This window comes from Acanthochromis polyacanthus, chromosome 12 (assembly GCF_021347895.1).
Source record: "Acanthochromis polyacanthus isolate Apoly-LR-REF ecotype Palm Island chromosome 12, KAUST_Apoly_ChrSc, whole genome shotgun sequence".
NCBI classification, from domain to species: domain Eukaryota; kingdom Metazoa; phylum Chordata; class Actinopteri; family Pomacentridae; genus Acanthochromis; species Acanthochromis polyacanthus.
In genome coordinates, this window is record NC_067124.1 from 40878735 (window position 1) to 40949862 (window position 71128).

Sequence of the window (71128 nt, forward strand, 5' to 3'; positions counted from 1 at the left end):
ACTGAACATCTCTTCAACTTTTTCTGCTGTTTTATCAACCAAACATCCAATTGATCGACTGACTGCTAACTGTTAGCCCCCGCTAGCTGCTGTTTGTCGTGTAATATTTGAGCGTAGCCTTTTTTTCTTTCTTTTTTTGTTTTCCGATCAGCAGAGGAACCGATCAAACTGCATTTGTAGCTGGTGCTCTTGATAAACTTGAAACTAAACGCATAACGGTGCAGCTGTAAATGTAAGAGGAGCTGTGTATTAGCGGTGCTGCTGTCGCTCTGATTCCAGCTCCAGATTAGAAACTCTGCTCTGAATGGATCCACCTGAACTGTACATATTATGATCGCTTTTATTTTATGTGTTTGGAGTGTAAAACCCTCAGATCGGTGCAGGTCCGAGACCGGGGGAGTCTTCCTCCACTCCTGGGTTGTTCTTTTCTTTCTGAATCAGATTTGTGGTGACAGAGAAACCAATTGCACTTATTTTTCATTGTTCATTTTTCATGTAAGTTTTATACTGCGGCGACCGTCACGGTCCGACTACAATCTTTGTTTTACCTGCCTTCTTCTTCTTCTTCTCTTTTAGTGTAGACTATAGCCTCCCCTCTACCTCCCTTCTGTCTCCCCTCTACCTCCCCTCTATCTCCCTCTATCTCCCCTCTATCTCCCCCTCTATCTCCCCTCTATCTCCCCCTCTATCTCCCCTCTACTTCCCTCTATCTCCCCTCTATCTCCCCCTCTATCTCCCTCTACTTCCCCTCTATCTCCCCTCTATCTCCCCCTCTATCTCCCCTCTACTTCCCCTCTATCTCCCCTCTACTACTCCTCTATCTCCCCTCTACTTCCCCTCTATCTCCCCTCTATCTCCCCTCTACTTCCCCTCTATCTCCCCTCTATCTCCCCCTCTATCTCCCCTCTATCTCCCCTCTATCTCCCCTCTACTTCCCCTCTATCTCCCCTCTATCTCCCCCTCTATCTCCCCTCTACTTCCCCTCTATCTCCCCTCTACTTCCCCTCTATCTCCCCTCTATCTCCCTTCTACTACCCCTCTATCTCCCCTCTACTACCCCGCTATCTCCCCTCTATCTCCCCTCTACTTCCCCTCTATCTCCCTTTTCTTTTTTATCTATCTCCCTTCTACGTCCCCTCTATCTCCCCTCTACTTCCCCTCTACTACCCCTCTATCTCCCCTCTACTTCCCCTCTATCTCCCTTTTTTTTCTTTTTTTATCTATCTCCCCTCTACTTCCCCTCTATCTCCCTTTTTTTTCTTTTTTATCTATCTCCCTTCTATCTCCCCTCTACCTCCCCTCTATCTCCCCTCTACTTCCCCTCTATCTCCCTTTTTTTTCTTTTTTTATCTATCTCCCCTCTACCTCCCCTCTATCTCCCCTCTGCCTCCCCCTCTGCCTCCCTTGATCTCCTTTAAATCCCGTTAGCATCTCTTCTTTCCCAGCTAAACTCTCACCTCTCGTCTTTCTTGTGATATTTACTCCCCCACATCCTCCACTCTCTGGCTTATTTTTCTGTCTTTTTCCAATAATGATACAAAAACAAACAGAAAAATCTTTTAATAAATGACACATTTTGGGAAACTGTCTGTTGGTGTTTTGTGACTCCTGGTTTGGAAAGCAGCTCTGACCAAACAGATGTGCGACTCCATGGGGTGCAGATTTAGAGGCTGTAAAATGAGAGGAGGGGTGAGGAAGGGTGAGGAGGGTGAGGAGGCTGGTTCAGGAGACTCTGTAATCTGACTGGGAGGAGGAGGAGGTGGTGGGACGCTGATCCTCCAATCAGCTGCTACTGAAGCACAAACACCAGATCTGAGGAGTAAATATCTGCTGTTAAACCCAAAATCAGTCTCCAGATCTCAACTTAAAATGAATCTTTAGATTCATTCTACCTGGAAATGACAAAAACTGGTGAGAAAAGACAGTAAAACACTGAGATGTTGATGCATTTTTAAAATTTTGTCATATTATGTGTTAAAAAACCATGTCTAGAATAGTCACATGCAATAAAACAGTTTCCGTTAAAAACACGTCTGCGGGTAAACAGAAGCTATATCACATGAACGGAGGGTTAGGGTTAGGCTAAGCTCAAGATTTTATGTTATTTAACAATCATCCATCCATCCATCCATCCATCCAGATGAAGCAGTCCATTCCAGATGTTCCTCCTCCCAGCAACACTTTCCAGCTCTTCTTGGAGGATACCGAGGCGTTCCCAGGCCAGATGAGATACATAATCCCTCCATGTTCTGGATCTACCCCGGGGTCTCCTCCCAGGAGGACATGTTCAGAAAACCTCCAGAGGAAGTCTCCCTGGAGGATCAGAACCAGATGTCCAAACCACCTCCACTGGTTCCTTCAGAGGTGAAGGATCAGCGGCTCTACTCTGAGCTCCCTCCAGATGTCTGATCTTCTCCTCCTATCTCTAAGGCTGAGCCCAGACACCCTACAGAGGAAGCTCATTTCAGACGCTTGTATCCATGATCTCATTCTTTGGGTCACTACCCAGAGCTCATGACCATAGGTGAGGGTTGGAACGTAGATGGATGGTAAACTGAGATCTTATCCTTGAGGTCCCTCTTCACCACCACGGTTCAGTTCAACGCCTTCATTACTGCTGACGCTGCACCAATCCTCCTGTCCATCTCTAGCTCCGTTTTCCATCACTCATGAACAAGATCATGAGATACTTGAACTCCTTCGCTTGGGGAAACAACTCCCTCCAACCCAGAGGGATCAATCCACAGGTTTCCATCAGAGAACCATGATCTCAGACTTGGAGGTTCTGATCCTCATCCCCATCGCTTCACACTCGGCTGCAAACCATTCCAGTGCAGCTGAAGGTCTGAGGAACCAACAGAACCACATCATCTGCAACAAGCAGAGATGAGCTCCTGAGGTCCCCAAACCAGACACTCTCCTCACCCCGGCTGATCCTTGAGATCCATGAAGACCACAAACAGGATCAGAGACAAGGGACAGCCCTGGAGGAGTCCAACACCCACTGGAAACGGTCGTAGACCTTCTCCAGATCCACAAACGCATGTAGACTGGCAGGTCCAACTCCCATGACCCCCTCAGCAGCTTCCTATCCACCGTTCCACCATCAGGACAGAATCCACATTGTTCCTCCTCGATCTGAGGTTCAACCATCAGTCAGAGCCTCGCTTCCACCACCCTACAGTAAACTTTCCCAGGAAGGCTGAGAAGTGTGATACCCGATAGATGGAACTCACTCTCTGGTCCTCCTTTTTTAAAATGGGAACCACCACCCCGGTCTGCCACTCCACAGGTACCCTACCTGATGTCCACGGTGTAGAGACGTGTCAGCCAAGACAGTCCAACAATGTCCAGAACCTTCAGCATCTCAGGGAGGATCTCACCCCTGGCGCCTTGCCACCGAGGAACTTCTTAACTATTTCGGCAACCTCTGCCATGGAGATGAATGAAGATCCCTCCAAGTCTTCAGGCTTTGCCTCCTGCACAGAGGACGTGTTTGCCCCAAGGCTCGACCACCAGACGTTCGCTGACGAGCTCTCCTCCAGGCCTGGCTCCAGGGGAATGCCCCGTTATTCCTAACCTGGGCGAGGTAGCGGTTTCACCTTGCTGTGCTTTCATCAGGGTCTTCTGAATCGCTCTTTGTCTGGTCCCTCCCCCAGGACCAGTCTGCCTTGGGAGACCCTACTCGGGGCTAAAGCCGCTCAAACCCTCCACCACGATGAGGTGGTGATTCCATGAAATGAGGAATGAGCTGTATTGTGCTGATCTAATGCAATTTTAATGTGATATAAACATGGTATTGTTCTCAATTGGCCTTTAAAAGTGTGTTGATATTAAACTTAGGCTGATGTTTTTCCTCCTTTAGATGTCTGAATTTGTGATGAAAGCAGGACAATACTTTTAGTTTTACAGTTTTAAAAAGCCTCACTGTGTCAGTGGTTCTTCTTCATTACATGCAAGTTTTATTTGACCAACAGGTTTCTTCTGGTTAGAAATGACATGAAGAAGAGAGAAAACACAGTAAAACGTGGTGTTAGAGACATTATTGATGACAGATTTTGATGGATTCAGGTTTGAACAAAAAATGTCAAAAGTGAAATGTAAAATAAAAGCACAGAAATAGTTCAGATTCATCATTAACATCACTAACACGCTGTTTTAATGGGTTTAAATCTCTTCTTTATGTCATTTCCAACCAGAGAAATAAAATTGTTGGTTCAATAAAAAATTACTAACAGTTCAATAAAAGATCCTCAGATTTCCTATTTTTCACATTTTTTTTCTCTCTTTGCTCCTGAATCACTTCAGTGATGCTGATTTTAAGAACATTTTTAACATTTTAAGAAAATTCTTAAAATCAGACAGTCCACCCACCCACCCACACACACACACACACACACACACACACACACACACACACACACACACACACACACACACACATGTTTGTACTTCTATCTTAGTGAGGACATCCATAAGCGTAATGTATTTCCTAGAGCCTTACCCTAGCCTTAACCATCACAACTGATCGCCCAACCCTAATCCTTACCCTAACCCTAACCAAACCTCAATTCATACCTGTTCTCTAAAAACAAGTCTTCACCCTCAAACATGGCTGTTTCAAAGTGAGGACCGGCCAGAATGTCCTCACTTTGTAAAAATGTCCTCACTTTGATAGTTAAATGCAGAAAATGGTCCTCACCATGTAGCAAGTACAAGAACACACACACACACACACACACACTCTCATGAGCAGTATCATGTCTCTGACACACTGACTACAACCATCACCCCCCCCCCCCCCCTGTATCCATGCAGTTTTTAGCAGAGCAGCTTTCTGCCCTCCTCCTCCTCCTCCCTTTCTGCCCTCCTCCTCCTCCTCCCTTTCTGCCTCCTCCTCCTCCTCCTCCTCCCTTTCTGCCCTCCTCCTCCTCTCCTCCTCCTCCTCCCTTTCTGCCCTCCTCCTCCTCCCCCTCCTCCTCCTCGTCGTCTCCCCGGTTTGGAGGACGAAGAGGAGGATGGAGGGCACAGAGAGGTTTTTAGGAACACGTGTTGTTTTTCACACTTATTTCTAATAATAAACTGCATTATTTTGGTGTTTTTCTGCTCAGTGTTCATGTTAGTTCACTGTTCTTACACATATTTCTGATCATATTTACAGTTTTAGACCATTCATTTTGTTGTTTTTATTCAGTTGTCTTGTAGTAATCTGTGTGCTTCTGTTATTTTGTATTAGTTCTTTGTTTTCACACATATTATAATATGCACAGTTTTCTATAATGTTGTGTTGTTTTTTGTCTTATTTTGTTGTTTTTGCTTTGTGCTCCGGCAGCTGTCAGTCTTTATCTGTTTTTTCTATTTAGAAGGTTTTTTGGTCAGTTGGCCTGTTGTAGTCAGTGTGCAGGTTGCATTTTAGATTTTTTAATTGTTTTTGCACATATTTATAGTAATATCTACAATTTTCTGTCATTGTTGTGTTTATTTCTTGAGTTGTAGTCGATCGGCGTGCTCGATGAGAACGTTGACAAAAACTCGTCCCTGCTCTCTCTGAAGCTGTTTTCTGAGCTGCACGTGTTGGATGAACTTAACTATCGTTAGGAGCTTTTAATTGTGGTTCTAGCAGGTTAATGACTGAAGTTCTGAAACACAACCAGCTTCTTATTCACTGGTTTTAAACTCTCATCAAACATTAGTCATTATTATAAACACTTATTTCTAATTTTTCTATCATTTTCCATCATTTGCTGTCTGCTGTGGGATTTTGTAAGAATTCAACACAACCAGGTTCTTATTCCCTCATTTTCTCCCAGAATTCCCTCTGATGAAACTCCTCCCAGAACCCCTGGCGCTCATTAAACTGGGAAACAGGAGCTGTTATCAGAAGATGATGAGGCCTCTGTTCGTGGCATTGCTCTTCCCACTATCCGTGGTCTCTGTGGCATCATTAAAGACACCAGGACAGGCGTGTTCAAAGACACACGTGTGTCCCGTGACATTGTGTGAGATATCTGGGGCAGCTGGAGGCCTCCATGTGTGACGCCATCTCACACTCAGCTGCTCCATTATTCAGCAGGAGGGAACCACCGGCTGGGAGGCTGTGAATGAGGAGAAGACTCTGCTGGATGCCGGTTGGACCACGGTTGGATGCTGTTGGATGCCGGTTGGACCACAGCTGGATTCCTGCACATGCTCTCTGAGGTCCATTGAAGACGGCAGCGTCCCCAGAGATCACATCTTCCAGGATGATTTACCGCCGCTGTCAGATCCTGTGAAATAGAAGTGGGTCAGTGTGATGAAAGATCCGTCAGCGGTAAACCTGACGGTCCAACAGATGGAGGAGATCGGCTAAACTCATGAATAATACGCTTATGTGATATTTACAGAATACTAGCATACTGATCAGGGTTGGAGCCACAGCACATTCTCAGCCTTTTCTGCTCTGCTCACATTTTTCCTCACTGTTGGTTTATTTTTCTCTGCAGCATAAAATCCTGTAAAAATTCAATGAAAACAGAACAACCAAATTTATGACCCCTGGAGACTTTTTCACTCGTTTAAGGGGCACTTTGGACACAAACATTTTCACGTTTTCTACTTTTGCAAACATTAATCATCTGAAGAGAGATGTTCCACCATCATCAGTAGATGTTCCACCATCATCAGTAGATGTTCCTCCATCATCAGTAGATGTTTCTCCATCATCAGTAGATGTTCCACCATCATCAGTAGATGTTTCTCCATCATCAGTAGATGTTCCTCCATCATCAGTAGATGTTTCTCCATCATCAGTAGATGTTCCTCCATCATCAGTAGATGTTCCATCATCAGTAGATGTTCCTCCATCATCAGTAGATGTTTCTCCATCATCAGTAGATGTTCCTCCATCATCATCAGATGTTCCTCCATCATCAGTAGATGTTTCTCCATCATCAGTAGATGTTCCATCATCAGTAGATGTTTCTCCATCATCAGTAGATGTTCCTCCATCATCAGTAGATGTTCCATCATCAGTAGATGTTCCTCCATCATCAGTAGATGTTCCACCATCATCAGTAGATGTTCCATCATCAGTAGATGTTCCTCCATCATCATCAGATGTTCCTCCATCATCAGTAGATGTTCCATCATCAGTAGATGTTCCTCCATCATCATCAGATGTTCCTCCATCATCAGTAGATGTTCCATCATTAGTAGATGTTCCACCATCATCAGCAGATGTTCCACCATCTTCAGTAGATGTTCCTCCATCATCAGTAGATGTTTCTCCATCATCAGTAGATGTTCCTCCATCATCAGTAGATGTTCCTCCATCATCAGTAGATGTTCCATCATCAGTAGATGTTTCTCCATCATCAGTAGATGTTCCATCATCAGTAGATGTTCCTCCATCATCAGTAGATGTTCCTCCATCATCAGTAGATGTTCCATCATCAGTAGATGTTTCTCCGTCATCAGTAGATGTTCCATCATCAGTAGATGTTCCTCCATCATCTGTAGATGGTCCATCATCTGTAGATGTTTCTCCATGCTGAATGGATCTCCAACAACCTGCTCCTCTGTTCTCTGTTTCTAAACCATGCTGACTTTATTATTCCTCCGGTAGCTTTGATTTTCTTTTCATGATATTCTTGAATAACTTTTTGTAATTTTAATGGTTCAATCATTGTTTACAGAGTTGTGTCATTTTGGACAAACTGAATCTATTTGGACACTTTTTTCAATTCTCTCGCACCAGTTTTGGTCAATTTGGTCAAATATTAGACACTTTGAGTATGATTTATTTCATTTTTGCAGCATCTATAAACTACTCTAATGTACTCTAATGGATCTCCAGCAACCATGCTGCATGAGGATCTTTGATAATTTTTGTCACCTGAATGTTGATCACAAATGAGTCCAGTCTTGTTGTTTTTGTTGGATTTATTGAGTGTAAAATATTATATTTTTAAAATGAGACATGCAGAATAAAGTTATGTTGGAGAAGTGTCTCAATGTTCAGCTCAGATTTGGTCGGTTTGGTCATGATGACTGAGAGTGAACACAGAGCAGGCAGTGGATCCTGATATCTGTGGTGGTTTGGGTTGGGGTGGGTTCTGGAGTAAGGGTTGGGTTAGCATTGGTTCTGAGTTCAGAGGGTTGGGTTAGCGTTGGTTCTGAGTTCAGAGGGTTGGGTTAGCGTTGGTTCTGAGTTCAGAGGGTTGAGAAACTAAAACTCTGAGAGACTCGACGGCTGTAGCTCTGCATCGGACGGATTACAGTCTGCAGGCTAGAAATGCTCAGCGTTCCAGTGAAGTAACAGAATAATTCATCCAGCTCTCAGCACAAACCCCCAGTGCTTCATACCAGTCCGGCTGTGTGCATGTGAGCCGTGCACGTTTGTTTCCCCCGTTGAACAGAAATATCTGGGCTATTGTCTTATTATGTGCTGAGGTGTCATTACATAAAAGAGCTGCTGGAGAGAGAGAGCAGAGCAGCCAGAGCGCTCAATGGGAGGTTTACTGAGTGTTTACTGGCTGTTTACCGGCTGATATTTACCGAGTGTTTATATTTAAAATGGATGTTTATTGGCTTATGTTTACCGGCTGTTTACTGACTGATGTTTACCGACTGATTACACTTAAACTGGACATTTACTGACTGATTGCATCCAGATTTAAACTTTACTCCTCTAATTATCATGCAGATATTTAAACTGGATGTTTTACTGACATTGTTTACTTGTAAAGCTCAGATTTAGATGTTATCTGGTTTCAAAAAAACAAGCTTTCTTTTGTAAAAATCACCAAAATAACACTTTTTATGAGCAAGAACACAGAAGCAATCAGAATAAAAATGGATCCCGTGTACTGTCAGCTCATGAGAAAATCAACCAAATCTGAGCTTAAAACTTAAATATTTCATCAAAATCTCTTTATTCTACCCGTCTCACGTAAATATTTTTGACAAAAAATTGGTCAAAAACAAAAAGTTTGCACTGAACGGATTCTGTACAAAACCATAAATTAAATAACTGCAGACAGTGTTTCCTCAGAGAGACTGAGAGGAAAACCAAAAAATAAATGCAGCAGAAAAGGAGAACAGAGGAGCAGATAGTCAGAGATCCATCCAGCACGGAGGAACATCTTTCTACAGACGATAGAATGATGAAGACAAGACAACATCACCACTTATAAAGTAAAGACCAGTCCACAACCCCAAAATATTCAGAAAAATAACAATAATAGAAAAATAGAATACACACAGCAAATATGTACATTTAAGACGCTGGAACCAGTTTTTATTGATTTTTCTTTAAAAACTAATCAAATTTGAGCTTAAAATTATAATATTTCATCAAACCCCCTTTATTCTGTGTGTCTGATTGGAAAATAACGAGTACATTTAAATGTCAGTATTGCCCTAATTCCTTTTATTTTTATTTTACAGCCCTGTGGTTGTCGTCTCTGTAATAGTTGCAGCTCTGGATGCTGTTTTCACGTTTTGTGTTCAGAAAATTCAATAAAAACTTCTTTGGTTGTTTAATAAGTAAAATAATTCAGATCTGAGTCTAACTGCTGCTTCTCTGGTTGTTTCCAGCCTCCAAGCAGACTGAGGTTGTGCTTCTCCAGAACAAAGATGCTTTCTCAGATTTCCATGTTGTTTCTTAAAATGTGCTGATTTCCTTTTCAAATGATAAACTTTAGTTGTGTAACGGCTGTAAAATCCCCATTTGGTCTGAGCTGGTTGTAAAGGTGAGGATGTGGATGAATCAGATGAAGGGATGCAGCATCGATGCCTCGGGCCTCCTGCTCCACAACAACCACCCACTGACCCACTGAGAGCAGGGGGCGGGGCTTAGCCGGCAGGAAGTGGAGGTCGCGTGACGGTCCCGTGTTTACACCGTGAGGGGAATGGGTTCATGTGAGTGTGTGGTGGATCAGCTGGAAAATATTTAACCTGAGACTGAACACAAATAAACGGAGATTATCAGCAGAGGATGGAGGGTTAGAGTCAGTGGGGTTAGTAGGGTTAATAGGGTTAGTGGGGTTAATAGGGTTGGTAGGGTTGGTAGGGTTAGTGGGGTTAGGACCAGAACCTTCTGAGGTCCATATAATATTAATACAGCCGGAATCCATACATTATTATTACAGCAATAATATTATCCATACGTTATCAGTACAGCAGGAATAATCTATTAATAATAACAGGGAATAATATCTGCATGTTAATATTTTTAACAGTCAAAAATTTTTAGTGTGATGCATTAATATGCAGATTATTGATGGTTTTGCATTAATATTCACTTTTTTCCCCACTTCGGTGCATTAAAATCCACATTTTTCATACGTTTTTGAGTATGAACATCCAGGTTTTGACATCTTTTTTGCATTAATAATCATGTTTTTGAGAATTTCGTGCATTGAAATATTGGATTATTGGCTTTTCTGCAATAATCTTCAGGGTTTAAGACTTTTGTTGGTAAACATGCAAGTTTTTGACTTTTAGGTGCATTAATGACCAGGTTAATTTTGTGTTTTAATATCCAGGTCATTTGTGTTTCAGACTTTTATGCATTAAAAACGATTTTCTCTGCACTTTGCTGTGTTAGTATTCAGGTTCGGCACTTTTTCCGTGTTAATATCCAGGTTTTTGAGACTTCTGCGCTTTAGTAGTCATGTATTTGCAATGTTTGTGATTCATTAGTTTGGGTTTTCAGACTTCCGTGGATTAAAAATGATTTTCTCTTTTGTGCATCAACTTTTGTGTATCAGTAATCATGTTTTTGATACTTTTTTGCACTTCAGTTCCTTATAGACCAAGTCATTGATATTTTAATGTGTTTTTAACAAGGTTTTTGAGACTTAAATGCATTAATATATATGTTTATTGCACTTTGGAGCATTAATACCCTTGTTTTTGAAGCTTGTGCGTTAATTGAACCTGCATTTACTTAAAAATAAAGCAAAACTTGGCATCGCTTTAAGTAATTTGAGGCTTCATTGTGACAAAAGTCACTCACCTGTTGACCAGCATAAAGAACATTAAGATCCTTTTTGCTTTGAAATTAAAATACCAACTATTTCATCAAGTTCTCTTACATCTTGTTTTATATCTTGGTAATGTTTTAGATCAAAGACAGATTTTAAAAGTCCAGATTTTTCTCTAAAAGCTTCTTTTATTCATTATTTCTTTTTGAAAAAAGGTCAAACGTTCAGAAAAACTGGGACAGTTCCTTGTTTTAACCGACAGGTGGAAGTCGCGGGCATTTTACTTAAACGCATGCGCAGAAAAGCTCACAAAGAAGAAGAAATGCGGGTTTCTGGTTCCGGGTCGAGCGGCAGAAACGTCGTGTGAACGGCGCCACTAAACTGAAAGTTTCTCACAAAACTCCGCAGTTTGAGCGTTTTAAACCGATTAGACTGAAACATTTCTGTTTGATTTTAACAACGAACCCGGACTGACGTGGATTAAGGACAAAATTCAAGGTTTGTGAGCGTTTTTCTGCTGTTAATGGGTGATGTTTGGCAGCACGATGCTAACCACAGCTAGCCGCTAACCGGGAGTTTTGGTTTTAGCTTCTTTTAGCTACGGTTAGCACGGTTATTTACCCGGTTTAACTCCACTGAGATCTATATATACTGTCAGAAGGCGACTCTGGACTGAGTGACTGAGAGGTGAATGTGATGGAACTAGAGGCGAGTGGATTGATCCAAATATCAATCATACCCATACCAGCCTTGGTATTGATATTGAACGATGTCACTACAATAATATCGATACTTCAGTGTCAGTTTCTCTCCTGTATTAGTAAGACTAGCTCTTTCTGAGCAGCATCGGTCTGCACTGTGAGGCGTTTAGGGAACCTCGGTAAACGTACAGCCTGTCCATAAGCAAATGTTCAGCTAATGAAGTGTTTCACGTGGAACCAGGTGGAACCAGGTGGAACCAGGTGGGCACAACGAACTGACAATGTCTGTCACTCTTCATTATCAAAGACAATAACCGTAGGGGGATTTTTTTATATTCATCATTACAAGAGTGACTCAGTGCAAAGAAATTCATGGACAATGCATCTTAAACCAATAAATGATTCTTTTTTGGTGATTTATAGTCAGAAACATTTGGAGAGATGTCTCCTCTAACATCCATGATGGATTCTGAGATCAAATCTTAAACTTTGAACAAAATTAATCAGCTTTATAAGGATTTAAACACAAATCTTTATATTTTAAATGCTAATAAGTCTAATAAATGCATAATTTTCCAGTTATTTCAGAGCAAAGTGAATATAAACTGTGAGACTCTGCTTGCTGGATAAATAGACAGACTATTCTACAGTTATTTTTATTTATGGTAATTTAAAGCTATACATATTTTAGAAGTTGTGGAAGCAGTGAACTCTTTGATCAATGATAACAGGAGGTTTGATTTGTGTCACCTGTTGGTCCTGTACAGGCGGTGAAATATAAAGCGACCGTTCCTGGAGCCAAAACAACAAAAACAGTTTTTAAAGTAGGATAAAACCGTTATAAATTCTTCTCAGGAAGGAGATAGAGATGCTGAAGAGCAGTTTATGTGGTGCAGATGTTCAGTCACGTGTCCAAACATCTAAATGCTGTCAGAGATTCATGTTTGCTCCTCCTCCTCATTTTTCTTGCAGGAAAAACTTCTTACGTTAGTAGTAGTGTTGTGAAACGATTAAAGTTATTAATCAGATTAATCATGATGGATTAATCTGCGTTAACTCGTTAGTTTGGACAGCCCTCGTTAGAAGCCGTCAGCTGTAGTGAATCTGTGAGCTGAAATCTAGAAAACATTCTCAGAGTAGCTCGTAAACAGCCTAGCTGTGTTTTTGATGAATGTTTAATGACGTTTTGGAGAGCATTGGGTTCTAAAAGACGAATAGATCCAGGTTTAACATCTTCAGCTCTCTGTCCTTCTGTTCTGTTTAACCGGCTGTGAAGGACCAGTTAGTGCAGCTCTCCTCCTGCTGAAAGCTGAGTCCACCTCCTACATGAAGACTGGAGTGGTAGAAACAGGTCTGCATGGTTTGGAAGGAAACGGCGCTGTATTTAGCTGATTTATGCTCTTTAGTGGTGTGAAGAGAACCTGTTGTTGTTTCTGCTGTTTTTGGAGCTCACGTATTTCCATGCAGCTCATTTCTTTTTCTGTAAACAGGTCTTCCTTTTCTCTCCTCTTCCTGCTCATGTTGCTGCACACAGTTATTATATTAAATGACAAATACACGGAACCCTTCAGTGACAGTAAATGATGGATCAGACAGACGTTTCTGGTGGATTAGTCATGCCAAATTAAAACTGTGAGTTTTTGTATCAAGCAGCAGAATAGTTTTAGCGGGATGTGTTTGACGTTAGATATCAGCTTGTAATGAATTAAAAGCTTCTGAGGTAAAGATTGTAGTTAACAGAAGGATTTGAAAAGAGATCATTTGTTCATTAGATTTATGTAATCCATCTATAACTCATGTTGGTTATAATCTGGCTACCAAACATGCTTTCTAACCAAACCAGCTGCATACAGCCTGATCAGAAGAACCGAGACAATAATAGGACCGATAACAGCAGATATCAGGGTGGATTCAAATACAGACATGACTGAAAAATGGTTCAAGTTCCTGCATAGCTTTACCCTTTAGCTTTAGACAGTCATGAGACGTCCGTCCATCATCATCCATCATCATCCATCCATCCGTCCATACATCCATCCATCATCCATCCATCCATCATACATCCATCCATCCACACATCCATCATCCATCCATCATCTATCCATCATCCATCCGTCCATGCATCCATCCATCATCCATCATACATCCATCCATCCATCCATCCACACATCCATCATCTATCCATCATCCATCTATCCAACATCCATCCATCATCCATCCATCCACACATCCATCATCTATCCATCATCCATACATCATCCATACATCATCCATCCAACATCCATACATCCATCCATCATCCATCATCCATCATCCATACATCCATCCATCCATCATCCATCCATCCATCTATCCAACATCCATCCATCATCCATCATCTATCCAACATCCATCCATCATCCATACATCATCCATCCATCCATCATCCATCCATCATCCATCCATCCATCATCCATACATCCATCATCCATACATCCATCATCCATACATCCATCCATACATCATCCATCATCCATACATCCATACATCCATCCATCATCCATCCATCCATCATCCAACATCCATACATCCATCCATCCATACATCCATCCATCCATCCATCATCCATCCATCCATCATCCATCCATCCATACATCCATCCACTATCTATGCACCTTAATCCTCATTAGGGCTGTGGGGGATGGATTCTATCCCAGCTGTCTTAGAATGAAGGTTCAGCTGGACAGCAATAATGACTGATGATGCTAATGGGATGCTAACTCTACAGGACTGGAGGATGTCTCTTCCGAAGCGAGAGGTGGAGGAGTTGAGGCCTTGGGTGGAGCGAACCGTGAAGAAGGTTCTGGGTTTCTCTGAACCCACGGTGGTCACTGCAGCTCTGCACTGTGTGGGGAAGGGCCTGGACAAAAGGAAGACCACAGGTAACCTACCTGGACACTGGTGTTTACCTGAATGGAAGGTTCAGAACCTGACGCCACAAGTCCAGAGTTTCATTAGAATGTTTGTTTATTCATCCCACAGTGGGGAAATTAAGATTTAAAACAACAAAGATGGAGCACATGTGTAGGGAACACCAGCACAACACTACAAATATAATAAAAAAATGTACATAAGTACTGTTAATATGGCACACATTCTTCCATCAAGTAATCTATCTGCATGTGGAAATCCAGACGTACAGATTGCTTTAGATGTGAATTATAATGTCTAAATCTGTATGATGACATGTAGATTCTTTCATGAATAAACAGAAATGTTCATAATTCTCTGTTGCAGCAGAGGGAAATAACTGTAGTTCAGGGAAAATGTTGAGTTTTTACCAAGGTGTAGATTGCAGTGGTCCTCCAGATGATTTCAGAACTGCTTTGAACAGATCATGAATGTTTGTGGCTGTCCTCTTTTATAGGTTATTTAAATGTGACAGAAGTGTGTCTGTTTGTATTTGATCCCTCAGCAGTGTTCATTTAACACACTGCTTCCATTTTCTCTGTAAACTAATAATAAATGCACAGATTTAAACCACTGAAAGGTAGCTGACTGTAATTAGTCTGTGAGGCTTTAAAATCCCCTAAATGTGTTCAGGTCAGAGCAGAAAGCAGCTGAGTGTTCAGAATGACCAGGTGAAGCCTCTCTGAGCTGTTTTATGTGTGATCTAAAGGCTCCTTATTTCTGGTTTTCCTTCAGACCAGCTGCGTCCGTTCCTCGATGACTCTGCTGGAGGTTTCGTTGAGCGTCTTTTTGAAGCGCTGGAGGAAAGTCGCATCGCTCGTGGAAACAAAGGAGGAGGAGAGAAGAACCGCAAGAGAGACCTGAAGGTAGTAGAATATGTGTTTATTTAGTCTGATGTCGTTAAACCTCAGGTTGAACGTTCAAACCTTTAAAATGATTTCTCAGAACAATCGGAAAGAGTTGATTACTTTGATTATCCTGTGCGGTTTTACTCTCCTACTTCAGTACTACTTCTTACTTTTCCGTTCTCTTTTTAAGATCAGATAAACTTTGTTGTTCCCTTCGTGGGTAAATTATAGAGCAGTTTGATCCAGATGAAGGAAAGAAGTCTGTGATAAAGAACTTACCAGATCTTTACATTTCCCTCAGTTAGCCACGATTCTGTCTGTCAGATCCACTCTTACCTTCACTTCTCAATAGGGATGGGAATTTCGACTAATTTCCGAACCGACTAGTCGCAAATAAAATTTGCGACTAGTCGGTTCGGAAAACTTGCAATTTAACCCTTTAAGCGCCGAAGTCGCAATATTGCGACAAGCAACATTGCTTAACATAACAACCCATAGCTTCAAATATATTTTGCCTCATGCAGTTACTTCTTTATACCAGGAGATGGCGGACATCTGGAACTTCAATCTGAGCATCAGTTTCATTCAAAATTTTGGAGTTTACAGAGTTTGAAAACCGAGGAGACCAGACTCGCCATCGGAGCGTATCAGAGCGCAAGACGGCACATTTTAGAGCGAGAAAACTCACCGTACCGAGAGGTCTGCTCAACGCTGACAAAGTACTTTGTCAAGTAATGGCTTACTCATATTCTGAAGAGGAATATTCACCCTCTGATGAAGATGTTCAGTCGTCCACTGAGACAGAAAGTGCCGCTGCGTCTGTGCGTAACGGCAGCGGGTCGGTGCGCCATGACAGTCCACGAGCAGCACATAGTGGAGCCGATGCTTTGCTTCGGGGGGCAGGAAGGGACGTGGTGGGTGTAGCTGGAGTGGTCAGAACACCGCTAATGATGAGGGGGATAGCGGGGGTTGAAAAAAAACACGGAAATAGCAGCAGACACGGGAGAAAATGCACTGATAATAACGATGGAGGCTGCAGTGGCGTTCAGGGACCCGTCGTAAATGACGATGATGATGGCTGGGTTTGATTGACAGATGAGGAAGAGTTTCAGAAGTGGATCAGACATTTTGATGAGCTTGTTGGATATCGTTGAGAGAGCGATCAAAGGAACCATAACTGATTTAATGAGCCATTCAGTTTCACTGTAGCGGCCGTGTGTACTTAGACTTGCATGGCTTCATCTTTGAGACAAGCATATGCTACTGGCAGGAGCAACCAGGTAGCGCAGACAGGACGAGTGTGCGGCGCACGGCCGAGCGTAGAGCTGTGTGGCGGCGCCCTGTTGGGACCGGGGGCCACGAAGCGTGGCTGTGCGGGGGAGGGGTGTGAACGGACAGGCGGTGTAGGTTTGGAGAAATGAACGTGTCATCTGGAGGTCCACCGCCCCCTGCTACATGTGAGGGGAGGAGGAGCAGTTCTCTCCCTGACTGCTCAGCCTGTTTACAAAGAAGCCGATGCAGAGGCGTGAAGAACAAGGAGCATGATGCTTAATGCAGCGTTTAACCGACTAGTAAAATACTAAACGTTTAATAAATGAGTAGGCGGTTAAACGACTAGTTGCGCACATCCCTAGTTCTCACACCTTTACCAGAACCTTGATTAAATTATCGTTCTCTTCTGTTGTCTTCCCCTCAGGCACTGATTAGTAACCATTAATCAGCCTGAATTTACCTCCAGCCCCTCCCCACCCTCTGATCTGTCCTCTGACATCTCTATAAAATGTTCTGGGTCGACTTACCTTTGCAGACTCTGTCGGTAAATCCACCTTATTACCAGAAAAAAACTAACTACAGCAAAACTTTGAAGGACCAGGAGTGAAATGTCTTCTGCACCAACAGCAAATCCAAAAGTACAGGGTTACATCTATATATAAATCTGTTCACATCCTTCTTCTGGGATGAATTTGGATTTATTTCACCACCTCTACTTTCTGTTCTGGTCGGATCAGGACGTGTTCGGAGACGAGTCTGAACCAGGCGTCATGCGGGAACTTCCGGAGTCTGTCGGAGGGACGACGGCGAAGAGGAAACGAGTTCCTCGCTTTGAGGAGGTGGAGGAGCCGGAGGTGATTCCTGGACCTCCAGCTGAGAGCCCCGGCATGCTGACCAAGATGCAGGTACAGAACGGTCCGGTTCACTGCAGAATGAGGAGCTGCTCTGTGAGTGACGGTTCTATAACTAACCCTACTACGGCTGCTGGTTTCTACCCACCAACAGATCAAACAGATGATGGAAGCCGCCACCAGACAGATAGAAGAGAGGAAGAAGCAGCTGAGCTTCTCCTCCGTCCCTGGAGCTGGAGTAAGTAATCTGTTTCTACCACACTTCCTCCAGTTACTACAGTAATCTGATTACTAAATGACTACAGATACACCCAAAGGATGACGTTCTCTAACACTAAACCTGTCCATATAAAACAGTAAGGGCTGCTTCATCTGATCAGCATAAATTAAACATGTATGTAAGTTATCATGGCTGTGTAGCATCAACATATCATTATTCTACCTGTAGAGAGGAGTTTGTTCCAGCCTCGTATGAAACCAACAGCAACCATAAAACTAAAGTAAACACAGTTCTGGGACCAGCATTATATCACCATCAGCAGATATCAGGGATCAGATCAGAAGTGAAAAGCTGTGGATCAGTGCATCCCTGGTACTGTACACCTCTTCCTTCTCCTCTTCTTACTCTTCCTCCTCCTCTTCCTCCTCCACCTCTCCTCCTCCTCCTCCTCCAGTCTCAGGCTGACTCCCCTCCAGTCTCGCGGCTCCTCAGCAGTTCTGCTGCCGGTGGGTCGTCCATCGCCCCGTCTCAGGCCGCCAGCTTCATGAACGACGCCATTGAGAAGGCCCGGAAGGCGGCCGAGCTGCAGGCCCGCATCCAGTCCCAGCTGGCCATGAAGCCCGGCATTCTGGGAGTTCTGGGGAACAGCGGGCCTCACAACCTGGTGGCTCTGGCTAACCTCCACGCCATGGGCATCGCCCCGCCGTGAGTACAGTTTGATGGACGTGTTTTATCTCACCTACTGCCTCTGAATGCAGCATTTTTACCCCAGAAGCTTTTCTCTGGCAGACTCTGGTTTTAGAGGTGAAGTTAGGGATCCACTGATCATCATTATTGTTATTCTGCAGTAAACTCTGTTTAATGTGCTGCGTTTGGCTCTGATGCCAGAAAGCTGCTTCCAGGTGGGAGGAGACGTTAGCGAAGCCTTCAACACAGCAGATGTTGCTAAAACACTGTAATCTGACCCAAGCAGGATCGGTTTACCTGCTTAGTAATTAGCTTGTTGGTGTGATGATGCTAAGCTAATGCTATCATTAGTGCCTGCTGCTAACGCTATCTAGAGCACTTAGTTATTTATCTAACTCAGTTTTTCACTTATTTTTCCACTAATCCGTCTATTTTTTCCCCTCTCTTGCTAATTGTTTTCTCATTTGCTGTTCTGTTGTGACTTTTTCTGCTTCATGGTTTCTGTTTGAGGCTGCGTGTCCTTCCTGTTTTAATGATTCTGTCATTTACAAACAGTTTGTAGTCGTTTTTCTTCATTGTGTGAATAAAACTGTGTACTGATTAAACAGCACTGTCTCTGTTTGCTCACTGCAAACACAAACGTGCTCACATCCAGGAAAGTAGAGATTAAGGAGGTGAACAAGCCGACGCCTCTGATTCTGGACGAGAAGGGACGAACCGTGGACGCCAGCGGGAAGGAGGTGGAGCTCACACATCGGATGCCCACGCTGAAAGGTTTGATTCTCGGATAATCGCACAGAAACGCTCCGTCTGTTCTGGTTCTGGTCCTCATACCGACTCTTTCCTCTTCAGCTAACATCCGAGCGGTGAAACGGGAGCAGTTCCGTCAGCAGCTGAAGGAGAAACCCGGAGACGACCTGGAGTCCACTTCCTACTTCGACCACCGGGTTTCCATCACACCGGCGCAGCGAGCCCGACGGGGCTTCAAGTTCCACGACCAGGGCCGCTTCGAGAAGATCGCTCAGAGGATCAGAACTAAGGTGGGACGTGGAACCAAAGCACCAGCTGTCGCCTCGTACACTTTGTTCACTAAAACGTTTGTTCTCCGGGTCAGGCTCAGCTGGAACGGCTGCAGAATGAAATCGCTCAGGCGGCCAGGAAGACGGGAATCCAGGCGTCGACCAAACTGGCTCTGATCGCCCCGAAGAAAGAGATCGGAGAAGGAGAGGTGCCCAGCATCGAGTGGTGGGACTCGTACATCCTGCCCTCCAACATAGACATGTAAGAAGCTCGTCCACGTCCTCAGCACTTCATCCTGTTTAGTATTTCAGTCCTTCCAGGATTTCGCGGGCGTTTTTCGTGATTGTTGCGGCCGAAAATGCCCGAATTCGTGGCAGTTTTTCTAAAAAATTGCGATAAAAGTTGCGATGTTTAAAGCTAATTTGTTGTGATGAAATTGTGGGAGACAGTGACGGCTGCTAAAAAGCTGTGTTTTTCCAGCTTGTAGAACATGTTTCAATGCTGTGATTGACAATGTTTATTCTGAAATTAACGTTCCAATCCATTCCCACAAAAGCTGGCACACCACGGTGGGAGGCGGGCAAAGTTGTGGGAAAGTTGCGGTGATTGGACAAAATAGCAAGGCTGCACAAAATTCGTGGAGATTGGTTGATTTCGCGCGATCGTGAACTCCTGGAGGGACTGATGTTTAGTCCTTTCCTCCTGCGATTCTCTCTAGTCTGATTTAAGGTGGACTTTATTGTTCCCTTATTGGGGAAGTTCTCCAGCAGTTTGATCCAGATGAAAAAATCAGGACGAGAAGCTAAAAAGTAGTTAAAGCTCAGAATGAATGTAAAATAAACACGTACAGCTGTCCTTCATCTGTTATTTACATTCTGTTTTTATAAATATACACTTTTATTAGTTCAGAGTCTTAAAGTATAATTCTGACATTGACTGTCAGCTGTGATGTTTTTAAATAAACTCTAGAGTTCTGGTTAAATCTGGAGCTTCGATGACGCTGCATGTGTGACTTTAATACACTATTAATAGTAATATATGATTACTTTATGTAGAACAGTGTTTCTACTGTTCTGCGTTTTATAAAGTTATTGGGAGCAAAGAGCTGTTTATGTGATGCTGCTGCACATTATTTCCAGTTTTATTCATGTGTCACGTTTAAATCTGGTTTTATTCTGAGCAGCGTCACAGTTTCCTTCATAAACTTCTGTCTTCTCTTCACCACAGACGATGTTTGTATCTGTGGAAATCTAACACGTGTTTTCTGTTTCACGTCCCAAAGAAACCCCGACACTAAGTTTGAAGAGTTTGATCTGTTTGGTGTGACCAACCTGGTGGAGCATCCGGCTCAGATCAGTCCTCCAGGTGAGTGTTCAGATTTATCTCTGACCAGTAAACGCCTCCAAGAAGCAGAAACTAAGCTGCTGTCATCAGCAGCTGTTTGAGGTAACGCTGGTGTTCAGACTCCTCATTTCAGTCTCAGTACTTGATGGAGACCAGAAGCTTCTGTGAGGCATTCAGGGACCATCTGTAAATAGGAGTGTTTTATTTATATTCAGCTTCTAGGAGATGCTTTCAGGTACAGAGCGTTCTAGGTATTGGTATGGAATGTAGCTCTATTTAGTCACAAATACAGTTTGTTCAGAATCATATTTATGAGCTCAGTATTGATCAGTCACCTGGATTATCATTTAAATTAATAAATAGAACAATCATTAGAATTGTGCAGTTTTAGTTGGTTGTAGGAAATATTATGTCCACAAAAAAGTCATCCAATTATTACGGTTTGTTGTAAATAAAGAGTTATTGAAGCTTCTGCTGATGATCCTGTTCTGTGTCCTCACATAGAAATAAAGCTAAAGATCTGCATTAACTGTCTCTGATGGTGTTTATTTCACTAATAGTCACAGTAAACGTGTTCTCATTGTCAGTGGACACAGATAAACCGGTAACGCTGGGCGTCTATCTGACCAAGAAAGAACAGAAGAAGCTGAGAAGACAAACACGGAGGGAGGGTCAGAAAGAAGTTCAGGAGAAGGTCCGTCTGGGTCTGATGCCTCCTCCAGAGCCTAAAGGTAGGAGCTCACACTGATGTCTGTGGTTGTGCTTCATCATAACCCACATTAAACACACTTTACCACGTCTGGTTCTTTCCTCAGTACGGATCTCCAACCTGATGAGAGTTTTGGGGACGGAGGCGGTTCAGGATCCCACCAAAGTGGAAGCTCACGTCAGAGCGCAGATGGCCAAGAGGCAGAAGTCAGTGACGCTCCGTTTCCTCATCCGTTCACTGCTCTGTGCAGCCTTTCATGTCTTTAGCTGGTAAATGTTCTTTTCTTTCGCCGATCCGTATGAAACTTTTTTTTCCCTGCAGGGCCCATGAGGAGGCGAATGCAGCTCGGAAGCTGACAGCAGAGCAGAGGAAAGAGAAGAAGGTGAAGAAGTTAAAAGAAGACCTGACAGACGGCGTTCACATCGCGGTGTACAGGTTGGTCAGTAGGGCTGGCCTGGATACTGGTTTCTGCTCTCTGGATGTTCGGGCCCTATTAAAGACGAATATCCGGATATTCGTTCCGCCCCGGAACGTCTGACGGGGGTGGGGGGGTGGGATGTCCATTCGTCTGGTCTCTCAGGTCCAAATTTTGCCTTCGTTTTGTCTTCAGTTAAACTGAAGAATTCCCAAACAGTGGAGGTCTTCAGCATCTTATTTTGTGTTTATGAACGAAGTGAAGCGTGACGTCAGAGTCTGCAGCAACCCGGACATTAGGATGGTAAGAAACAGGAATGGAGGAGACAAAGGCGAAGGGAAGAGACGAGCTCCAAATATTTTCATCTGGGGGGAGGAGGGGGTGATCACATGGACACATGTTTATGTTAATTTGGGGGGGGGGCGAATATTTGGATAGCAAAATTAATATCCAGATCCCGCCGTAGTGAACGAATATTTGGATATTGGGGTCCAGCCCTACTAGTCAGTAGGAGGCTTCAGATAGAGTGAATGAAGCTGATTGATTTCAATCCGTTCTCTTCCAGGATCCGGAACCTGCAGAACCCTGCTAAGAAGTTCAAGGTGGAGGCCAACGCCAACCAGCTGTACCTGACAGGAACCGTGGTTCTGCACAAAGATGTCAACCTGGTGGTGGTGGAAGGAGGTAAATGAATGTTAACATTGTCTGTATTTATGCAGCGCCTTACTGCACCTGAAACCATGCCCTACATAATGTTAATACAGACCTTTTTCTTCTTACGTTTCCGTTTCTTAAAAGTCTAAATATGTGTTTTTCTGTTTTTTTTTTAGGCCCAAAATCCCAGAAGAAGTTCAAGAGGCTGATGATGCACCGAATCAAATGGGAGGAACACAACAGCAAACGAGACGGTGAGACGGAGAATAACAAGCAGAATATTAATGAATCCTCTATAAACGGTCACTAATAATCAGAATAATTAGCATTAAATCATCTTTAAAAGCTCATTAATGTGCAGAATTTAAACCAAAAGCTGCAGATAAATAATAAAAGAAGGAAGATTTAAATGACTTCAGCATTTTTTTTCTTCAGACTTTCCATTTTTTCCAGGATTATTCATCACCAGCTGTTTTCTTTTTGTTTCTTCTTTAGACCCAGACGGAGACGACGACACCAAGAGGAACAACAGATGCTGGTTGATCTGGGAGGTGAGGATTATTAATGCTTCTCGTTTTACTCCTTTTTTTATTCTAAATATGTTCCTTCCACCACAATTTTCATGAGTCTGAACATTATTTTCCTTTGGTGAGCTCCTGGATTTCTGTAAAAGCACCGACCTCCTCACCTTTGGCTTTATTTATGCTTTTAGAACAGCCTGTCTTTCTTTCTGTTTTTCTGTTTCTTTCTTTCTTGCTTTCTGTTTTCTTTCTAGTTTTCTGGCTGTCTTGCCTCCTTCATTATGCGTCTAATAATAATAATGATGATCTAATAGTAATAATCCATGTGGTCTCTCCAGGGAACGGCTAAAGAGCGAAGCTTTGGGGACATGAAGTTCAAGCAGTGTCCTACAGAGAGCATGGCCCGGGAACACTTCAAGAAGCACGGAACCGAACATTACTGGGACCTGGCTCTGAGTCAGAGTGTCCTGGAGCCCACGGACGACTGAAGCTGGAGGGAGAGCTCAGGTCCTTCAGTCCCTCATTTCACTCCTTAATTCCTATCCCCTATCCCTCCTTCCTCTCCTCCTTCCTTCTCTCCTTCCTTCCTTGGTTCCCAGACCCTTGGTGGCCCGTTGGTCGTCGGCTGGATCCCCCAGAGACTTGAACCTGGAGCCGTGTGTGTGTGTGTGTGTGTGTGTGTGTGTGTGTGTGTGTGTGTGTGTGTGTGTGTGTGTGTGTGTGTGTGTGTGTGTGTGTGTGTGTGTGTGTGTGTGTGTGTGTGTGTGTGTGTGTGTGTGTGTGTGTGTGTGTGTGTGTGTGTGTGTGTGTGTGTGTGGCTGTGGATCCGGCTGTTTGTCGGCTTCTCTGATGTTATCTCTGAATGAATGGATGCAGTCTGACAGATTGTGATGATTGTGTTACGAGCAGAAGAACCTCCACTGATGACAAACGGTGAACCAACACAATGAGAATGAAGCTGAAGGACCCGAGGTGGTGATGTTACAGAGTTTAAAAGCTCTCCTTTTAGTTTTTCTTTTTCAGAAATGAGCTGTTTGTCTGTAACTCAGAGGATGAAATAAACCAAATCTAACCGACTGGCACTTCTTCATTCAGAGCCGTGATGATCGACTCTTTAATAATTTGATGAAAACATTCAGTGGTTTAAATGTGACTGTTGTCTGCTTTTATTCCCCTCTGACCACAAACTGAATCATCTCAAATCAGCAAATCTTTACAGTTTCTGTTGGATTTTATAGCATAAAATCAGATATTTCTGAAGTCATTTGTGAAATTTTAGCTTCATTTATGAAATACTGTCAGGGATAAAATGTTTTTAGAATCACCTGTTGACCCATTTAATCAGGTTTCTTCTTCTGTCACTAAAACAACATGTGAGGAACTCTGGAAGATAAAAACCAGAAAGTTTCTCTATTTCTCATGTCATTGATCCAGAATCTGGAATATTGGACAGTGGATCAATGACACCATGAGAAATGGAGAAACATTCAGGTTTTTGTCTTTAATAGTTCCTCACATGTTTAATGAGAGAATAAACCTGATAAAGTGGGTCGACGGACAGGCTTTAAAAAGTGTTCATTAATATTGATGTTTTATGAGAAAAAGGTTTAAAATTAAATCGACGATGGATAATTTTATTTTCACACAAACTGCTGCCATTGGAAAAAACGTATGAAGTAAGTCGAGTCCTCATCCAAGTAGTTACTGTTAACGATCATTGAACTTTTCTGTTGTCTGAAGGGGCTGAAACTAATCCATGTTTTCATTACTTTCTCTTAAAATGTCACAAATGTAAAGCTGTTTCCAAACGCTGCCAAAGGGTTGAAACTTTGTTCCACAGTTTGATGTTGTAGACACGTTAGCTACTGAACTTCACTGCACATAAATAAAGCTTCAGAAATGACTCCTTTAGGGGTGAACTATTAAATACAGCAGCACACGTTCTGATGGTTGATTCATGAGTTTAAGAAGCTCTACATTCAGTGATTCCAGCTCCTTAAATGTGTTTTCTGATTTCTTTTCTCTGTGACAGTAAACTGAAGATCTTTGGACTAAACCAGGCAACTGATGTTTTATAGAGCTACAGATTAATTGATTAGCAGTCATCCATCCATCCATCCACCTACCCATCATCCATTCATCCATCAATCATCCATTCATCCAACAATCATCCATCCGTCTATCATCCATCCATCCATTTATCCATTTATCATCCACCCATCCATCCATCCATTTATCATCCATCCATCATCCACCCACCCATCCATCCATCCATCATCCATCCATCCATTTATCATCCATCATCCATCCATCCGTCTATGTTCTTCCTCTTATTCATCTCTGGTCATGGAGGCAGCAGATGAAGCAGGTCATTCCAGACAGAACATGCAAACTGACAGGTTGAACTCCAATGACCCCCTCAGCAACTCCACAAGAGTAAAGATCTGATCCACCGTTCCACCACCAGGATGAAGTCATTGCTCCTCCTGAATCTGAGGTTCAGCCATCGGTCAGAGCCTCCCTAGTCGTCGACTATTTAATAAAAATATCATTTGTTGTGACTGAATCTTTATAAATGTAAAGATTTTCTGTTTTTTCTCCTGATCTGTGAAAGAAAATAGAATATATTTGGTTTGTTTTGAAAACACCTGTTGACATTTTTCACCATTTTCTGACATTTAAGAAACAACTAATCGATTAATCCAGAGTATTGGACAGTAAAATGATTAATTTATATTATCATTTGGACTCAGATTCAAGGTTATTTGCTGCAGTACTTTTTGTCCATGACTGGACCTCCGTCCAGCGGACCGGGGGCGGGTCTCTCCGGTTCTTCCTCCGGTTCTTCCTCCTTCATCCTCATCGGCGGCTTGTGCTGCGAACATGGCGGCCGGTTCAGGCGCTGCGAGCGGCCACGGAGCCCGCAGCTCCACCGCTGCGCTGGAAGCCACGCTGGACCGGCGCTTTCAAGGAGTATCCAACACCATGGAGTCCATTCAGGGACTTTCCAGCTTCTGCATCGAGAACAAGAAGCAACACGGCCTGATCGTGCGCCACTGGATGAAGTGGCTCAAGAAGTGTGAGTAGCCGAGCAGCTAACTTTAGCGGCTATCTTTGGCTAACTTTAGCTTACTTTAGCTGGTTCTAATGCATCTGTGCACCGACCAAACTCGGCTGTAGCTCTCTGTGGTCGCTTTGTTCCCAGTGCAGAGCAGTGGAATGCAAATAAAAACGCATTTGCAAATGTAATGTTTAGCTTTCAACTAGCAGCATCTCTTGAAGCTAACAGTCGCGTTGTACTTAAATTAGCCGCCAATGCAAGCTAGGCTAACGGCTAGGCTATCAGCTAGTTGTGTTTACAGTCGGGCCTGTCGGGTTCATGGACCGGACAGCGGCTCATGCTCGGTTTAAATGCAGAAATAAAGGCGGTTTACGTGTTTCATTCAGATTTATTAGCTATTATTATTAGCTACATGTCAGCTGGAGGTGGTGGTTTGTAGCTGCAGCTGGTTGCTAAGTTAACATGATGACTGGGTTTGTGATGCTAACAGCTTGAAACTAAAGGAGAACATTGGAGACTCATGAGAGAAATCATTCTATTCTAATAAACCAAAGCAGCTAAAGGAGAATAGAGACTCAGTTTGGTCCTAAACTGATGAGCAGTAATTATTTTTATTCTAATATCCAAACCAGGGTTTTTAAATAGCTAAAATTACCACTTCACTTCATAGAATACATTTTGCACTTGCAGAAAAGAGATTATAAAACCTAAAATAACTTAAAAATGTCTGACCTCATTTACATGGGCTGTAATTATTATTATTTAGAGATCATTTCTTTATTATATGCATATAAATCATCCAAAAATAATATTGATTACAGTGTAGTTTTTGTGACATATTAGCCTAAATATGATGAATAATATTATAATACGACATCTAAAATACAATCATTTCTGTTTAACAAAGACGTGCCTGTACCATTAACATGTAAATATGGATTATCTTCTATGTATTTAATGATCCGACTGTTTAAAGTTGATAAATCAAATGGAAACTTATTAAAACTGCACGATAATCACTTTTTGCTCAAATAAATTCAAATGAATTTTAACGTCAGCCCACATTGCTATGTCAGATAATATTACAGAGTGGGTTAGGGTTATATATAATTATTGTTTTTAAAATAACAGAATGAAGGATGTTTAAATCCTGGTTCTCCAACTGTATTCATTCATCTGATTCATTAGGATTTACAAATACCTGTTTTCCTCGATTTATGGAAAAATGTATTTAATAAAGGTTAAATTAAATTTAAAAAATCAAAATGAAGCTAATTTAGATTTAAAATAAAAAAGGAAAAGAGCTGAAGGTTCTTCAGTAAATTCCACAATAAAAACCGTAAATCTGATGTTTAGCTTCCAGAAATCCTCTCTAACCGGATAATAAAACAATAAAATCTGTTTTATTTACTGCTTTTATTAAACCTGGAGGTCCAGAGCCTGGAAGATGTTCAGAAACTGGTGTAAAAATAAAAAGATTTAAAGCACTGATGAGAGCTTCAAGCCATAAACTGATTAATTCCATTTTTACGTGAATTAAGTAAAGTAGTAACGATGAATAAAACACTTGAAATCAGGAAGTTAAAGGGGAACTTCGTTTTTTTTCAACCTGGGGTTGCCCCATACTTTTCGCTAGCTGAGCTGCTAGCTGAGCTGCTAGCTGAGCTGCTAAGCTGCCTGCCTGGCTAAATACCAGAGCTATGTTGAAAATTCATTTCTCCATCACTCACATGTATGAAATGACATGAAAACAGACCCCAGGTTGAAAAAAACTGAAGTTCGGCTTTAAAGGAGGTTTCTGTGATCAGTTCACAGATGGGACTTAAAGTAATCATGATTCATAATTAATGCATGTTTTTCCACATTTCTTTTTGCAGTTTTGATCTAAAATAGTTTATTTATGTATCCTAAAGAATCCACTACCTTATTTCTACAGACTGGATCTTATTATATTAATGTATTAATAGTTTATTAGTGCATCTTTATTCCCTGATTATATTAATGTGATCTGAAACATCTGAACCAACAGAATTTATTTCCTGATTTTAAAGACTTTCAAAACAAAGTTTAACACATTTAGGAGTTTTTGTGACTCAGCAGTTAAAGGAGGAGCATCTATAATAATAATAATAATAATAATAATGAAGTGACAGTTTTCTGTAGCTAATACCAGGTTTTTCTGTTGTATTTGGTTGTTCCTGTAACTGCAGAATGTTGGTTTGTTAGAAATGTTCCAGATGAGGTTAAACATGTCGTGTTTCTCTTTGTATGTTGTTTTGGACATACATGACAGCCATCTGCACTCAGGATTAATGTTCCTTTAATATAGTATTAGTTCTGCTCTCATTTCTTTCACTCCTTTATTAAAGTTCGTTTTCTGAAATCACTTTTTTTGCTGCTTCTGCTCTAAATCCTGTTTTTCTCTTAATATTCTGAGTTCCTCTAAACAAAGGAAGCTGGTTTAATAATAATAATACACTTTATTTGAATAGCGCTTTTCTCTGTAGTGCTTTCAGGAGCTTTGGTCTTTTCATTGCAGGAATTCATTTAATGGTTTCTATTTGAGCTTTTCTGTTGTTTTTGGTTAAGTAAGAAAGTGAATTCTTAAAGTGGAGTCTGGAGGAATTTCTCTGTTCAGGAATCATTTAGTTATCAGGATCATCACCAGAATGAGTCTGTTTTTAGTCGTGTTCACCAGGATTATTACCAGAATGAATGTGTTTTTGGAATTTGCTCAGAACTTTGGTGGAGTTTTTATTTGGTTCATAGTTGGACTGGGGGGGGATCTGATCAGCTGTTTGACGCTGAACTGAGCATTTATTGGGTTGTATTTGCTGAGATTCTGCTGATTTTAACATTTCTGGTGATCCTGATGTGTTTTAGAGGTAAATGCTGGGGAGCTGGACGTCTGCAGCTTCTCTGGTCTCAGAAATCCAGAAGGCTTCTTTCCAAATAAGAACTGTTCTGCTTCTACAATTTCATTTAGCAGACGCTTTTGTCCAAAGCGACGTACAACAAAAGCAAGAATTCAGACATAAGGAAACACCTTTAGTAAGTGCAAAAAGTGCTTCAAGTGCGATTGGTCAAAGGTGTTGCCCTGTTTCTGCTTGTGGGAAACCAGAAAGTTCTGCAGTTAGCGTTAGCATTAGCTGCTAACAAACAACTCAGACAACGGCAGTAAAGAGTCTGATAATAAAAATCCTGGTAGTTATTAGGGAGTTATAGACCATAATTAATTTGGGTTCAAAGTTGGTTTCCTGCTCAGGTAAACTGCTGGATGAAGAGATGAGCTGCTGTGTTTTATATTATTATTATTACTGTTTTTGTTTAATGTATGTGGTGTTTTTGTGTTGCCTGCATGTGAAAAACACACTCTGGAAAATAGTTTTCTTTGGGATTTTTCAAGGAAAAACAGGTAAATTGTGTGACTGCCTGTAATTTCTGGTTTCTTTCCTGTTGTCTGATGTTAAACTGTGTTTCTGTGGGTCGTTTTTCACCAAACATTTAGTGAACCTTTAAAGCTTCATCAGAGTTCATTCATTTTAACTTTGTGCTTCTGATCAAACGATGTTAGTTCATCGTGTTGTAATGTTCATTTTCATTCTCAGATCATTGGCTTGAGTCATTTTTTTAGTAAAAAAAACACTAAACTGTGAATTTAATGTGAATATTTTATAGTTTCTGACCTTCTTTGGCTTTTGGACAAATCCAAAAATTTTCCGTCTTGAGATTTTTGAAACTGCTGGACATTTTCTAACATATTCTGAACTTTGTATGAAACAATTTAAAAAATGAAGTAATTAAAAGAAGATTAGTAGATGGAAAAATAACTGCTGGTTGCACGACTTTTTAGAGTCTTAAAGCCTGAAAGTTGAATTTTAGAAACGGTGGAATCAGTTTATTTTTTAGCATGTTATGGTTCATTTTAAAGTACTTTTCTTCATTTCTTATCCTGAAATAAACCTGGAACTGTAAAAAGAAACCAAAGAAATAAATAGAAATACATCCCAGCCTGGATCGTCTTCTTAAACGTGGAGTTTTTCAGATGCGGTAAAACCTTCTATCCGAACATTTACATATCTGTTCTAGCATCTACAGATCTGTTCTAACATCTACAGATCTGTTCTAGCATCTACAGATCTGTTCTAGCATCTACAGATCTGTTCTAGCATCTACAGATCTGTTCTAGCATCTACAGATCTGTTCTAGCGTCTACAGATCTGTTCTAGCGTCTACAGATCTGTCTTAGCATCTACAGATCTGTCCTAGCATCTACAGATCTGTCCTAGCATTTACAGATCTGTCCTAGCATTTACAGATCTGTTCTAGCATCTACAGATCTGTCCTAGCATTTACAGATCTGTCCTAGCATTTACAGATCTGTCCTAGCATTTACAGATCTGTCCTAGCATTTACAGATCTGTTCTAGCATTTACAGATCTGTTGTAACATCTACAGATCTGTTGTAACATTTACAGATCTGTTGTAACATCTACAGATCTGTTGTAACATTTACAGATCTGTTGTAACATCTACAGATCTGTTGTAACATCTACAGATCTGTCCTAGCATCTACAGATCTGTCCTAGCATTTACAGATCTGTTCTAGCATATACAGATCTGTTGTAACATTTACAGATCTGTTGTAACATTTACAGATCTGTTGTAACATCTACAGATCTGTTGTAACATCTACAGATCTGTTGTAACATCTACAGATCTGTTGTAACATCTACAGATCTGTTCTAGCATCTACAGATCTGTCCTAGCATTTACAGATCTGTTCTAGCATCTACAGATCTGTCCTAGCATTTACAGATCGGTTCTAGCATCTACAGATCTGTTGTAGCATTTACAGATCTGTTGTAACATTTACAGATCTGTTGTAACATTTACAGATCTGTTGTAACATTTACAGATCTGTTGTAACATCTACAGATCTGTTGTAACATCTACAGATCTGTTCTAGCATCTACAGATCTGTCCTAGCATTTACAGATCTGTCCTCGCATTTACAGATCTGTTCTAGCATCTACAGATCTGTCCTAGCATTTACAGATCTGTTCTAGCATCTACAGATCTGTTGTAGCATTTACAGATCTGTTGTAACATTTACAGATCTGTTGTAACATTTACAGATCTGTTGTAACATTTACAGATCTGTTGTAACATCTACAGATCTGTTGTAACATCTACAGATCTGTTCTAGCATCTACAGATCTGTTGTAGCATCTACAGATCTGTCCTAGCATCTACAGATCTGTTCTAGCGTCTACAGATCTGTCTTAGCATCTACAGATCTGTCCTAGCATCTACAGATCTGTCCTAGCATTTACATATCTGTTGTAGCATTTACAGATCTGTTGTAACATTTACAGATCTGTTGTAGCATTTACAGATCTGTTGTAACATCTACAGATCTGTTGTAACATCTACAGATCTGTTGTAACATCTACAGATCTGTTGTAACATCTACAGATCTGTTCTAGCATCTACAGATCTGTCCTAGCATTTACAGATCTGTTCTAGCATCTACAGATCTGTCCTAGCATTTACAGATCGGTTCTAGCATCTACAGATCTGTTGTAGCATTTACAGATCTGTTGTAGCATTTACAGATCTGTTGTAACATTTACAGATCTGTTGTAACATTTACAGATCTGTTGTAACATTTACAGATCTGTTGTAACATTTACAGATCTGTTGTAACATCTACAGATCTGTTGTAACATTTACAGATCTGTTCTAACATCAGATATTAAATGTATTTTATTAAAATGATAATTTAGAGTTTCTGTTCTAGAAAATGTACTCCATTGTCCTGATGTTTGTAGAAGTTGTTTAGTTGTTTATCTCAGCTGCTGTTTGAGTTTCACAGATGTCTGGTTCAGTTTCTGTTCCAGTCTGAGCTGAAGAATATTCAGTAAATATTCAGTAAAAACACCAGAAAATTCAGTGTGTGTTTTAGTGCAGCGTTCTGTTTGAGGAACTGACGATAAACCTGGAACAATATCAGTTTAAGAACTGAATTAATGTGATAAAATTCAGATTATTATGGGCCTGAATACGCTAACAGCACAAAGTGACATGGTGCTATAAAATAAATGATTATTTGTTGGATTGATCGATCAGTTGTTTGGGTCTGAAATGTCTTTAAATGTTCAAAATGTGGATCAGAGTTTCCTCTAATGTGGGCTTGTCACCATACTCCAAACATCCAGACTTTCAGAATAAAAGACCAAATTAGCTCACTCCAAACATCCAGACTTTCAGAATAAAAGACCAAATTAGCTCACTCTAAACATCCAGACTTTCAGAATAAAAGACCAATTGGCTCACTCTAAACATCCAGACTTTCAGAATAAAAGACCAATTAGCTCACTCTAAAACATCCAGACTTTCAGAATAAAAGACTAATTAGCTCACTCCAAACATCTAGACTTTCAGAATAAAAGACCAATTAGCTCACTCCAAACATCCAGACTTTCAGAATAAAAGACCAATTAGCTCACTCTAAACATCCAGACTTTCAGAATAAAAGACCAATTGGCTCACTCTAAACATCCAGACTTTCAGAATAAAAGACCAATTAGCTCACTCCAAACATCCAGACTTTCAGAATAAAAGACCAATTAGCTCACTCCAAACATCCAGAATTTCATAATAAAGTTCTAACAGATTTAGGTGGAATCAGGTTAAAGATTAATGCAGATTAATGAGATTCAGGAGTTAATTAGATACAGGTATTCTGTGCAGGATTATAATTTAATGTTTAACTGTTTGGTTTGACATGTTAACGTTATTTTATTAAACATTCAGATAACCAGATCCTTTTCCATTTGGAGCACATTTTGTTGTATTTGTAGCCATTTCCAAAAACTAAATTAAATAAAATTTTCATGTTTCTTTTCTAAAAATCAGTGATAGGGAGAAAATATGACAAATATAAACCCACTTGTCCCTGTGATCAAAACATGTCAACTAGTCCAGTCTGTTATATTCTGGTCAGATTTCCACTCCATTCCAAAATGCCACATCAGTTCTTATTACAAATTTGAAAAAGACGACAAAGGACTTGAATCTGGAATCAAGTGGTGACTTTACTTTTTTTCTAAAAACAACTACATGTTAGGTATCAAATTCATTTTTATTTATAATAAAAAGGTTATGACCTTCATTTTACTTAAAAATGTGAAAGAAAACTTCAACTCTGGGTTAACAGCTGGTTTTCTGAAGGAGTTAGTTCTGTTTTCAAAACTGTTCCCTTTTGAACACAGAACTAGAATTTGAACACACAATCTGTTTTGCCATTGAATGATGTAATTTCAGGCACTCTATAAATCATTTTATCAAAAGAAACTAGGAGCTTTATATTCCGTTGAAATCATTTGTCTCGTTGGGTAGAACGGGTTTTGTACCTAAATGTTTTAACTGGAGCCATTTTTACAGTCACTGTCAATTCGTATCGCCGCGGACAACAGAACAGTAACTCAGTAAAGGAAGCGAGATCGATGCCTACACTGCGTTGCTCACTTTATTTGGATGACATGCGATAGTTTTGATCCTTAATTTGACATATGTCTGTGATACACACCTGCTTTTAGCCCCGAAAAACGAAACCATGGAGCGCTGCCGCTTCTTGTCCGCCATGCTCGTTGTTCGCCAATCGGAACGACCGACATTTGAAACACGAACTCGCGGGATGTCATAGAGAACTGAGTGTTACCGACCAACAGGGATGTGTTCCTGTCTTCAGCCACGGCGAGAAAAGGCTGAAATTCTGTTGATTTCAGCGGCGAATATACCGGACTTATGTGTCAATGCTTTCTAATATTTAGCATTACTTGTTTTTTTGGTGCGGACCAGTGAGGCGGTGGCCTATAGCAGCGAGGCGGCCCGCCTAGTCGGTCATGGAGGAGGGGAAACACTGACTTTTTTATCCAAAATCTTGCATTTCCTTCTGATTTTTGACCATTTTAGAAGAAAACATTTCTTTTATGCTTAATTAAATAAAACTGCAATTCACAGTACTTGTTAAAAATACATTTCATTATTTATTTCTATTATTATTTATTATTATTCTCACTTCTTATTTTGGTGATTTTCCTTCAGTTCTGCCTAAAACTCTCTGGGAGCCAAAACTGATATCTGGTTTAAAGTGAAGTCCAGTGACTGTAGAAACACATTTCTGGGTCATATTTCTGTTCAAACATTTTAAATAAAGCTCATGCTCTGAAACAATATGCAGAATTACCATGTTTTGTGATGATTTTCATAATCTAAATAGAAAGTGACAGTTCTGGATCTACATGGCTGTAAGCAGATGAAGGAATGATCAGTGATGAGGTTTAACAGCTGCTCCATGTGGAACTCACTTTATCCGTTTCATCCTGACAGTGTTAATATGTTACAGTGGTTGTGTTTGCACAATCTTTATAAAAGTTCATGTTGAAAGGAGGATTTATTCCTGCCAAGTATCTGATCACCAGCTGACTCGACATCCTGACTTCAAGAACATTCTGGGGTTTGTTTTTCTTCAGTGTGCCTCATTTTTACTGGGATTTTTATTCCCTACAAACTCGACGTTTTCTCTCTACTCTGCTCATCATCTGTAGTAGATAGGGCTGGGCGATAAATCGATTTTATTGATTGATTCGAGTTTGTACTTAATGCCGATTTGTTTGAATGAAAATCGATTTTCTCATCAACATCCGCCACCAACGCCTTCCTGCTGGGCTCCCATAGTTCAGAGCGCCCCGCTCCCCAACATGGGGCGATAGGTGCAGATCTTACTCTGAAGAAAGAAAACGTATCTTCAGTCATTATTACTCCGCCAAGGAACGGCGGAGTTATGTGACGATCGGCGTACGTTTGTCTGTCAGTGTGAAACATTACTCAATAAACACGCTTCGCTTAAACATCCCCCGCCGTATATATAGTGCCTCGAACTGCAAGAAATAATAATCTGTACTGGACGATACACCTACAAAATGAGACATCGTCACAACAATAAAAATAATCAGGTCAAGGTCATACACCCCAAAAGGCACATCTACACTAAATAGAGATGGCCTGGGTGCAATATGAATGAAATCCCTCAAGTAGTTTCTGAGATATGCTCCGGAAACGAAATGCGGACGGACGGACGTACGAGATGGACAGGGCTTCGCTGTGAGGAACTAGAAGATGTTCCACCATGCTGGATGGATCTCCAACTACTAGAAGATGTTTCTCTATGCTGGATGAATCTCCAACTACTAGAAGATGTTCCACCATGCTGGATGAATCTCCAACTACTAGAAGATGTTCCACCATGCTGGATGGATCTCCAACTACTAGAAGATGTTCTCTATGCTGGATGGATCTCCAACAATCTTCTCCTCTGTTTCTGCTGCATTCTTTTATTGAACACTTCCTTCAGTTCAGTCTGAAAACTCTTCATATTTAGCTGTTGGTCCATTAGCACAGAATTTTTAGTTTATTTAACATAATCTGGTGCAAATGTTTGATTTCTGGTGAACTTCAGGATGAGATTTCAGAAAGTTGAACATCAAACAGATCTTCTGCTATATGTTAATATGTCGATAATTGACATGTCGATAATAGATATGTTCATACTAAATAAGCCAATTATAAATATGTTGTTTTTTTAAGATAACCTTTTTAACCTGCAGTTGGGTTCAGAGGATTTAAAACGTCGGATAACAATCTATCAGGAAATTGTCTTATTTTGCGTATGGTCTGCTGTTCACAGGCGTTATACAGGCCATGTCATTCAGGCTGCCATGTGTATTTATTCAGAAAGTGAAGTCTATATTATGTTGTCCATTTAGATGGACAAATAATATAAACGGTTCTCTATGGATCCCTGAAATGTTTTTTTTTTTGGTATATTATAAACAGAAATGTGAATTTAATGGAGATACTGTCAGTAAATCTCTCAGCTGTCTCTGTTGTGCAGTTTTATGTTCCTGACTGACAGATGCACTGCTGTACTGAGGTATCTGATGTTCTGTAGAAGAAGCGTGAAAGTTTGAAGGACATGTGACTCTCTAAACCAGCGGTCCCCAACCTTTCTTGCGCCACGGACCGTTTAATGTCAGACAATATATTCACGGACCGGCTTTTAAGGTGTGGCAGATAAATGCAATATTAAATGATACCACCGGCTAGGGCGGGGGGTCGGCAACCTTTAACACTCAAAGAGCCATTTCGACCCGTTTCCCACAGAAAAGAAAACACCGGGAGCCGCAAAATCCTTTTGGCATTTAAAATGAAGACAACACTGCATATATCGCTTTTTACCTCTATGCCCTTGTTAATCAGTTGTGATTAATTAATTACAAAGCCTCTAATTAGATTCATTTTTTAAATTGTGTCCTTCCACTAATATTATCTTACCATGTTAATGTCATTTTTGCTCCTGGACCTCATATGTTACGTAATGTTAGCTGGAAATCAATATTTTGCGAATGTCTATTTAACTTGTAAAATCTATTTATCTATTTATCTTAAGCTTATAACTTTTCTCCGGTAAGTCGCTGCCCTATTTTCCAAGACGACACTCCTCTGACTCTCTGACTTGCTGCCTGGACATCGAGCCGTGTTCTTGCAGTAACGTGTATTACCCTATCATGAGTACTTTTGACTCAAAGACAGACGTGTCTTTCTTGGAGTGGAGCTTTAATATACAGGTTTGACATTCTTGAGTACAAAACGATGTGAAACTACAGACGTTGCTTCTCCATCTCCTCTGCATCAACTTGACGCTCTCATGTCCCAGCCAGGGGAAAACCCCAGCAGCACATCCGGTGGAGTGACACGTCAAAATAAGAGCGGTAATTTCACAATAAAACTCTCTATATTAAAATGCATTGAAAGGCGCCTGAAAGGCAGAACAATTTATTTTCCAAAATTACAGGGAGCCACAGCAGAGGGCTGAAAGAGCCGCATGCGGCTCTGGAGCCGCGGGTTGCCGACCCCTGGGCTAGGGTGACCATACATCCTCTTTGCCCGGACATGTCCTCTTTTGAGAGGCTGTCCGGTCGGCGTTAATAAAATCCTTCAAATGTCCGGGTTTTTGATCTTGCCTAGCTTGAGCGCGTCACAGACCAGTGTATTTATCATTCACGTTGAATGGTTCCTTTGGAAACACGCTCTGAGAGGCGGAGTTTGAGCCGAACCCCGGAACATGTATTCATTCAGTCACAAATCAGTACAGAGGCGCTCCACACTCACTCACTGGCAGGCTGACAGGCAGGTAGGCACACTGCGAGAGAACACTCGAACAGAAAGAAAATGCTGAAACGCAAATGTCATTTCACTGATGAAATGTGAAAAAAGTACATCAGTGAATCACAGACAGATGTGGAGGAGAGAATTATTAATTTTAAAAAATAAAACATCGTTCAGAATCAGATAATAAATAATACGGAAATAATGTAGGCTATGCATTTTTTCTGTGTGGCCCGGTACCAATAGACCCACGGACTGGTACCGGTCCGGGGCCCGGGGGGTTGGGGACCACTGCTCTAAACCCTAACCCAAGCCTTTAAATTCACAATCTGTTCCTTCTTTGTGTGTTTTTTCCAGCTGACAACAACCATCGCTTGAATCTCTTCTACCTGGCCAACGACGTGATCCAGAACTGCAAAAGGAAGAACGCCATCGTGTTCCGTTCCGCCTTCGCTGAGGTTCTTCCCAACGCCGCTCAGCTCATCAAGTCAGTTTTTGTTCAGTCCAAGGCTTTTATTGGCAGCGTCTGTCTGTGATTCTGGTCCTGTGTGGTTCTGGTGGTCCTGGTGTGGTTCTGGTGGTCCTGGTGTGGTTCTGGTGGTCCTGGTGTGATTCTGGTGGTCCTGGTGTGGTTCTGGTGGTCCTGGTGTGATTCTGGTGTGATTCTGGTGGTCCTGGTGTGATTCTGGTGTGATTCTGGTGGTCCTGGTGTGATTCTGGTGTGATTCTGGTGGTCCTGGTGTGGTTCTGGTGGTCCTGGTGTGATTCTGGTGGTCCTGGTGTGATTCTGGTGTGATTCTGGTGGTCCTGGTGTGATTCTGGTGTGATTCTGGTGGTTCTGGTGTGGTTCTGGTGGTCCTGGTGTGGTTCTGGTGGTCCTGGTGTGATTCTGGTGGTCCTGGTGTGATTCTGGTGGTCCTGGTGTGGTTCTGGTGGTCCTGGTGTGATTCTGGTGGTCCTGGTGTGATTCTGGTGGTCCTGGTGTGATTCTGGTGTGATTCTGGTGGTCCTGGTGTGATTCTGGTGGTCCTGGTGTGGTTCTGGTGGTCCTGGTGTGATTCTGGTGGTCCTGGTGTGATTCTGGTGTGATTCTGGTGGTCCTGGTGTGATTCTGGTGGTCCTGGTGTGGTTCTGGTGGTCCTGGTGTGATTCTGGTGGTCCTGGTGTGATTCTGGTGTGATTCTGGTGGTCCTGGTGTGATTCTGGTGGTCCTGGTGTGGTTCTGGTGTGATTCTGGTGGTCCTGGTGTGATTCTGGTGGTCCTGGTGTGGTTCTGGTGTGATTCTGGTGGTCCTGGTGTGATTCTGGTGGTCCTGGTGTGGTTCTGGTGGTCCTGGTGTGATTCTGGTGGTCCTGGTGTGGTTCTGGTGTGATTCTGGTGGTCCTGGTGTGATTCTGGTGGTCCTGGTGTGGTTCTGGTGGTCCTGGTGTGATTCTGGTGTCCTGGTGTGGTTCTGGTGTGATTCTGGTGGTCCTGGTGTGATTCTGGTGGTCCTGGTGTGATTCTGGTGGTCCTGGTGTGGTTCTGGTGGTCCTGGTGTGATTCTGGTGGTCCTGGTGTGGTTCTGGTGTGATTCTGGTGGTCCTGGTGTGGTTCTGGTGGTCCTGGTGTGATTCTGGTGGTCCTGGTGTGGTTCTGGTGTGATTCTGGTGGTCCTGGTGTGGTTCTGGTGGTCCTGGTGTGATTCTGGTGTGATTCTGGTGGTCCTGGTGTGATTCTGGTGGTCCTGGTGTGGTTCTGGTGGTCCTGGTGTGATTTTTGTGTTCCTTTGCTGTCAGAGACGGGAAGGTTCGTAAGTCGGTGGAAAGGATCTTCTCGATCTGGGAGGAGAGGAGCGTTTATCCTGAGGAGGTCATCGCTCAGTTTCAAAACCAACCTGAACAAAAAGGAGAAGGAGCGAGAGAAGCAGAAGGAAAAGGAAAAAGAAAAGGAAAAAGAGAAGGAGAAAGAGAAGGAAAAGGAGGCTCCACTTGCACATGGTCAGTTTTCATGTTTATCAGGTCTAGAACAGTTTCCGTCTCTGGATGAAATAATGTTTTAAGGTCATTGTCTTTGTTCTCCAGCAGCTCCTGCTAATTCCAAAGCTGCCCTGAAGTCCAAGATCGTAGCAGAGTTCACAGTAAGTCTTCTTTTATGTGATATTTCTTCTGGAAATGTGTGTAAAACAGATAATGCAGCTTGACGTCTCTCTTCCAGCCTCAGTCGCTCATTGAACAGCTGTCCAGGTACAGGCGAGCCGTCGCTGAGGAGGAGTTCAGGGAGAAGCAGCTTTCAGCCCTCAGGGTGGACGTCTGCAGCACCGAAGCCCTCAAAAGACTCAAAGGTTGGAAGATCAACATCTGTCCACATCAGTCTGCAGCATCACACACCCATCAGCATGAAAACACGGATTCCTCTGGATGAAAATCAAGATTCACATGTATTTATACACGTTAAAGTGTTTAAAGTGTAGATTCTGGTAATAGAAATAATCTAATTAACAATAATTACAGGTTTATTTACACTTAATATACACAAAGTACAATTTAATGCCACAAGGGGACATTAGCCCCAAATATACTGAAATAATAGTTCTAGTAGAAATATTAATATTGCACAGAATAGTCTATTAATAGAGAAATAATATTATTTCACAGATTGTTGTAGATAAAGTGAGAGTTTTTAAATGTACTAAATATTCGTGTTTTTACGCCTCAGTGTGACGCTGCTCTTACAGTCGGTGTTTTGGAAGCAGGACAAATGAGCAGTTTGAAGATGTGAGTGATAGATTTGGTCCAGATGTCTTCACATTATCAGGAGTTCCTACGATCCAGTGGTGACCAGAAGGTCCCATTAAGGGGAACCAGTGAACTAGATTTCAGAGAAGAGCGACTGCAGCTCAGACTGCTGAAACTTTAATGCTGCAGTGATGATTTCTGTATTTTTAGCTCCATGCTGACTCCTGTCCACCATTAAAACGACAGCAGAACTCGTCCGATCTTTAGTGTTTAGAAGGTGGAGGCAGGGCGATGGACGGCTCCACAGTCACTTTTACACTTCGTTTGTCTCAGCTCAGGATTTAGCCGCTCCCCTGTTAGTTTGGTCCAGCGCTGTCTTAAATATCACTCCCTGCTGATGACGGCTGTCTTTGTAGAACCCAGGTTTGCATTGATGTAAAGATTGGCAGTGTTTCAAGACTTGATAGTTGTAAAGTATTGTAATCTGAAAATATGAACATTTTTCACCAGTCTTCTCCTGATGTCACCCCAATAAACTGTCTGCTGATAGGTAGACACTTTGATTGCTGAATTTAAAACAGTGATTTTTATGGAGGTAATTGTTTTTCTGTGAGTTTAGTGCATTTTAAATGTCAGTACTGCAGTCCATCGTGTGAAGAGAAAAATTGATGCTAATATTTAGTTAATTAATTTAGCCATAGCACTGCGTTAGCGCCAAGGATTGAATTTATTAACTCAGTATCTCCATTCCTGTATCTCAGATCCTCCTCTCCATCAGTCCTCCTCCTCGTGTCGTTTATTAAAATAATCCTCTGTAGATGGTTTCATCTTTAGAACATGCTAACGGCAAAGAAAGTACAGTTTTAACCTAATAATAATTCAATATGCAGATTAATACATGCAAGGCCCTTCTTCAGATTTCAGCCTGTTTTTGATCCTCTACTCGGCCTACCTTAGCCCTCCAGGAAGTCAGTACTTCAGCATCTCTACCAAACTGTGACTCAGCATCTCTTGTTTTCTGTGTTTATTGTGTTACACGAGAAGATTGTTGGTGCCTGTGTAGCGCCTGTGTACCCTCTCTGGTGTTGTGTAGATAATCAAACATGGAGCATCTTCCCTTTTGGCATCAGAGCCGCTGTTGTATTTGCAGGAGCTGGTAAAACACACTGATATTACTCTCACAGTCGTGCACGTGGTAACCTCCAGATAATGCTAAAAACGCAAAGCAATTTATGCAACACAGAGGTTAACCTTCATTAGCATTTTGCTAGCAGAGCTTATACTGGTCATCTTACCACGGCAACCGGACACAGCAGACTGAGAACGCAGTGTGGGGGAACACACCCCATGTGTGCAGGGACCTGGGCATGTGAGTCCACACCATGTCTGGCTTCACTGTGGGAAACAAATACGTAATAAGAGATGGCACGTGGAATCATAAACTTCGCTACACCAGGAAACCTGTCGGCTGTTCTGTCAGATCCCTGAGACGCTCATTTTTCATTGGAGGTTGTAAAATTTAGTTGTTTTGTTCCAGTTCCAGTTTAAAGGTAGTCATAGGGACGCATCTCTGACTGATAGTTTGTGTAAATAAATGCAGGTTCATCCTTTTGTGTGTTGTCTGGTTGACGTTGCTGCTCTAAAACATTTATTAATATTGTCATTAACCCTCTGAATCGGGCGTTTTATTTGCTCTGTTTGCTTTTGTTTGGGATCATTTTTCACTGCAACATAAAGAAAAGCAGTAGACAGCGGCCTTGAACCTTGAATAGAATAGATCTTTATAGTCACTGCTCCAGAAACAATGAAAATCTGTTTGTACTCTGCGAATAGCAGCATTGAGAATAGACTATATAATACACCCTAAATTATATACAACACAAGAGCAAACCCTAAAATATGTACAAGGTTAGGGTCCATGTACGGGGTCCATGTACGGGGTCCATGTACGGGGTCCATGTACGGGGTCCTTGTACGGGGTCCATCTACGAGGCTGTGGTCCATGTACGGGGTCCATGTACGGGGTCCATCTACGAGGCTGTGGTCCATGTACGGGGTCCATGTACGGGGTCCTTGTACGGGGTCCATCTACGAGGCTGTGGTCCATGTACGGGGTCCATGTACGGGGTCCTTGTACGGGGTCCATCTACGAGGCTGTGGTCCATGTACGGGGTCCATGTACGGGGTCCATGTACGGGGTCCATGTACGGGGTCCATGTACGGGGTCCTTGTACGGGGTCCTTGTACGGGGTCCATCTACGAGGCTGTGGTCCATGTACGGGGTCCATGTACGGGGTCCATGTACGGGGTCCTTGTACGGGGTCCATGTACGGGGTCCATCTACGAGGCTGTGGTCCATGTACGGGGTCCATGTACGGGGTCCTTGTACGGGGTCCATGTACGGGGTCCATCTACGAGGCTGTGGTCCATGTACGGGGTCCATGTACGGGGTCCATGTACGGGGTCCATGTACGGGGTCCATGTACGGGGTCCATCTACGAGGCTGTGGTCCATGTACGGGGTCCATGGACGGCAGGGGTCGGCAAGTAGATGTGGCTTCGGGCCAAAATTTGTGTAAACATTCGAACAGCGGGCCAACCTGCAGGGGGGTGCGCTCCGATGCCACGAGCGGGGGGGGGGGCGCGGGGTGATACCGCGAGCAGCGGAGCTTCTACAGCTGATCGCTGCTGCTTGGGACACACAGCTCAATTCTGATCACAGATGTATTAAAATGACTCCCGAGACACACACATTTGGCACACACTGTTGCTCAGTGAAATCTGGCTACAACCGTGTCCGACCAGTAATGCGAACGCAGAAATGCTCGGCAGCAGCTGACCACGCGAATTTCGTGTTGCGTTGACGGACTGGCTTGGCTCCGTGCCAGTGGAAATGCAAACTGGTTTTTAGAATGAACCAACTAAGCTCTGAACTACCACTAGCTCCTGGAGCCAGCGGGTAGAAACGCGTCATATGGGTGCGATTGATTCTTTATTTTTAATAATCTCAAACATTGGAAAAAAAAATAAAGATTTCAAAATCATCTGGCAGGCCAGATATTATTCCTGACAGGCCAGCTTTGGCCCGCGGGCCGCCAGTTGCCAACCACTGATGTATGGGGCCCATGTACGGGGCCCATGTACGGGGCCCATGTACGGGGCCCATGTACGGGGCCCATGTACGGGGCCGGATCACATCTCCTCTGCAGAAAGTTCTTCTGTTTTTTTTTTGCCATTTCCTGATGCTCTGAGCTCCAGCACTGATGGGGTTAACCCTGTGACCTTTACCGGTTTATTGGTTCAAGACGTGAATTAAATTTAAAAACTGAAGAAACACTGACTTTCAAACCTTGGTTGTGGTTTTTCTGTCAGACAAAGCTGGAGGGAACAAGTTCGCCAAGGACTTCGAGGACGGCAGTCTGAAGCTGCAGGAGTTTGTGGGTTTCCTGGAGAAGGAGCTGAAGACGGGGCCTCCTCTGCTGGAAGCTCTGGGAAATGCAGACATCTTCTACGAGATGCAGTACAAGGAGGTCAAGATTGTGGCCGATGTGAGTGAAGTGCTCCTCAAGTGTAGAGATGTTTACATGTTTTAGTGGAGAGAACTCTGAGATGGTTTAGCAGTTATTTAGGACTTGTTCATTTGTGGGATCTGTGTTTTTTTTTCTCTGGGCTCCTGTTTCATTTTTGTTCACTGTGGTTCATTTTTTACTGCAGTATAAATAAATATAAATTCACTGCAGCTCTGTGGAAACTAGAAGTAGACAGAACAAAGAAATGATTTTGTGCAGTTTAACTCAATTTAAAAAAGCCAAAAATCCTGAGAAAAGTTGCATCTCGTTGACTCGTTAATTTGCAAAAATAATTAGTTTTTCCTCTCATGGTCAGTTTAAGATCAGTTTATATTATTTTTGGTCAATTTCTAAACCACTTTGGAACCTTTTTCAGTATCCTGATTTAAATTTTTTTGAAGCAGCTGATTAACTGGTGTAATTAATGCAGCTTTTTAGAAGTTGACGTGCTTCTTAGATCCACTGGCAGGTTTTGGGGCTCAGAGAGCTATCCAGGCGATGTTTTTATTATAGATGATCTTTTAGTAAAATGATGCAGAAAACTCTCCAAATGTTAGATGGGTTACCTGTAAATATTTTCCTATTATCTCCTGTTTAATTCGTTTTTTCTTCTCTCTTCAGGCGTATAACGCCTTTGCTAATCGTGTGGCCAGTCTCAAAAGGAAACTGGACTCTCTGAAGTCGACTCTACCTGGACCCGAGGACTCCCCCATCCCCTCACCCTCCGAAGACGCCCCCTCACCCACCGGCTCGGAGTCGCCCTTCCTGGGGATGGGGGCTGGCAGAGCCCAGGTGGATCCGGAGCTAGACGGGAAGGCCATGGACGAAGGAGAGCTGCAGAATGACAACCGAGACATGGAGGACATGGACATGTCCGATGAGGAGGCGGACGCAGCAGCAGGTCAGTGTCCGCAGATCTGATCTAAAGTGGTTTTAGGTCTTCATGTGGATCCATGTTCAGCTGCAACGATGTTTGTTTCACACACAGATGACAAGAAAGACAAGCTGTCCGCCGCCGTTTCCAAGACGACCAAGTCAGATGTGGCGTCAAAGCCTCCGAACACACCGACAAAAGTCTCCAAGACGAACACCTCCACTGCTGCCTCCACCACCCCGCTGACCCCAACATCTACTGCAGCTGCTGGAGCTCCAGGACCCCCGCTGGGAGTCAACCTGGCCAAGGTGGACCTGGGAAAGATCAGCTCCATCCTCAGCTCGCTCACCTCCGTCATGAAGAACACAGGTGGGAGAAGACAGAAGAGCACGTAGAAGGATTGGTTTGAAGACTCTAAACATTAAAACCACTTGTTCTACTCAAAATTAGTCATTTTTGTCATTTAAAGCTACGGTGACTTCATGTAAACAAACTGGCTTTAAATTTAAAATCTGTCAGTTTTTTAATGAGGATATTTCTGTTCTAGTTGGATTATGTTCATGTTGTCGTTTACGATAAGATAGCGTTACTTTTGAACCGACAATTCAGTAAGAAAGGATGGTTTACCTTGCTGACATGTTATGACAGCATCTGCAGTCTTCTTCAGAGAGTCATCTGACGTGTAGCTGACGTGTAGCTGACGTGTTGATGACGTGTAGATGACGTGTAGCTGACGTGTAGCTGACGTGTAGCTGACGTGTAGCTGACGTGTTGATGACGTGTAGCTGACGTGTAGCTGACGTGTAGCTGACGTGTAGCTGACGTGTAGCTGACGTGTAGCTGACGTGTAGCTGACGTGTTGATGACGTGTAGCTGACGTGTAGCTGACGTGTTGCTGACGTGTTGCTGACGTGTAGCTGACGTGTAGCTGACGTGTAGCTGACGTGTAGCTGACGTGTAGCTGACGTGTTGATGACGTGTAGCTGACGTGTAGCTGACGTGTTGATGACGTGTAGCTGACGTGTAGCTGACGTGTTGATGACGTGTTGATGACGTGTAGCTGACGTGTAGCTGACGTGTAGCTGACGTGTTGATGACGTGTAGCTGACGTGTAGCTGACGTGTAGCTGACGTGTAGCTGACGTGTAGCTGACGTGTAGCTGACGTGTAGCTGACGTGTCTTTTTATCAGGTGACTGGTCTGACAGATCTGTCAGAATCTAGGTAAAGGTAAACCATCCTTTCTTACTGAATTGTAAGTTTGTTTACCTGCTTTTTAATGAAAAATACACGAAACAATTATTTTTAGTATTTTAAGTATGATTACTTTTATAATTTTTCATTTTTTGGGCAAAACTGACACGTTTATTCATTTTTCGGTGTGTAACTCGTTTTAACTCTGAGTCACTCAGATATTTGTTTACGTGTTTCTCAGCAGCGAGTCCGTCGCCGAGGCCGTCTCCAGGGACGCCCACCACCCCGTCTGGCCAATCAGCAGCCTCCAAAACGACGCCGCCGAGCCCCGCCCTCGCCAGCATCCTATCACGAGTCGACATCACACCCGAAGGGATCCTCAACGCCCTGTCCAAGACCAACACACCAGGTCTGATTGACTTTATCAGGAACTATGAAGTCCACATTTAGACTTTTAATCAAAGCCACTATTCACATTTATTGCAGCAGTTTGTTTCTGTCTAAGAAGAAATTAAGCAGAAATTCACACAATTAGACATTTTTAAAATTACAGTAATTCATGTGCAAATATAAAAGTCTTGTGGAAAAATACTGTAAGTCTGTAGTTAACGAATCACTGATGCAGCTTATTGGTGATTTAAGAACTAAATTAAATGAAGCTGTCAGAAGATATGTGAAACGAATGAAGTACCATCCATGAAAAGCTAAAACAGGAGAAGCATGGGTGTCTTCATACTTTTGTATTTGGTGTGTTTCAGAATTTGTCCTTTTCTCTGTCGTGTTTTAGTGCACGTTTTGGTTTTTGCTTCTCTAACATGAGGAATTTTGCTGATCTCAGGTTGATCTCAGGATCAAACGTGCTGCAGAAATATTCTAGCTGTGTTTCTGTTGGAGCTTCAGTAGAATCAGCTGGACTTCACCTGGAGGTGGAACATCTTCCAACACCTCCAGAGAAGTCCAGCTGGTTTCTCCTGAAGCTCTGAGGATCACCATGATGAGTGAGAACCTCTTGGCTTGTTTGGTTCTCTACATGTCACCTTTTCTTTCTGTGTGTCCCGTTCCTCCAGGTCTGTCGTCTCTCCTGCAGAGCGTCACCAACACCTCCTCTGCTCCTCCCACCAGAACCTCTCCAGAATCGGCTACCGTCAGAACTCCGCTAACCCCGACCACCCCGAAGACGAAGCCCGTCCTGGGGAACAGCCTCAAACGAGACACCCCTGGAAGAACCAGGGACTGGGAGAAGGAGAGGCAGCTGTCTCCTCCTCCTCCCCCCCCTCCTCCACCTCCTCGGCCCTCAGCTCCCTCTGTCTCCCCTCCAAGTTTGGAGTCAAAGATCAACAGCTTCCTGCAGGGGAACCCGGGTTTCAGCCTGGCTCTGGGTGACGTCAGTCCGGACGGCGTGGACGGGACGCCGGTTAGAGACGAGGCGGCCGGAACGCCGACCCAGGATGAGATCATGGACGCGCCCAGCAGCGTCCCTGAGTCTCTGGGCTCGTCTGGAGGTCACAACCTGTCGCCCACGGCCTACCGGAGCGAACCCTGGGACGCCGTCATCACCCCGTCAGGAAGCAATAGTGATGGAGACTTCCTGGCCTCGTCGCGGTTCGGAGCCGGGAAGAAGAGCGGCACTAAACTAAAGGACGATGACGCCATGAACACCAGGAAGCGGGTGTCCTCGTCACCCGGTAGCGACATAACAGCTAAGAAAGACGAGCAGCAGCCGAGGATGAGAGCGACGGGCGAGCGGAGACACTCGGCCGGCTCCCGTAAGGCGAGCACCGGGTCGGAGGACGGCGGGAAGCTGAAAGGTGAAGAGTCTCCTGGCAGGAAGGAGGGCCAGTACCACCGCATAGAGACCCTGGTGTCGCCCTGCGCTGAGGGGGCGCCCATCCAGACTCTGGGCTACTCCAACCGCCCACGAGCCGGGGAGCGCATCAAGACGGTGGAGAGCATCCGTGTGATTGGCCGCGGCTCTCGGCGAGGGGGCGGGGCCGGCGGCCGACCGGGCGGGGCCATGTGGTACGAAGAGGAGGAGTACCTGGAAGCTCCGCCCCCCTCCCCCCACCTCCCCCCGCCTCCCCTGGAGGACATGGCCACCTCCATGCCACCTCCCCCTCACCTCCTTCTCCCCCTGCCTCACCTCCACCCCCTGTCCCACCCCCCTCCCCCCCAGACTCCGTTCCAGATGCCCTACCACCCCGACACCCTCCCTCCATCCCACCTCCACCCTCCGCCAACATCCCCGTTCTTTGGTGCCCCCCCGCCGATCCCTCGCCCTCCTCCGCCCCCCCAGCGCCTCTCCCCCCCGCCCTCCCACGGTGCCGTTCCCTCGGCGGTCATGGTGGGGGGAGTGTTGGTCCCGGTCGACCGCCCCCTCACCCTTCCTCCCCAGTCCGACCTGAAGGTGCAGATCGAGGCGGTCCGAGGGGAGGCAAAGCGGTGCCTCCCCCCTCATGGCATCGCTGCTGGGTGAGCCCCCTAAACTGCCCCGCCCCGGCACTGTTAAAGAACCCTTTGTTCCTCGCCATGCACCCCCTCTCCACCGCCCAGGCACCCCTGGCGTCCCTCCACCTTTACTGGGTCGTGTAAAGGAGCCTCTAAATCTACCTCTCCCACACCCATCTCCCTCCCCACATCTTCCACCCCCTCCCCGTCTACGCCCAACTCCCCGGCCGTCGACGCCGCCCCGACTCGCCCCCTCGCTCAGCCCCCGCCAGCCCTCCAGGCGGCCAGCAGCCCCGAAGCCAAACCTCCAACCCCGTCCCGCTGCTCAACCTGCCCACCACCAGGCCCCCCATCCTGTCCGGTCCACAGAGACCCCTGCTGCGAGGACGGACCTCCTCCCAACAGCAGGACCACCCAATGGGGGGGTATCGTGGGGGGAAACGCTCTGGTCCTCCATTTGCAGGCGGTCCCTTCCACGGTCAGAAGAGGCCTTTCCTCCCCCCTCGCTACTGAAGTGGTCGTCTCCAGCTGAAGGAACCAGCAGAGCAGTGTTAGCCCTGCTGGTATGAGCCCAGATATCTTTACTCAGTAAAAACTACCTGTAGGTTGTGTGTAAACAGCAGATTAAAGCTAGGAGGCCGATCAGCCCAGAGGTTATCAACCATCTCAACGTTCACAGTGGATAAAAGTTTCTTTAGGTTCCAGAGTGACAGAGAAAGAGGATAGTTCAAGTAGAAATTAAAACGATGCTGCATTTAGAGTTGTGTGATTCTTGGGGTGTGAGAGAAACTAAAAGCAGTCATTTAGCATTTTGGGAAATTTGTAAATAAGCTTTCTGGGTTCCATAAAAACACTGATATCAGCCTGCTGTACCCGGGGTGATCAGAAAGTTCAGACTGCACCTACCAGCTTTACAAACCCGATTTGAATTTGGCTGCTATCTTGGTTGTTTTCTTGTGCAGCGATGCTCTGCTCCCAGTGCTCCTGCAGCACTCCCTGGAAGTTCTGTTCTGTAAACGTTGCGTCAATCTGAATCTCATAAAGTTGATCAGAAAGTTAGTTCAGAGACTGTACCTCTAAACTTTGAAAACCGTCTTTAAATTCCTCCGCCATCACCGTCGGAATACTTTTCTTGTGCAGCGATGCTCTGCTCCCAGTGCTCCTGCAGCACTGGAAGTCCTGTTCTGTCAACAGGAAAAACTCCGTCAAGCTGAATCTCATAAAATGTGTTGGAAAAACATGAATTTTGACGAAGCAAAGCAGTTATGTTGTTGTGGCTAGAAAGTTCTGACAACATCCGGCTTTAGATTAAACTCTGCGTCGACAGTCCGACTCCTGAGGACTAACTCATGGTGGAACAACCACGTAGATGTTGAAAACAACCAGCGAGGTTCTCCTGGTGCTCCTGAGCTTTCTGGTCTTTAAACTGTGGGTTGTTGCTTCTCCTGATGGTAGCTGCAGACCCTCCTCTGGTCACATCTGTACTAAACGTCTTGAACAGGTTCTGATAGTGTAACTCTTAGTGCTCGCTCATGTTGCACATCTGGAACCGTGACGCAGTCTGAACACCAACAGTCCCAGAACTTTTTGATCATTCTGCGTATACGAAGCTTCTGTTCGCATAAAGACCTGAAACCTCGTACATTAAGTCTGATTCGTTCAGTCCGACACATAAGACTTCTTAGAGTCACCAGAAGTCAGAAAAAGGAGCCAGGCTGAACCAGTTTCTGGTCTTTATGCTCGGCTAACGTTGGGCTCAGGCTGCAGGAGTTTCACACCAGTTTACCCCAAACAGAAGATACATCTGAACCTCCTGAACACAAATCTAGCCCTGAAGCTAACGTTAGCTGCAGATATGGAAACTGATCGCTAAACTCTCCAGTTCCAGCTGAAGAGAAACTGTTCAACTGTTTTCTAATCAGAGCTGCTTCTGCTTTAGTTTTTAGTCTTACTAAAAGTTGTACCTTCAGTCTCCGGTCTGGATCCAGGAACAGAATCATATCCTGTAGTTTTGTAGCTTTTTTTCTTCTTCTCTGGTTTTAAACTCCTGCAGCGTGAGCCCGACTCTGTCTCCTGCTTCATACTGAGATTAAAACTCTTGACAGGAATGATCTTAATTTCCCAGAATGTCGAACCAGTCCTTTAAAACCGTGTGGCGTGAAGACGGTAGGCTGGAGGTTCTCCGGGGTGTAGAAGTTCTCCGGGGCCTGGGTGTGCTGTGTTTTCTCATTTAAACAGTGATTTGTGTTGCAGCTGAGGTGTTAACTCTTGTTCTTATCTCCACAGTTCCTGCTGTAAATAATCATTCTTCCTCCTGGTTTCCTCTTTCCCCTCCTGTTTATTCCAGCTTGTAAATATAAAGACTGAGTGGATCCTGTTTGTGTTAACGAGGACACTGGTTGGTTGTTTGTCGCCCGTCTAGAAGCTTTAGCCCTGAAGAGTTTCTGCTATCGCTGAAGAGGAGGCGAACATGATTCTGTTTTAGGTTTTTTGTTGTTTTGAGGCGCTTAGACCTGAAGACACTCAGTAGAGGATGGAGGGAAGAGAAACGTCTTCTAGGCTTCACCATGTACTGACCTGAATAAAATCCACAGTTTCAATTCAACCGGGGGGGAGGTATTTTATTTATCATTGAATTACGCTGTTTTTAACTGATCAGAGGAACTGTTCTCATATATTTGTCTACAAATCTATATTTACACAGCTGCTTCATTCTCACTTTGCATTAACACTTATCTGTTGCGCTGTTTGTTGTTTTTTTGTTTTTTCTACCAGATAAAATCAGCAGTTTGACCGTTTGCAGGCATCATTGCTTTTAAAGGGTTTATTTAAATAGCGCTCTAGCTGTGGCTCCTTTTCTTCAGAGTGCTTCTTCTACCTTAAAACGTTCGTGCAGACCGAGAGCTGCAGCGCTGCTCTGTTTGCTTTATCTAAATTACAGTTGAAGATGCTGCAAAGCTTCCTGTGTAAAAACGAAGCCCGTCTCCAGATGTTTCACTGAATGTCTTTTACCAACATCTGTAGCGATCGAAGCTAGAGAAGAACAGTTGAACTCTTTTACTGTAAATGACCTGAAAAACGTGTGAAGATGTGAGAAGCTGATGGTGTGTTCGTCTTATATTCATCGACGATGCTGTTCCACTGGTCTGGAGGTCCGATCCTTTCTGGTGTGATGAACGTGCAGAACATTAGCAGATGAACCCTCTGAACTCCACTTTCTCACTCTGGTTTTGTGATATAAAGTCCTGCACCTCTGTGGAAATGTCTTCTGTGCAATAGAACGACACAAACCTTTTTTAAAAGTAGATTTTTTTTTTTTTGTTAAATTAAAAAAAAAGTTAAAGCCTACAGAAGGCGTCACCAACACAGGAACAGAACTCCAGAGATCTTTGTTTCCTTTCAGGACAGTTTTCATCTGTTCTGTGTGAACTCATCCTGCAGTTCACCTGAAAACTGAGTTTTTCTCACCTGACTTTTGGTCTCAGCTCAGTGGAGAACGTCGTCACGGTTTCTCCAAAGAGGGCAGAATTTTTCCTCTCTGATAGTTTGATTAGAGCCTGCGGTTTATTTTTGACGTCTGAAGATTCTTCCAGTTTTTGCGGTTTGCAGAAGTTTCTGGCTTCAGATCTGCTGCCAGGTTTTGGAGTTCAGAGGGTTAAATAGTGAAAAAACATTTAATTTCTTTGAAGAATTACAGCCAGAATGAAAGCTCAATGTTTTCTCCCGTATTTATCTGCTTTCTGTTGGTATTTGCACCGTTGGCTGTAATCAGCTGGTGCTCGGTTTATTTAAGGAGTCAGATTTATTGATTTTTTTTAGTTCTTTTTTCCTCAAACTTTTCTTTTATTGCTTTCTTGAGAATATTTTTTTCTTTTAATGTTTTGTGTTTGGTTTGAGTTTACCTGTGGAACATTTTCAGTGTCGTTCACTCTCAGAAACGTGTTTAATGAACACTGATTTACTGAATTTATCACCACACGGGACACATTTTCAGAAATCAGAGATGACTATTTAAATGACCTGTTGGTTATTTTCTGGGGGAAAAAAAGTTCATTGGTAAAAATCATCTTGTTTTGACTGAAGATCTTCAGTTTAGAGTCAGAGCAAAGAAACCAGAAAATATTCACATTTAAGGAGTTTATTCTATTTAACAATGACTAAATAATTTACTATCAAAATAGTTCTCTACTAATTTAGGAGCAGCCCTGAACATTACCTGAATTCTACTTCTGAGATATTAAACATGAAGTAAAACTGCTTTTTAAATGCACACAGTGAAGAGAAACTGCTGCTGATGAATGATTCAGTGTTTGGTCTGTAAAGTTTCACAAAGTCTAAAATATCATCCAGAGAACAGCATGAAGCTTTCTGACATCTGCTCGTTTTGTTTTTTAGCTTCCACAAACAAACAAACCAGTTCACATTTTAACCATTTAATTTCTAATCAATACCTAAATAAAATGCTCAAATATTGCAGAAAGGTAGATTAAAAACAGTTGATGGACTTCTTGTTAAAACTACCAGAATTTCTGCTGTTGATTCATAAATTAGTTAAAAATGTCAATCAGTGGCTTTTTTCCTCCAAAAAAAAACAATTTACTGTCCTACAGAAGCAAAGAAACAACAAATAAAACCTGAATCCATCATTAAAATGGTTAAATTAAGAGTTGACAGCAGCTCCAGTATCATTTTTAAGTTATTTATATTATGCCTTTTTTTTAGTCATTTTGCTGTAATATTTTCAACCAATGCAGTTTTTTGTTACATTTATCTTTAATCTTTTACTAAAGAACAAACAAAGCAACACTAATTAGTTTCTTATTAAACAGATTTTTATTTCTGATTTAACTAGTTTTGGCTGTTTGGACAAAGAAATCTAAATCTGTTATTCATGATTCATTTCAGCATCGATTCGATGATTTAAAAATGATTTCTCAATAAAAACAATCAATTTGTGTTCCCTACAGATATTCACTTTAATGTCCAAAGAGGGGAAAAAATAGAAAATATTTAGATTTAAGAAGATGCAGATTTTTACCAGTCAAACTGATCAATCAATAATCAAACTGATTAATCAATCAAACTGATTCCAGATAATAAATAAATCTCTGCAGCTGTTAAATGTTTAAATCCTGGTTATAAAACAGTTTAAATTTAAGTAAATCCGGTGGGTTGTGACGTTTTAAAGCTGAATCTCTGGTTTCGTTTCTTCTCCTGTGAGGAGGTGCAGTTCATGTTCTCTGTTGGTGCTGCAGCGCCCCTCAGTGGCTGATCTGTGGTACTACATCCAGCCTCCATCATGTGAGCTGCTGGTTTGTTTTTTATTAAATGATGAAACCAGAGTCAGTTCTGCTCAACTAGAGATCATGGCTTCAAAAATAGATTAGTGTAATCATTTAAAAACATTTCACAAAGTTTAATTAGAAAATAAAGTAGATTTTCTGTTCACTTCTTCTACAGATTAGTTTTAAAATGATTAATCACTTTCATCAGTAAACCTCTGCAGGGTTTGTCCTGTTTTTATATTTCTACAGCCAGAACATCAGAATTAAGATGCTTTTATTATTTAACCTTCAGCTGGTTAATAATCTGGAGCTATTTACGTTTAAATGACGAGAAGTCGTCTGTCCATTTCTGAGTCACTTCATTTAGTTTCAGTGAGTAGGGACAGTTTTAAACTCATTTTAAACCCATTTTCAATCATTTTACACAGTTTCATATTATTTTTTAGCCCAAATTTTAAGATACTTGAGGAGTTTTGGAAATATTTATGTCGTTCGGGACAGTTTTCAGCTTATTTTCGCTGAGTTTCAAGATGTTTTGAACACTTCCAGGTACATTTTTTTTAAAGTTTTCTCTTATTAGGGACCATTTTTAACTTATTTTGGGCCAGTTTCACATCATAAGCTGCTGCTTTTAGCTTTTTTTCTACAAGTTATAGGACATCTTGGCTGGTTTCTGAGTCGTTTTGTGAAGTTTCATGTCATTAGGAGCAGTTGGAAACTTATTTTGGTTTTAAGACATCTTGTATAGACTTGAGTGTTTAGGGACGATTTGAACTCGGTTAAAGTTTCAGGACATTTTGGAGAGTTTCATGTCATTAGGGACGGTTTTTCACTAATTTTGGATCGGTTTCAAGAGCTTTTGGAAAGATTTGTTTTATGAGCGAGCAGTTTTTAACTGAATTTAGTTTGGTGTAACATTGGGCATTTCCTGAAACATTTCGGAAAGTTTTGTGTGTTTTTAAACTATTTTCAGAAAGATTGTGAATACAGTTTGGATTTGATTTGATTTTTTAGACATTTTTGGAAAAGTTCGAGGCATTAAGGACAGTTTTTAACAGATTTTGAAGAAGTTTCCAGAAAAAGGGACAGTTTTAAGTTATTGTGGTTGAGTTTGTTCTTTTAATTCTGAACAGTTTGTGGAACCAGAGCTCAAATCACACACTTTAATAAAACATGTAAAGTATTTTATTTATTCACAGGAAACATCAGAATTCTGTCTGTCAGCCTTTCAGTGAATTAACTGGAATCTGTGAACATTTTCTGCTGGTTTGTGGCTGAAAGGACAGAAAGAATTTCCTCTTCTGCTGTTTTTAAAGCCTGCCCTCACTGCGCATGTCCGCAGCTTGTTACCGAGGTGCGCTCTGGCGCTGACGCAGTCTGGAGCGCGCACGCCGCTACTCCGGAGCCGCGTCACAGCTTGTCGCCCCTCCGACGTCACCTCCGCCGGCGTGCGAGTTTCCGGTGTGATGGCAGCTCGCGGGGCAGGGGGCAGATATGTGGGGCATTTGGACACGAGCGCGTGTTTGTAGCCAGGTGTGATGGCGGTGATGCAGTTCGTCCGGCTGCTTACCTGTCGGCCGACGGTCCGCGCGCTCCGGAGGTACAGCAAGGTGCGCAGGCGTGTTAAGAACCCGGAACTGTCAGTGATGCTAACGTTAGCCGCTAGCTCAGTGTGTTTGTGTGTGACCTGAAGCTGCTGTTTTAGTACTTTTACTCATTTAACTTGTTTTTTTTCTTGAACCATTTTTATGCTTTTATTTTGAAAACTACGGCTTGTTTTATTATTTTATTCAGTTGAGCTCAAAGTTATTAATTTAAAGAGAGTATTTATCTGATTTCCAGATTAATTCTGGCTGAAAATGACAGAAAAAGAGATAAACCCAGTAAGACATGGAGTTAGAGATGTTAGTGATGGTTTTATTTTGGATTTTTATTCAGTTAAAACATAAAATGTGTCTCATGGACGTTACAGCAGCATCCAGTAGATAAACTTTATGGTGAACTAACATGCTTATTACACTTAAATGTAACATAAACCCAGCTTTATTCATGTCCACGTCACCTTCAGTTTCTTCTGGCTGGAAATGACTTGAAGACAGTAAAACATCACGTTAGAGGTTCATGAAGGAGTTAATCAGACTCTTTATTTTCCTCCACATCAGTCCTTCTGGGGTCCAACAGTCTTCCTTCAGGTTTCCACTGGCTCTTTCCTCTGACCTCCAGGTCTCTGATTTTAACTCTTTCCTCTGACCTCCAGATCTCTGATTTTAACTCTTTCCTCTGACCTCCAGGTCTCTGATTTTAACTCTTTCCTCTGACCTCCAGGTCTCTGATTTTAACTCTTTCTTCTGACCTCCAGGTCTCTGATTTTAACTCTTTCTTCTGACCTCCAGGTCTCTGATTTTAACTCTTTCCTCTGACCTCCAGGTCTCTGATTTTAACTCTTTCTTCTGACCTCCAGGTCTCAGATTTTAACTCTTTTTTCTGACCTCCAGGTCTCTGATTTTAACTCTTTCTTCTGACCTCCAGATCTCTGATTTTAACTCTTTCTTCTGACCTCCAGATATCTGATTTTAACTCTTTCTTCTGACCTCCAGGTCTCAGATTTTAACTCTTTCTTCTGACCTCCAGGTCTCTGATTTTAACTCTTTCTTCTGACCTCCAGGTCTCTGATTTTAACTCTTTCTTCTGACCTCCAGATCTCTGATTTTAACTCTTTCTTCTGACCTCCAGGTCTCTGATTTTAACTCTTTCTTCTGACCTCCAGGTCTCAGATTTTAACTCTTTCTTCTGACCTCCAGCTGTCTCCGGGTTCATCTGAGCGGCTGCGACTCTTTGAGTCTCTGAGGGAGAAGCGAGTCCAGAAGCAGATGTCTGCAGAGAAGCCGGTGAGGATCGATCTGAGTGACGGACGGACGTTTAGAGGAACATCTGGAGTGACGACGCCGCTGGTTGTAGCTCAGAACCTTCGGTAAAAACACTCAGATGATTATTTTAATGTTAGTGAGGAACTGTGAGGGTTTAATGTTTTATTATTGTTATTAATGTCTGTATGTTCCTGCAGGGTTAAAGGAGCTCTGGTCAGTAAAGTCAACGGGCAGTTGTGGGAGCTGGGACGCCCCCTGGAGGACGACTGTGAACTGCAGCTGCTGGGCTTTGACACAGTGGAGGGAAAACAGGTAAACACAACAACAACAATAATAAACACAGCTGGATGTTTACATCTCCTCTGAAATAAATGTGACGTCCTCTTTATCTGTGTTCATCTTTTATTTCCTGACCTTTTCATTCACATGCACAGTTTTTTCATCTCTTTAAACAGTTCTTTTGCTGAACGTTTCTGCCAGATATTCTGATCTGGTTCTGTGTTCGCTGCAGAACACATTTAGAAGATGTGACCTGGATCAGACTGCAGCATCACGTGGAGGATGGATTAATAAAATCAACGTTTTAGACTCTGGATCACAGCGTTTGTTCTTTCTTAGATTTTCATAAATTCCCAGTATGAATCTAAATAAAGAGTTCTGGAGTTTTCAAATCCTTGAAACTACAAAATATTCCTAAATTACAAAAAATAATTACTGTTTGTAGTTCTGTCCTCCGGTGTTTTAGTTTTTGGTCTCCAACCTGTCAGTAAAAATAACTTCTTTATTTTAGTTTAGTTCAGGATTTTATCTCTAAAATATTATTCTTTATTGTTTGTTAATGTGTCCAAAGACGTGTCTTTATGACAGTTTACAGTTTTTTTAATATTTCAACTCAATCATGATCTCAGATGATTTTATTTTGTCTTTTCTGAATCAGTGAAGAGAAATAAAATCAAAGTTCAGGTTTTTATCTTTAACAGTTCCCTAGAAAGCCTCAGTTTCTAAGAAGCTGCTGGAAGGGTTTCATTTGGTTTGTGAATCTAAATCTTTGTCCGTATTTTATAGAATAAAAATCTGAGGAAGTTCAGAGACTTAAAGCAGTGAAATGAGGAGAGATTGCTGTGAAGTCTGATGGTTCCTCAGGCAGCATGGGGACGAACGAGGAGCTAAATAAGGAGATCGACAGTCTGTGATGTTCCTCAGACAGTTCAGAGATTAATAAGGAGTTGGTGTTCTGCAGACAGCATGGAGGACAGCAGCGTGTGTTCTGGGTGGAGTTTTGGAGAAGATGTTTGGAGCGGAAGTCTGCAGAGAAGGAACGACAGAACTGGGATTGTTCTGTGACCATCAGCTGGAGAACAGGTCAGACGTTCCCCACATCAGTATGAACGGGGGGGAAGTTTAAAGTCTGTCGGACTCATTTTATGTCAGATGGGACAGTTATTACCTCATTATTGATTCATTATTACCTCATTATAAACTCATTATTGATTCATTATTACCTCATTATTGCCTCATTATTACCTCATTATTGATTCATTATTACCTCATTATAAACTCATTATTGATTCATTATTACCTCATTATTGCCTCATTATTACCTCATTATTGCCTCATTATTGCCTCATTATTACCTCATTATTGATTCATTATTACCTCATTATTACCTCATTATTGATTCATTATTACCTCATTATTGCCTCATTATTACCTCATTATAAACTCATTATTGCCTCATTAAGTCATTATTGCATATTTAACTCATTATTTCCTCATTATTAAGCCTAACCATATATTTATCATTATTTATTAATAATAATAAGCGGTGCTCACATGTATTTTATGAACGTGTTGTTCTTTATTATCTACAGGGAGGTGTCTCTGAGGGAGGTGGAGCTCAGATGTCAGGAGGCAGCAGCTCTCAAACTTCCGTTATTCAGTCTGGAGCTGAACAGAGAAGAAGTCCAGCAGCTCTTCCAGGTCAGTGAAGCTGAGATCCTTCAGATCATTAAATAGTGACAGCAGTGGTAGATGGAAGCAGCTGACTGGGGGTAGAAGTGTTGAATTTCTCCAGAACACAATCATATTTCATTAAAACACAGTCAGAGTGGTTCTGTGTGTTTTCCTATTTAATTTATTTTCTTCCAGAGCAGTGATCTGAGGCTGCAGCTTATTGAGGAGCAGATGAAGGATTCTGTTACCGTCTACAGGTAAAGAGTATTAATCACAGATAATAGAATATGTATAATAACTGAGTGGTTTAATATAAACCTGTTTAACTCTCTCCTGCTGAGAAGCACTAAAGCTTCAGCTGTTGGATTCTGTCCTGGTGTGTAATAAATCATTCTTATTTCCTGTCCAGGTGTTTTCAGGTATAATGTTTATTCTTATTTCCTGTCCAGGTGTGGAGACGGTGTGGGGGTCTCCAGCGGCCCCCTCCTCCCCCACACAGGAGTCCTCCAGGTGTTCAGGATGCTGCAGGTCAGTCTTATTCTCTTTCTGTTGTTTTCTGTCAGCGCCTCATGAATGAAGGATAAAAACCTGAAAGTTTCTCTCTCCCTGATCCAGAATCTGGAATGTTGAATATTTGTGTGGCGATCAGCTTAAAGTCTGAACTTGCAGAGATTATAGAAGAACGTTCTCTTAGTCTTTGATGGATTCTGCTCTGCTTTGTTTGATTAATCAGAAGCTTTTCCAGCATCAAATCTGGATTTTCAGGACGGTTTGTGTGAAATTTTAGCCTCAGATGTCAGATATTTTCCAGATATTTCCGCGTCATTCTTCAGGTTTTTTCTCACATTGAACTTTGAACAACAATCAGTGACGTGAAGAAAAATCAGAGACAGACTTTGACGTTTTTATCTTATTCGTTCCTCACATGGTGTTGATTTAATGAGAAAATAAACCTGATAAAGTTCATCCGTTCTGTCAGGAAGGTTTTTGTAAATGAGGCTAAAGTATCTCTAAAAGTCTCGGCGTTTTCTGCTGTAATCATTTCCTCCACTTCTTCTTCTTGTGTGTGGTCCAGCTCTCCTCGGTGACTCTGTCCAATCAGACGGCGTCCTCGGGTCTGACTCGGCTCTCAGGTGTGGCGTTTCCAGGTGAGAAGGAGGTTCAGGAGTGGGAGAAGGAGCAGGAGGAGGCGAGGAGGAGGGACCACCGACGCATCGGGACGGTGAGATCCAGCTTTCCTGTCAGCGGTTTTATCATTTTATTATAAATAACACATAGTATACACCTCATTAATCAGGTTTTATTGATCCTCAGGACCAGGAGCTGTTCTTCTTTAACGACGTCAGTCCAGGAAGCTGCTTCTTCCTGCCGAAAGGAGCTCACATCTACAACACGCTGACCGACTTTATTAAGGTTTGATTCTTTATTAAAACTGATTTCAAACTAAAAGCAGTGAATTCTGATTCTGGCTTTTTTTCTGTTATAAATATGAGCAGATTTCTGTCGGTTGCATTTTATTTTTATGTCGAGACACAAACAGATGTTTGAATATTAAGGAAAGGCTGAAGGTTTAAACGAGATTTAAAATAAATGATCACTGATGAGGAATTCTTCACCTTTTTAAAGACAGGATTTTATTTTCTAAGCAGATCACAATTCTTGTTTTAAAGCGATTCATTCTTTCATAAAGAAAAAACATTATTTCAGTCTCCTCATAATTTCTGCCTTTTTTACAATATTAATAATTTCTAGTTTTGTGCAGCCCAAAGTTTTTCTGCATTTATCTTCTTGTTTGCAGACAATCGTTTTTGTTTTTACATATAATTTTTAAAATAAATTCTTAGATTTTCTTTATTTTTTGATCTATGGTTCTGTGGGTTGGAGAAGTTTATTTAAAGTTTGATTAAATAATATAAAGAATTAATTCCTAAATCCTGTTTTCAGGCTTAATAAGTGATGTGAATAGTTTTACACCTTTTTTCTTTAACTTTATTGAAAAACTCAGTTTGTTTCCCTGCAGAAAAACAACCAGAAAGATCATAAGAAATGAGTTAGAATAAACACTAAAGCTCCAGAAAGCGGTTAAGGATCAGATAATATAATAATCTGTTATGAACACATTTAGTTTAAACATTATTTTGGTCTTTGGTTTTTTCTCCTTATTTTTAGGTTTATAGTTTTGTGCTGCCCAGCATCTTCAGTAAATAATAAATATTTAATTTGTCCTGTTTGCAGACGGTTTTATTCTTCTTCATGTCAGTAATATGCTGCTGTGTGTTTCTGTTTATGTGAGCTGAAGGTTCTGTTGATGGTGAAGGTGTGAATGTTAGAAGAAACCTCATAAATCCAGGATAAAGCGTCTGATTCTGTATTTCAAAAGCAGTTTTCTTTCTTTGTGAACTTAATTGAATAAAAGCGTTTATTTCCCTGCAGGTGAAACTTCTTTGTTCCGTTAAAATCATCTTTTCATGTATTTCCTGCTGGAAGTTCCTGTGTTTTATTGCTTTATATTTATTTTAGAGCAGCTGAATCGTTCTCCCGGCAGTGTGTGAATAGATTCTTTATGAGCAGGATAAAATGTTAAGACGTGAAAACATGAACACGCGTGTTGATCCTGAGCACACGTGTTCCTGTCAGGATGTTCTTCCAGTTGACGCTCTTATTGTGGAGGTCTGACTTCCTTCCTCTTGCAGAGCGAGTACCGGCGGCGAGGCTTCAGCGAGGTCGTGACCCCGACGCTCTACAGCACGGCATTATGGGAACGCTCGGGTCACTGGGAGCACTACAGCCAGAACATGTTCACCGTGACGACGGAGGGGTCGCAGCGCTACGCCCTGAAGCCCATGAACTGCCCCGCCCACTGGTAAGAACACGCTAGACACACGCTAGACACACGCTAAACACACGCTGGACACACGCTAAACACGCTAGTCACACGCTAGACACACGCTAGACACACACTAAACATGCTAAACACATGCTAGACACGCTAAACACACGCGAGACACACGCTGGACACACGCTAAACACACGCTAGTCACACGCTAGACACACGCTAAACATGCTAAACACACGCTAGACACACACTAAACATGCTAAACACATGCTAGACACGCTAAACACGCTAAACACACGCTAGACACACGCTGGACACACGCTAAACACACGCTAGTCACACGCTAGACACACGCTAAACATGCTAAACACACGCTAGACACACACTAAACATGCTAAGCACATGCTAGACACGCTAAACACGCTAAACACACGCTAGACACACGCTGGACACACGCTAAACACACGCTAGTCACACGCTAGACACACGCTAAACATGCTAAACACATGCTAGACACGCTAAACACGCTAGAGACATGCTAGACACACGCTAGACACACGCTGGACACACGCTAGACACACGCTAGACACACGCTAGACACACGCTAGACACGCTAGTCACACGCTAGACACACACTAAACATGCTAAACACATGCTAAACACGCTAGAGACACGCTAGACACACGCTAAACATGCTAGACACACACTACACATGCTAAACACACGCTAGACACGCTAAACACGTTCATACAGAAACCAGATATTAACTGATGATAACAGCAGAACCTGCTGCCAGGTTAAACAGCTCGTTTTTACAGAATGACTCCATCAGTCAGAAAGCGTTATTACCCAATAATAATAATATTAATAATAACAATAATAATAATGGGTTAAACAGCTCGTTTTTACAGAACAACTCCAACAGTCAGAAACAGTCATTAACCAATAATAATAATATTAATAATAACAATAATAATAATGGGTTAAACAGCTCGTTTTTACAGAACAACTCCAACAGTCAGAAACCCTAAAACCAGAAAATTGTCAGATTTTTAACTTTCCAGCAGCTCATCTGTGACCTGCTGTTGTTTTTGTTAAATTAAGCAGATTTATGCTTAAATTTGTGATATTTCATCACTTTATTCCACAGATCTCACTGAAAATACACCGTTTACATGAAATAAATCCAGTAAAAACACGTCTGGTGTTTCTGTTCAGACTTCAGGAGGTCTTTAAACGCATCGACCTGCCTTCAGACGAGGCGTTCAAGGACCGTCTGAAAATCTGACAAATATATAGTTTCTGCCTGATAAATGGTGTCATTTGGAGGTTTTCTTTAAAGATGTTTTGCGTTCAGACTGATTAAATTCTTCTGATTAAATCTGTCTTCTGATCTTCAGCGTGATGTTTGAGCAGAGGGTTCGCTCATGGAGGGAGCTTCCTCTGCGATGGGCCGACTTCGGGGCTCTGCATCGGAACGAACTGTCCGGAGCTCTGGGAGGTCTGACTCGAGTTCGCAGGTTCTGTCAGGACGACGCTCACATCTTCTGCACACCTGAGCAGGTAGACCACCACGCTGTGTTTGTGAAGGTGCTTTAACTGAAGGGACTGGTGTTGAAATCAGACGGCAGCAGAAAGACGAGATTCCAGGAATGAATGAAGCCGTTTGTGTCGTCCTGAGGTTCCAGCTGTCCGACGCTGCCACATGATGTCTGAACAGCTCCCAGAATGCAGACTTTAACCCTGTCCTCTGACGTCTCCACAGCTGGAGCAGGAGATCGTGTCGTGTCTGGAGTTTACCCGGAGCGTTTATCGGGTGTTTGGGTTTTCCTTCCACTGCCTGCTGTCCACCCGGCCGACGCCCTGCCTGGGAGAGCCGGAACAGTGGGACGATGCTGAACAGGTAAACGTCTTCATCACCTGGACGCTGAACAAAGTCCCACTGTTAGCAGCGGCCGGAAAAACCCAAACTGTCAGCAGAATGACACCGTGTATGACCAGAATGACACCGTGTGTGACCAGAATGACACCGTGTGTGACCAGAATGACACCGTGTGTGACCAGAATGACACCGTGTGTGACCAGAATGACACCGTGTGTGACCAGAATGACACCGTGTGTGACCAGAATGACACCGTGTGTGACCAGAATGACACCGTGTGTGACCAGAATCACACCGTGTGAGACCAGAATGACACCGTGTGAGACCAGAATGACACCGTGTGTGACCAGAATGACACCGTGTGTGACCAGAATGACACCGTGTGTGACCAGAATGACACCGTGTGTGACCAGAATGACACCGTGTGTGACCAGAATGACACCGTGTGTGACCAGAATGACACCGTTTGTGACCAGAATGACACCGTGTGTGACCAGAATGACACCGTGTCTGACCTGAATGACACCGTGTGTGACCAGAATGACACCGTGTGTGACCAGAATGACACCGTTTGTGACCAGAATGACACCGTGTGTGACCAGAATGACACCGTGTGTGACCAGAATGACACCGTGTGTGACCAGAATGACACCGTGTGTGACCAGAATGACACCGTGTGTGACCAGAATGACACCGTGTGTGACCAGAATGACACCGTTTATGACCAGAATGACACCGTGTGTGACCAGAATCACACCGTGTGTGACCAGAATGACACCGTTTATGACCAGAATGACACCGTGTGTGACCAGAATGACACCGTGTCTGACCAGAATGACACCGTGTCTGACCAGAATGACACCGTGTGTGACCAGAATGACACCGTGTGTGACCAGAATGACACCGTGTGTGACCAGAATGACACCGTGTGTGACCAGAATGACACCGTGTGTGACCAGAATGACACCGTGTGTGACCAGAATGACACCGTGTGTGACCAGAATCACACCGTGTGTGACCAGAATCACACCGTGTGTGACCAGAATGACACCGTTTGTGACCAGAATGACACCGTGTGTGACCAGAATGACACCGTTTGTGACCAGAATGACACCGTTTGTGACCAGAATGACACCGTGTGGGACCAGAATGACACCGTGTGTGACCAGAATGACACCGTGTGTGACCAGAATGACACCGTGTGTGACCAGAATGACACCGTGTCTGACCAGAATGACACCGTGTCTGACCAGAATGACACCGTTTGTGACCAGAATGACACCGTGTGTGACCAGAATGACACCGTTTGTGACCAGAATGACACCGTGTGTGACCAGAATGACACCGTGTGTGACCAGAATGACACCGTGTGTGACCAGAATGACACCGTGTGTGACCAGAATGACACCGTTTGTGACCAGAATGACACCGTGTGTGACCAGAATGACACCGTGTGTGACCAGAATGACACCGTGTGTGACCAGAATGACACCGTGTGTGACCAGAATGACACCGTGTGTGACCAGAATGACACCGTTTGTGACCAGAATGACACCGTGTGTGACCAGAATGACACCGTGTGTGACCAGAATGACACCGTGTGTGACCAGAATGACACCGTGTGTGACCAGAATGACACCGTGTGTGACCAGAATGACACCGTGTGTGACCAGAATGACACCGTGTGTGACCAGAATGACACCGTTTGTGACCAGAATCACACCGTGTGAGACCAGAATGACACCGTGTGAGACCAGAATGACACCGTGTGTGACCAGAATGACACCGTGTGTGACCAGAATGACACCGTGTGTGACCAGAATGACACCGTGTGTGACCAGAATGACACCGTGTGTGACCAGAATGACACCGTGTGTGACCAGAATGACACCGTTTATGACCAGAATGACACCGTGTGTGACCAGAATGACACCGTGTGTGACCAGAATGACACCGTGTGTGACCAGAATGACACCGTGTGTGACCAGAATGACACCGTTTATGACCAGAATGACACCGTGTGTGACCAGAATGACACCGTGTGTGACCAGAATGACACCGTGTGTGACCAGAATGACACCGTGTGTGACCAGAATGACACCGTGTGTGACCAGAATGACACCGTGTGTGACCAGAATGACACCGTGTGTGACCAGAATGACACCGTTTATGACCAGAATGACACCGTGTGTGACCAGAATCACACCGTGTGTGACCAGAAATGACACCGTTTATGACCAGAATGACACCGTGTGTGACCAGAATGACACCGTGTGTGACCAGAATGACACCGTGTCTGACCAGAATGACACCGTGTGTGACCAGAATGACACCGTGTGTGACCAGAATGACACCGTGTGTGACCAGAATGACACCGTGTGTGACCAGAATGACACCGTGTGTGACCAGAATGACACCGTGTGTGACCAGAATGACACCGTGTGTGACCAGAATGACACCGTGTGTGACCAGAATCACACCGTGTGTGACCAGAATGACACCGTGTGTGACCAGAATGACACCGTGTGTGACCAGAATGACACCGTGTGTGACCAGAATCACACCGTGTGTGACCAGAATGACACCGTGTGTGACCAGAATGACACCGTGTGTGACCAGAATCACACCGTGTGTGACCAGAATCACACCGTGTGTGACCAGAATGACACCGTGTGTGACCAGAATGACACCGTGTGTGACCAGAATGACACCGTTTGTGACCAGAATGACACCGTGTGTGACCAGAATGACACCGTTTGTGACCAGAATGACACCGTGTGGGACCAGAATGACACCGTGTGTGACCAGAATGACACCGTGTGTGACCAGAATGACACCGTGTGTGACCAGAATCACACCGTGTGTGACCAGAATGACACCGTGTCTGACCAGAATGACACCGTTTGTGACCAGAATGACACCGTGTGTGACCAGAATGACACCGTGTGTGACCAGAATGACACCGTTTGTGACCAGAATGACACCGTGTGTGACCAGAATGACACCGTGTGTGACCAGAATGACACCGTGTGTGACCAGAATGACACCGTGTGTGACCAGAATGACACCGTTTGTGACCAGAATGACACCGTGTGTGACCAGAATGACACCGTGTGTGACCAGAATCACACCGTGTGTGACCAGAATGACACCGTGTGTGACCAGAATGACACCGTGTGTGACCAGAATGACACCGTGTGTGACCAGAATGACACCGTTTGTGACCAGAATGACACCGTGTGTGACCAGAATGACACCGTGTGTGACCAGAATGACACCGTGTGTGACCAGAATGACACCGTGTGTGACCAGAATGACACCGTGTGTGACCAGAATGACACCGTGTGTGACCAGAATGACACCGTGTGTGACCAGAATGACACCGTTTGTGACCAGAATGACACCGTGTGTGACCAGAATGACACCGTGTGTGACCAGAATCACACCGTGTGTGACCAGAATGACACCGTTTGTGACCAGAATGACACCGTGTGTGACCAGAATGACACCGTGTGTGACCAGAATGACACCGTGTGTGACCAGAATGACACCGTTTGTGACCAGAATGACACCGTGTGTGACCAGAATGACACCGTTTGTGACCAGAATGACACCGTGTCTGACCAGAATGACACCGTGTCTGACCAGAATGACACCGTGTCTGACCAGAATGACACCGTGTCTGACCAGAATGACACCGTTTGTGACCAGAATCACACCGTGTGTGACCAGAATGACACCGTGTGTGACCAGAATGACACCGTTTGTGACCAGAATGACACCGTGTGTGACCAGAATGACACCGTGTGTGACCAGAATGACACCGTGTGTGACCAGAATGACACCGTGTGTGACCAGAATGACACCGTTTGTGACCAGAATGACACCGTTTGTGACCAGAATGACACCGTGTGTGACCAGAATGACACCGTGTGTGACCAGAATGACACCGTGTGTGACCAGAATGACACCGTGTGTGACCAGAATGACACCGTTTGTGACCAGAATGACACCGTTTGTGACCAGAATGACACCGTGTGTGACCAGAATGACACCGTGTGTGACCAGAATGACACCGTTTGTGACCAGAATGACACCGTTTGTGACCAGAATGACACCGTGTGTGACCAGAATGACACCGTGTGTGACCAGAATGACACCGTGTGTGACCAGAATCACACCGTGTGTGACCAGAATGACACCGTGTGTGACCAGAATGACACCGTGTGTGACCAGAATCACACCGTGTGTGACCAGAATGACACCGTGTGTGACCAGAATGACACCGTGTGTGACCAGAATGACACCGTGTGTGACCAGAATCACACCGTGTGTGACCAGAATGACACCGTGTGTGACCAGAATGACACCGTGTGTGACCAGAATCACACCGTGTGTGACCAGAATCACACCGTGTGTGACCAGAATGACACCGTGTGTGACCAGAATGACACCGTGTGTGACCAGAATGACACCGTGTGTGACCAGAATGACACCGTGTGTGACCAGAATCACACCGTTTGTGACCAGAATGACACCGTGTGTGACCAGAATGACACCGTTTGTGACCAGAATCACACCGTGTGTGACCAGAATGACACCGTGTGTGACCAGAATGACACCGTGTGTGACCAGAATGACACCGTGTGTGACCAGAATGACACCGTTTGTGACCAGAATGACACCGTTGTGACCAGAATCACACCGTGTGTGACCAGAATGACACCGTGTGTGACCAGAATCACACCGTGTGTGACCAGAATCACACCGTTTGTGACCAGAATCACACCGTTTGTGACCAGAATGACACCGTGTGTGACCAGAATGACACCGTGTGTGACCAGAATCACACCGTGTGTGACCAGAATCACACCGTGTGTGACCAGAATCACACCGTGTGTGACCAGATTGACACCGTTTATCACTTTACTGAGCTGTCACCGACATCCATGTTGAAAATCCAGTTTTCTGTTGAACTGAATTCAGTGTCTCGACCAAAAAAATGACACAAAAGGGCAAAAAACAGGACAAAGTGACAGAAGCAAGACATGAAACACCACAAATTAGACTGACAAAAACGAGACCAAAAAATGACAAAAATTTGTACAGAATTAGATAAAGTTGGGTTATTCAAACTTTTCACAAATGATTTAGAGGGAAATGAACAATTTTCCATCAGAGAGCTGCTGGTTATTCATGACCTTACATATATTATAACGACAATAAAACACCATCTATTCTACCTTTAAATGATGTCATTATTGGAGATGAACTTTATGGAGCTGGAATGGACTGTAGTGTACTTTGTTGTACTCTGATTACTCCCTCCTGTTGTGTACTGTAGTGTACTTTGTTGTACTCTGATTACTCCCTCCTGTTGTGTACTTTAGTGTACTTTGTTGTACTCTGATTACTCCCTCCTGTTGTGTACTTTAGTGTACTTTGTTGTACTCTGATTACTCCCTCCTGTTGTGTTGCTGAGCAGCAGCTGGAACGAGGTCTGCAGCAGTTTGGAGAACGCTGGGAGCTGAACCCTGGAGACGGAGCTTTCTACGGACCAAAGGTGGGTTCAGGGTCAACGTTCAAATAAAGTTTATCACATCTGGAAACATCTGGAGTCCTCCATTGTAATTAAAGGAGTTCTTTGGACACACTGCAGCCAGATATTAGTTAGCTTAGCTAGATATTAGTTCAGTCAGCTGCTCCTGAATCCACTGAAACCATTAGATGACACTAACTGGTCTGGTTTGGTCTACATTTATCTCCAGTTACTTGTGGTTTGGTCTCCTCAGATCGACGTCCAGATCAGAGATGCTCTCGGCCGGCAGCACCAGTGCGCCACCATCCAGCTGGACTTCCAGCTGCCCATCCGGTTCCAGCTTCAGTACGTCGGGTGAGTGGCTGCTGGACTTCATTTAAATTAGATTAAATCTAAATCTAGAAGCGAGAGGTGTGGAGGTTTGCCCTGGAAAGGAGAGGAATGAAGGTTAGCCGCAACAAGACGGAGTATCTGTGTGTGAATGAGAGGGACCCAAGTGGAAGAGTGAGGTTACAGGGAGAAGAGATCAAGAAGGTGGAGGATTTTAAGTACTTAGGGTCAACAGTCCAGAGCAATGGAGAGTGTGGAAAAGAGGTGAAGAAGCGTGTACAGGCAGGCTGGAACGGTTGGAGAAAAGTGTCAGGTGTGATGTGTGATAGAAGAGTTTCAGCTAAAATGAAAGGAAAGGTTTACAAAACTGTGGTGAGACCAGCCATGTTGTTTGGTCTGGAGACAGTGTCCCTGAGGAAAAGACAGGAGGCAGAGCTGGAGGTAGCAGAACTGAAGATGCTGAGGTTCTCTTTGGGAGTGACCAGGATGGATAGGATCAGGAATGAGGACATCAGAGGGACAGCACATGTTAGAGGCTTTGGAGATAAAGTCAGAGAGGCCAGACTAGCTGCTAGCATTCAGTAGCACGTTGTGAGGCGTCTGACAAATTTAAAACGTTGGTCAGAAAACGCCTATTTCTCAAATCTGTGGGGTGATTAGGATGACTACTTAACCACATAAAATAAAATAAAAATCGCCCCGGTCCGGCCACATATCCCGTGGAGGCTTGCATTTCGGTGGATAGCTCACAAAGCATTATGGGGCGGTTGAGTATGACTAGTGTGGTCACCGCACATACTTAAAATTTTTCCAGAAATAGTATACATCCGGGTATTTGTCACGTACTCAATCTATTCATACTATCCAATGTGAACGCACTACATACTTATTTTGACGTCACACTTAGTATGAGTAGTACGTTAGTGTGCGATTTCAGACACAGCAATGAAGTTGTTTTCAGAGAGAAAAGGTCAAATATTTGGATTTTAGAGCATTTTCAGAGAAATTCAGTTTAGATCCAAGAAATGAAATCTGTTTAAAGACAAGCAGACGTTTTAATAATGAAAACTGTGGATCACTTTCCTCTGGTTTACCAGAAAATATTCATTAAAATATAAACTCCAAAGATGTCCAGTAAAGAAACCAGAAAATATTTAAACAAGAAAAACTTTATTTTTAAAAACACTAAATATTCCAACAAGAATAACTTTATTCAGGAATAAACACGTAGGAATAATAGAATTCAATAAATAGAATAGAGTTCAACAACAACAACAGAGAAAATAAGGAAAGAAGCAGAAATACCAAATCTGAGAGAGAAAAAGAACGAGGAGGAGAAAACCAGAAAAACACTAAAATTATTCTTATTATGTAAAAAAGAGGTAAATGAGGAAAAAATAGAGTAAAAAATCTGAATCTCAGAATTATTATGATTAATAATAATATCAGTATGCAAATAAATAAATAAATGATAAAAGAGAAACAAATTAACAGAAAATAAGGTTAAAATAAATAAATGTGAATCACAGAAATGTGACTTTTTGTTTATTTTTGTGTGTTTTTCATTAACAGTAAAGTTATTTCCTGTTTATAAATGTGTGTTTTTAATGATTTCAGGTAAATCATGCAGCTAAACAACAACAATAATATTTATAATAATAATAATAATGCTGATACTATTATCCTTATTATTATTATTATCATTAGTAATGAGGTTCCTGTTTTCCTTCCAGGTCTGATGGAGTTCTGCGCCGTCCAGTGATGATCCACAGAGCTGTTCTAGGATCAGTGGAGAGGATGATCGCTATCCTGGCAGAGAACTGCGGAGGGAGATGGTACAGTACTGCTACTGCTACTAATACTACTACTGCTGCTATAGAGTACACAGATGTACTGCTACTGCTACTAATACTACTACTACTGCTATAGAGTACACAGATGTACTACTACTGCTACTAATACTACTACTGCTGCTATAGAGTACACAGATGTACTGCTACTAATACTACTACTACTGCTATAGAGTACACAGATGTACTGCTACTGCTACTAATACTACTACTACTGCTATAGAGTACACAGATGTACTACTACTGCTACTAATACTACTACTGCTGCTATAGAGTACACAGATGTACTGCTACTAATACTACTACTACTGCTATAGAGTACACAGATGTACTGC

The 71128-nt window shown here is 43.0% G+C and overlaps 3 protein-coding genes and 2 long non-coding RNA genes across 30 annotated transcripts in view; 3 read left to right on the forward strand and 2 right to left on the reverse strand.

Moving 5' to 3' along the window:
- Window positions 1-510: 510 nt before the first annotated feature.
- LOC127536576 (uncharacterized) lies at window positions 511-1809 on the reverse strand. Of its 16 annotated transcripts, none has more exons than XR_007945611.1 (5): window positions 1295-1806; window positions 1088-1246; window positions 933-1021; window positions 744-821; window positions 517-633 (listed from the first exon to the last, which is right to left on the reverse strand). It is a non-coding gene; the product is annotated as an uncharacterized LOC127536576 (long non-coding RNA). The 16 variants fall into 16 exon arrangements; XR_007945625.1 differs by adding an exon at window positions 866-899 and having other exon boundaries at window positions 1236-1805; XR_007945617.1 differs by adding an exon at window positions 833-899 and having other exon boundaries at window positions 744-799; window positions 1236-1804.
- A 9471-nt stretch (window positions 1810-11280) lies between these two features.
- On the forward strand, window positions 11281-24234 carry prpf3 (PRP3 pre-mRNA processing factor 3 homolog (yeast)). The gene is made up of 17 exons (XM_022206660.2): window positions 11281-11465; window positions 14436-14589; window positions 15353-15483; window positions 17475-17642; window positions 17743-17826; window positions 18263-18513; window positions 19151-19269; window positions 19348-19535; window positions 19610-19776; window positions 20798-20880; window positions 21447-21590; window positions 21675-21774; window positions 21890-22003; window positions 22549-22667; window positions 22814-22891; window positions 23133-23188; window positions 23497-24234. The coding sequence occupies exons 2-17, from the start codon at window positions 14445-14447 to the stop codon at window positions 23644-23646; spliced, it is 2097 nt and encodes a 698-aa protein (XP_022062352.1). The 5' UTR covers window positions 11281-11465; window positions 14436-14444; the 3' UTR covers window positions 23647-24234.
- A 1736-nt stretch (window positions 24235-25970) lies between these two features.
- On the forward strand, window positions 25971-50856 carry LOC110959707 (regulation of nuclear pre-mRNA domain-containing protein 2-like). The gene is given in 15 exon segments (XM_051957358.1): window positions 25971-26237; window positions 37812-37941; window positions 39234-39318; window positions 39320-39434; window positions 39522-39574; window positions 39652-39778; window positions 43544-43719; window positions 44362-44641; window positions 44729-44983; window positions 46051-46215; window positions 46874-48190; window positions 48193-48255; window positions 48258-48431; window positions 48434-48511; window positions 48514-50856. Coding segments are annotated over 15 exon segments (3465 nt in total). The 5' UTR covers window positions 25971-26041; the 3' UTR covers window positions 48765-50856.
- A 4113-nt stretch (window positions 50857-54969) lies between these two features.
- tars2 (threonyl-tRNA synthetase 2, mitochondrial) overlaps window positions 54970-71128 on the forward strand; it is a 19675-nt gene continuing 3516 nt past the window's right edge. Inside the window, exons 1-15 of the mRNA XM_051957360.1 lie at window positions 54970-55146; window positions 56338-56507; window positions 56601-56715; window positions 57644-57765; window positions 58275-58383; window positions 58552-58613; window positions 58806-58884; window positions 59432-59578; window positions 59671-59769; window positions 61050-61219; window positions 62593-62755; window positions 62958-63095; window positions 68560-68637; window positions 68867-68967; window positions 70677-70778. Coding sequence (XP_051813320.1) covers window positions 55075-55146; window positions 56338-56507; window positions 56601-56715; window positions 57644-57765; window positions 58275-58383; window positions 58552-58613; window positions 58806-58884; window positions 59432-59578; window positions 59671-59769; window positions 61050-61219; window positions 62593-62755; window positions 62958-63095; window positions 68560-68637; window positions 68867-68967; window positions 70677-70778 — 1727 coding nt within the window. The 5' untranslated portion in view covers window positions 54970-55074. The remainder of the gene's footprint in view (window positions 55147-56337; window positions 56508-56600; window positions 56716-57643; window positions 57766-58274; window positions 58384-58551; window positions 58614-58805; window positions 58885-59431; window positions 59579-59670; window positions 59770-61049; window positions 61220-62592; window positions 62756-62957; window positions 63096-68559; window positions 68638-68866; window positions 68968-70676; window positions 70779-71128) is intronic.
- On the reverse strand, window positions 55630-56356 carry LOC127536577 (uncharacterized). Of its 11 annotated transcripts, XR_007945632.1 has the most exons (4): window positions 56026-56356; window positions 55890-55991; window positions 55788-55855; window positions 55635-55753 (listed from the first exon to the last, which is right to left on the reverse strand). It is a non-coding gene; the product is annotated as an uncharacterized LOC127536577 (long non-coding RNA). The 11 variants fall into 11 exon arrangements; XR_007945633.1 differs by having other exon boundaries at window positions 55630-55753; window positions 55822-55923; XR_007945629.1 differs by having other exon boundaries at window positions 55630-55753; window positions 55822-55957.

Excerpts from the sequence above, each read along its gene's own strand:
- prpf3 (XM_022206660.2), top strand. The coding sequence starts at position 14,445 with ATGTCTCTTCCGAAGCGAGAGGTGGAGGAGTTGAGGCCTTGGGTGGAG. Across the intron at positions 22,004-22,548 it reads GTTCACATCGCGGTGTACAG|GATCCGGAACCTGCAGAACC; the intron begins GTTGGTCAGTAG and ends GTTCTCTTCCAG. Across the intron at positions 22,892-23,132 it reads ACACAACAGCAAACGAGACG|ACCCAGACGGAGACGACGAC; the intron begins GTGAGACGGAGA and ends TTTCTTCTTTAG.